This window comes from Electrophorus electricus, chromosome 14, assembly GCF_013358815.1.
Source record: "Electrophorus electricus isolate fEleEle1 chromosome 14, fEleEle1.pri, whole genome shotgun sequence".
In the NCBI taxonomy this organism is placed as follows: domain Eukaryota; kingdom Metazoa; phylum Chordata; class Actinopteri; order Gymnotiformes; family Gymnotidae; genus Electrophorus; species Electrophorus electricus.
This window is the reverse complement of record NC_049548.1, coordinates 7,631,929-7,704,017: the sequence shown is the minus strand read 5'-3', so window position 1 is coordinate 7,704,017 and position 72,089 is coordinate 7,631,929. Positions and strand designations below refer to the sequence as shown.

At 42.5% G+C, this 72,089-nt stretch overlaps 1 protein-coding gene and 1 long non-coding RNA gene across 4 annotated transcripts in view; both read right to left on the bottom strand.

The window, feature by feature from the left end:
- Nucleotides 1–10,794, bottom strand: part of LOC113576441 — a 12,064-nt gene extending 1,270 nt beyond the window's left edge. The window contains exon 1 of the long non-coding RNA XR_003410511.2: nucleotides 10,756–10,794. This is a non-coding gene — a long non-coding RNA (uncharacterized LOC113576441). The remainder of the gene's footprint in view (nucleotides 1–10,755) is intronic.
- A 5,357-nt stretch (nucleotides 10,795–16,151) lies between these two features.
- Nucleotides 16,152–56,807, bottom strand: svila (supervillin a). Of its 3 annotated transcripts, none has more exons than XM_035533212.1 (44): nucleotides 56,657–56,807; nucleotides 53,539–53,599; nucleotides 51,470–51,561; nucleotides 50,068–50,134; nucleotides 49,770–49,915; nucleotides 48,759–49,458; nucleotides 47,258–47,341; nucleotides 43,687–44,598; nucleotides 43,169–43,324; nucleotides 42,610–42,644; nucleotides 41,239–41,303; nucleotides 40,923–41,059; nucleotides 40,500–40,595; nucleotides 39,101–39,347; nucleotides 38,457–38,525; nucleotides 36,281–36,656; nucleotides 34,985–35,231; nucleotides 33,105–33,237; nucleotides 31,826–31,870; nucleotides 31,067–31,135; nucleotides 29,982–30,032; nucleotides 29,459–29,627; nucleotides 28,993–29,079; nucleotides 28,374–28,460; nucleotides 28,079–28,256; nucleotides 27,530–27,702; nucleotides 26,922–27,077; nucleotides 25,899–26,035; nucleotides 25,011–25,158; nucleotides 24,659–24,804; nucleotides 24,323–24,498; nucleotides 23,228–23,375; nucleotides 22,604–22,797; nucleotides 22,391–22,473; nucleotides 21,948–22,096; nucleotides 21,686–21,791; nucleotides 20,741–20,948; nucleotides 20,445–20,578; nucleotides 20,196–20,351; nucleotides 19,869–20,012; nucleotides 19,406–19,527; nucleotides 19,081–19,236; nucleotides 18,551–18,571; nucleotides 16,152–17,057 (listed from the first exon to the last, which is right to left on the bottom strand). In XM_035533212.1, exons 1-44 carry the CDS (start codon nucleotides 56,709–56,711, stop codon nucleotides 16,971–16,973), a joined length of 7,008 nt encoding a protein of 2,335 aa, XP_035389105.1. In that variant the 5' UTR covers nucleotides 56,712–56,807; the 3' UTR covers nucleotides 16,152–16,970. The 3 variants fall into 3 exon arrangements, with proteins under 3 accessions (XP_035389105.1, XP_035389107.1, XP_035389106.1); XM_035533214.1 differs by having other exon boundaries at nucleotides 48,759–49,440; XM_035533213.1 differs by lacking the exon at nucleotides 38,457–38,525 and adding an exon at nucleotides 56,107–56,198 and having other exon boundaries at nucleotides 56,657–56,738.
- Between the last annotated feature and the right edge of the window lie 15,282 nt (nucleotides 56,808–72,089).

The following is a 72,089-nucleotide window of genomic DNA, read 5'->3' as shown; positions in this document are numbered from 1 at the left end:
CAGCACATGAACAGCACATGAATAAGAGGAGAAAGAGATATGTGCTAGATTCAGGAGAGGTTCAACAATCAAACGCTGAAGAACTAACTTTATCTTGCCTTTTCTCTTCCATTTCTCCCATGCTTTTATAATTTCCATTGTCTGGTCCATATGAATATCAAAGTTGTACCTTTAGTGCATGCTAATATTATAGTCTGATTTTTTTATCCATAAAGTATGCACCCAATTGATAATCTAAACAAATAACAAATTAAAAAGGTCAATAAATCTGATTAGAAAGGATAAAAATTTAAATCAGATTTTTAAATCATGTTCCCATACTCCTATTGATAAGTTTATGCCCTAGTTTATCATATCTGGCAGTCTCCTATACCTAGTCTAATATTTAGAAACCTGGATTGTGTGTATAGCATTTAGGGTTGGAACCAACATTAGTGCAGTAGAAACAGAGCTGGGCACGCATGCTTAAAAAGCTAGCATTAAAGATCAGGTGTTGAAAATTCTATAATGTGAACAGTAATATCATGTAGGATTTATAAGATACAATTCTATGACTTATACATCCTACAATGTAGGATGTATAAGTCTTAGCCACACCTTTAGGCAAATTCCAACAAAACAAAAAACCAAAACCCCTTTTATTGAAAAAACTAAATAATTTTGTTAATGTAAAGGTTAATTCAACACTTTGAATTAACCTGACATTTTGCTGTGCAATCATTCTTTGAGAACACAAATTGAAAAGCTAGTGTTAATCTCAGAGGAGTGCTGGCGGTTGGTTTGAATCTTCTGAGCAGCTCTTATTGCCATCAACTTTCTGTCCTAAGAATGGTATGATCTATAAGGGTTAAGGATGGGATTTAAAGATATACAAGTGGGGTACTGCATGCAGAAGAGAGTTCTTCAGCTAGGCAGGAGCTATATGTATGGTGGGAGGTCTCTGGGGCTTCGCAGCTTTGCTGTTAACCTTGTTTGTATTTTTATGACTACCTGAGATTGGCAAGGGACATCAGCAGCAGTCATCGACTTACCCAACATTCTTTTCAAACTCACCTGTGACTGATGTGCGCTTTTCACTTTCTATTGCCACTAAATGTAAATAAACACATTGGAAATTCCTTAGGAGCTTCTTGCAACCCTTTTGGGCAGGTGCTTCCATCCTTCATGCTTGCTTATATCCATGCGACACTAAACATTCATTTTAGCAAATGTCTTATTATGTGGCACTAAATGGAAAGAATGTTAAAGTCTCAATAGGTGGAGTCTCAGAAGTTTCTGGACCCTGAATTGTACAGTAAAAAGATTAGAATGAGAGATATTTAAAAAAAAAAAAAAATAGATCAGGCAACATTACAACAATATCATTATAGCAATATCTAAACAGATACCTACATAATTCATGCCACTATGCAAATACATCTACCTTTTTTACTCATGCACACACACACACGCACGCACACAGAAAAGAAGATTTAAAACGGGTATGTAATTTGTTGGTGCAGAAGGTGCAAGAAGATTGCAAAAAAGGGTTGGTTGTGTGAGAGGGAGTGTGAGAGAGCCAGGGAGGGAGGGATGGTAGTGAGGAATTATAGGGTTCAGGGTTACATGCTCAGATTTCTGAGCTATTGTGTATATACACACACACACACACACACACACACACACACACACACACACACACACACACACACACAGCAACTGTAGCATAATTAAGGAGCGTTATCTGAGATTACAGGAGTGGCTTACACACGATGCCAGCGAAAGTGCTACACACTTTAAATATTTCATCAAACACTGATGAATTAGAATAATGTGGCAGAGAGAAAGAGCGGGTCACAGAGTGAGAGAAAACTTGTGTGTGTGCTTGCCTGAAAAATATGACATGCAGTATGTTCAATATAAAATAAAGAAATTCTTAGTATTAACAACACTTATAATAATGCCTCCAAGTAGAATATAACAATATTTTATAATATATTTAATACCAGTCTGTGCTATTATAGTAATTTCTCTGTAGCATTTGATCATTTCAGGATATCATAACCAATCTCGACATGGCTTGTACGTTATGCATCCTATAAACTGCCAAACATACCTTTTACAGAATTATGACCGAAAAAAGGTCCTGCTTTATGGCTGTGACATCTGACCTTAGAACCACAGGTGTTAACAGCTGGTATACAATATTCACTGTATATATTATGTTCAGCTTGTTTGGTTTGTTGAATTTAAAAAAAAAAAAATTTTTATGGAAAATGTTTTGAAATGTTTGGGTATCAGAAGATAATAAGGATGGATCTGCTCAATAATATATCAGGAGAGTGAATTTAGGTGACCTTGCTCAATTAGAAGGATTGCTGTGTTTGTGCTTTGTTTATCTTTAGAGAAAGCAGGACATTCCTGGAAAGAACTTTAACAGCTTGCACAAGCCTGGAGATCTGAGAGCTGCTGTAGATGACCTTGCTCCACTAGAAACCAGGGACCTAGCTAAGCATTTGTATTTGCGTTCACTTCGTCTATAGTCAAAATACATTTCTTACAGAAATGTACATTTTTCTATACGAAAGGCCCTTTTCTGGGCATGTTATTGGTAATAGGAGACTTGTGGTAATTGATATTTTATTGATTTTTAGGAAAAACTAATGTGTCAGTTCAAGCATTCCGCCACGGCTATAGTATTGTTCACAACAGCCAAACCCACCAATATTTGTTCATGGTAAGCAAAGATTCTTGTTTTCCTGTATTTTTTCCTGCATTCCTATAGAGTATTCCCGGTTAAGAAAATTAAAGAATTAAAGATGGATTTTGGCAAATTCAAATTCAATTCAAGGAAATTATTTTAATTTCAGCCAAAATTATGTAAATTTCACTACTTTTTATTTACATCCAGGAAATAAAAGTCAGGAGGAAATTAGAAATAAGACGCTCAGGATGCAGACTGGCCATTTGACAGTCTAGATTTAACCCACACCCTCAGCATTTTGTAGACGTTATTAATTTAAAACACGGAAAGGTGTGTTTTTTTATTCCCTCCTTTTCATCTCCCTGCCTGGTCTGATCCTGGGATAAAGCCCAGTGAAGGGAGAACCTTCAATCCTGTCCCAGTTCTTAATTCCTCATACCACCACCATAAACTCCTTCATCACACCATCCAATCACTCATCTGGGTTCCATATTTCCCCTCCCAAAATGACCGAGTTCACATTCTGCATAAAGCGCTTATAAAGCCTTTTATGGGCACGACCCAAGACAAAGAATGAAATGTGCCACAACAGTAGGCACTAGCTCCACAGGAGTATAGGTTTGTGCATTTTATTTTGATTTTAAACTGTTAAGGTTGTTTGCTAACTGTTAAGTGTCAGTCACCCCACCACATTGTTTGCAAGTGTCACTCACTTTATGGTGTGCCCACTTTGGTTTGGAAAGCGCAAGCTCCGTTTATTTCCACTATAAATAGGCCGCAGCCGATTCAGCCTCTGCTTTGATCTCGCACCTAAGTTTAGATGAAGGCTTAGTTCTGATCTAAATATTTCAAGTTGTCAGAGCAACAGCAGAAAAACAGGTCATAGATTTAAAAAAAAATGCGAATGTCCTATAAAAGTAGGAAAGGAAAAAAAAAAAAAAACACGCAGCTCACAAACACAAACACACACTCGCACACAGCCACCCCCACCCACACACACACCTTGACCCTTTCAGCCCTACATCTGCCTCACTAGCTCACCTTACATCCCTGGTGGAGATCTCCTTCAGCCTGAGCGAGAGAAGGGGGCGGAGCATGCAGAGTGGCCTGCTCTAATGCACACCCTCACCTTCCCTACAGCTTCTCATCTGTCATGCACTTCTTCCTTTGTCTCATCAGCCATTACTTGGTGGAGGCAGCAAACGTATTTTGCTTGCATTTTCCTCCATCCTGACTCAGTCAGCTCCATTAAATCATCATCATTCATGTTTTTGCCAGAATACATGGATTCTTCACTAACTGCAAGAGATAAGGGGTGGGATAGCAGAATAAAGATTGTGTGCAAATGCCATGTAAAGTAAATTAACACTGGTAAATGGCAGGTATTCAGCAGGTGGACATGATTTATGAGGAAGATCATTTTACCTCCTCTTCCATTCTCCTATATCCCAGTGGACGTGGCCGTCCATTAAAGATGACATCACACCGGCACTAGAACAGCCATGTGCAGCTGTGGCCCATATGAGAAGCTCAGCTATCCTGTAACGTCCCATATGACTCTGAAGTTCCATGTGAACTCTCACAAATAGTCCAGACCAAGGGCAGGCAAGAAAAGAAAACAACATAGCTCATGTAACACATCGATATGTATTGTGATACGCTGTAATACATATTCATATTACATGGACTCTCACATACACAGATGCAGACAATGACACACACACACACAAAACTACACTGGGCTATAGTGGCAACTGCCAAATCAATTTTACACTCCCAAATAACGATGGCGCAGAGTAAACTCCCCGAGACCATTTTCTGAAATTGAATTAAACCATATCCAATACCCAAAACAGTCCCAATGATCTCCTCCCCACCCTGACAGGTGTTCTGCCCTTGGCCAGCAGACTCTGAGGGACAGCAGCAACTGTTGCGCCCACCTGTCGTTTCTTTTCATTCTTTCCTTCCCCCCCCATTTCTCCTTCAGATTCTGATGAAAACAGACTGTCGCCAAGCAGTCTTGCCCATTTCAAGCGTGATGTCACGTTTGTCCTTCGGAACAGGGCCATCAAACTGCGGCGTTTGGTCAACGCCAAGTTTCACGTTCCATCTGTGATGCATCACAGTCTTGATTTCATGGCATCTGATGAGTCGACTGGAGACAGGACTTCATAAACGTGTTTGAACTCTCAACGTCAGAGTTGTAATTGTTTGAAAGGTTTCTGCAACCACACAAACTCAAGACGCCCCCTACACCTTTGATGTTTAACAAGATTTTTCCCCACCTAACGTGCGACAGGACTGAGCTAAAACAAAGACTCGCCTATACACCAGGGTACAAATTTCAGGAATGGAGATAAAAGCAGAGGTCATGAAAACATGCAAGTACCAAAAAGGTGAGAAGAAAAATGAAATTGTTCCAGTCATTAACTTCTGTTCTCAGCGACATCCAACTGCCTCTTCATCATATATGCTACTCAGAACTTCTTTTGCCTTTAGTATTTCTGCTGTGCCGAGATACTCCCAGTTCTGCTTAAGCTGTTTAACAGAGCTGGCCTGCTTAATTATGATAGAGTCACAGGAATGGCAGAGGCCTGGCAGCTGCTGCACCTGAACACTGGGGCGCAATCTCTCCCAGTGGCATGACTCAGCTAGGAATGAGAGAAATACAAGATTCTGGAAGAAAAGCATGATTGCGTTTGTAGCATATTACAAGAGCCCATGTGCATGCATGCCTGTGTGAGCATGTGAAAGAGACCGAAAGGGACAATGTAAATTACAGAAAAAACTATTGCTCAACACACTCAGGTACACAAGAGGTTATTAATGTCAAATGCAGCTGCTAGTTTTTGGGCAACTGCTGACTTCACACCTCCAAGGCCACACATATGCTGTGGAACAGGGGGAAACCAGTGATGTGGCGGCCGGATTCGGTGAAGGAGAGCGGGCTTGGCTGGGGAAGATGCCCCCATCTGTTTCAGAGTTCCACAGGAGGGAAATTGAAAGCACATTTCTGCGATTTGGCACATTGTATTAAATGGAAATAATACCCAAGTCTATTTTTCTTTCTGAGGGAGGCGCCCACAATAGCTGCTTTCAAGGTTTGCAATTAAGCGTGTTTTTATCGTTCAGGTTTAAATCTGTTCTAGTGATCATCTGTCTCACTAAAAGGCACTGTGAGAAACTTGACAATGACAGAGATAATTGGTTATCCATTGTGAGATTTATCTATGTACAAAATCAAAACCCTCTCTCACACCCACATAGGCCAGCACTTAATATGATGTTTTTTTCCCTCAGATTATCTATATTGGACTGCAACTCATGCTTAACTATAGAAACCTATGAAATTAACAACCTGGATACCGGTAATATTTCCCTTTCCAGATTCATAAGCGGTATGCAATGCACTACTTTTTTCATAATTTAACGATAAGAATAATCTAATTGAAATTACTTGTAAATTATGTGAAATCACACACTCGCCATGACAGTATGTCAACTCGTTCCTGGATTGTTACAGCCTTACGGTGTGACACTGGGCACTGTAGCTGTGGCTGCATAAAAGCGAGAGGAACATCTGTTCATCTCTTCATACGTGCACACACCTAGGTCTGAGCAGTCTGCTTTGCAGATTAATCAAATGCACTTGACTGCAAATTGCAGAGAATAAGAAAAACACACACGGACACAATCATTGTTTCATTTGCATGTGCACCGTTTTTTAGTAATTACCCAAGCATAAACAAATCTCGAAAAATCACATTCATTTTATAGGACCACTTTTCCCCCCCTTTCTCCATCTGCACGCTAACAAATCAGAAAACCCCTAATCTTCAGTCCGTCAACCCATCGTTCAGCACTCCCCACCCTGGCACTGCGGAAGACTCAAAGCAGGGCTCTGGTTGAGTGAACCCCAACTCACCACTAGCCAACACATGCTACCAATCAAGGAAGACCTGATGCGAATTACACGCCCTCTCATCTCTCTTTGCAGAGGGTCAAAAGCTTCGACCTGGCCTGGTGTTGTGTAATGAATCCTAATGGACAGTTACAGTAGAGTGGTGTGGTGCAAAGCAAGGCAGTAGCCCCCTAAACAGTCAGGCAGCTCCCTGCTTCTCTGATACAGCTCTAGAGTTTTCCCCACTTACCTCAAGATTTCCGAAGGCATGTTCCCTTTGACATACTCTACTGAACACTCCCATAAGCAGGGTCTATTAACATACCAATGACACCCAATTTCCAGTGAGTTGTGATCAGTCTTTTGAAACCCAGTCACTGCGTCTCCCCCTGTGCGGTAGGCAGGCTCCATTCATGTGTAGGACTCTGCGAGACTAATGAGGCACTTCTGGCAACAGCCTGGTGTAAGACTGGGGCAGTGGTCTTTACTATTGCTCTTTCCCTTTCTACTTTACATCTTTCACTTCACATGAATACTCAAAACACTTGACTTTGGCCTTTTGCTTTTGCTTGAGCATCTGAGTCACAGTGCCCCAGAGTCACAGCAGCAGTGAGTCTGTGCATGTTTCAAACACAAACACATTTCTGACCTGTGTACACTTATAGGTTTTATTCCATTGGTGCATTCTCTCTGTTGTCTCGCTTTTACATAAATCTATTCCTGACCTCCTCTGGATGCTCATAAGACACCCCTGTAGTGAGGGATCTGTTTGTCCACCCCTCTGTGAGAGACGCAGGGATGCAGAGAGAGAGAGAGAGAGATCTACTGCAGGCAAGAGTGCCTCCTACTGGGCATGTCAAGAAAACAGCATGGGCTCACCCTTCTTATTTCTTTGCCCTGGACACTGGTACAAGAGGTGAGAGAAGTGGTCACTCTGACGTCATAGTCGCAGTATTCCACAACTCTAAATGACTTAGCCGGCTGCATTATTCCATGCCTTCAATGCACTGTATCAGTTTTGTTTTTTTAGAACCCTCTATTTAATTAATCTATTGTGGAAGTTCACCTAACATTCTGATTGCCATCATCCAGTGGCGTCTCACGTCACTTTGCTGTCCTCCTCTGTGGGAGAGAATGCTGAAGGACACTTTCTGTCCTGCATAGACTGTAACTGGACCAAAGGGCGGCCAAACTTTCCACCCCCACTTTTGTCTTTGACAAGGTGCCAAGAATAACATGGCAGTTGTCCATCACCATATATTTTGCATTCAACTGTACATATCAAGACTTCCCTTTGCAAGACAGGGAACTACCATGCATACTTTTATTGAAGCTGCGTTCTCAAAATCACCCCTCTTTGTTTTTCCTTCCACACTGCGGTGTACCGATGCTGCAGCAGGGTGGAATCAAATGCCTTGCCAGCAGGTGTGTCCTGCCATGAGTATAACCTCTCCCCTCCACTGCTCTCATACCTGAAGCACTCTCTAGCAAAGGGAGATAATATTTGTGTGGTTTCTCTTTTTTGTTTCAACATGTACTCTCCTCTGTGCCAGAGAAAACTGAACCTGTAGTTTTTCTACAGCAGTATTCCACTAAGCCCCTTGTGAATTCTTACATCCAGAGGAGCAGCTTGTGATTGACAGCTGGCCCTGTTAGGCAGTGGGGTTTGTGTGGAATATGTTGCTGCATAGACTGAACCTGTGTAACTAAAGGAATGTAACTAAAAGTTTGGCTTCTTACCCTTTTAATTGTAATATAAATGAAGCTATATTAGAAAGCAGTACACACAAGAATTCAGTCCTGAGCACTAATGGATGTTGCACATAACACATTAGAATGCATGTTTGATACGTTAGTACTCACACAGACAGCGCTTTCTCTGAGGAGTGTAAACACTGAACATGTACATACACACGAAACCAGAGCAACAATAGTTCTCCCCCACAAGAGCTTTGGCAGAGGACGATGAACCCCAACGTTGAAACCTATGCAAAGTAGCTGAAGGAATGATCTGGGTGTTCAGACCACGGTACAGTCTAGGGTCTACACAAGCTTCCAACTATGTACATCTAAATATGTACATTTGCAGTATTATAATACGGAGTCATGCAGACATGATATGGAGACATGAAGTTATAGTGACTAAGGGAAGACCAGATCCAGGGTATACTAAAATTGGAAAACATGACTAATTTAATTTTGGTTAAATTATTATTATTATTATTTTTTTTTTTTTGTAGAAGAATTGAGATTCCATACAAGGGAGCTGGTGAATCCTGGAGGCCATTTCAACAGCCATGTGATTATTATGTCAGAGATCTCGCACATATGCACCACTACAGTTGGCTATCTGGCAGACAAATTAAAACATGCAGTCAGGCCAAGCTGGGAGGACAGAAAAAGAAAAGAATCCTCACAAATCTAACCAGTTTCCACAGTATTCATAATATTTCATAACAGAGCACTCTTCTGAAAATGTAGAGTGCACCACCCAAGTACATATCATGGTGAATATAAGAAAGCATTTATATACACATGGTGATGTCCAAAATCCATTTTTATACCTTCTTACATCCTGGTTTTCATTTCCTGCCCCCAGGAGAAGTGTGTGTGTGTTTGTGCCCGCGTGTGTGTGTGTGTGTGTGCGCGCGCAAGCGTGTGTGTACCTGGAAGTCTATGCAGAATGTCACATGGTTCTGGTTTAGATAGAAAATCAAACACAGTTGTGGGCAGGCACTGATTTAACCAAAATAGGCACTTTAATCATTTTTATGGATTTTGGGAGTTTATAGCTTTTGTATGTATTTATGCACCAGAGGCTTGGGACAAGGGGAAAAAAAAAAAAAAAATCACTGATGAGAGGAGAGAATGTGATGTTAAACATAAAAATTCACATTAAAAAAATGAAAAATCTTGACCTGCATTGCCGTTAGCTATAAGCTTTGACTGCTCTCTCAGCCTGTACTAATATGCTGGTGACACTGCAGTAAGCACGTGGCTGTGCACAGGCTCTTCTGACAGCACCTCTCACTAACAGTAATCTGACTTAGTTTAGGCCAAGACAAGACCTCATTAGCCTCATTTATTAAACTCTAATTAGGCTAGCCGACAGGGGCCAGATGTTAAGTTCTGCACTCACCCACCAGCATAAATAAAAATAAAAAGCAAGCTTTTGTCACATTAGTGTAAATTTGAAGTCTTGTGAAGGAAGACATTTCTCGCTCACACGGTTTTTTGTTTGTTTGGTTTTTTTTGGTTTTTTTTGTTTTTTAACAAGCAAGGCTCTGCTCTGAAAATTTTGTAAATCACCAGCAGGTCCGATTTTGGAGCCGGAATGTGAGCAGTCTTGGAACTGTAAACCTGAGTTGGGAGAGTTGCTTTGGCTTCCTTGGCTTTGGCTGCTCCGTGGAGAGCTTACTGAGAATTGACCACATCTGAATCTCAGCTTCCACCTGGTTACAGAGCATTGTATTTCTGCTCGTCTCCCTATTCGCTCATCTAAACAGCTACACCTGACCACTTTCCCCAACACAGACACACAGCCGGATATATTAGTCACTCTAACAGTAAATGATTACTTGCTGGCACAGATGTTTTCCTCACAACTTCAAATAAAAAAACAACAATTGTGGAACAATGACATCAACAGCCATCAATAACCAAGTCTGGCTAAACTAGTACACATGTACTAGTCTGTATTAAGCATGATGCAGTTGTTGGTTTAAGAGTTTAAGGGTCAATGAAAGAGAGAGAAAGAGACAGACAGACAGACAGATAGATAGATAGTGTAGAAGTGTGAAAACAAATAGGTGAAAATAGGTAAGTTCTAAACAAAGTGTTGTGTATACTGCTAGTTAATTAGTTAATCAGGTCTACTAATGATTCCAGATGGCTAGAACATGAGTGGGCAGGCTGAGTGCAGGAGTCCAGAGGAAACATGCACGCACGCACGCACACAGCTGTTGGAGCCCTCTTTACATACTGCATAATACTACTGCAGGATTATAGTGTTACTGGTCAAATATTGAGTAAACACTTCATAGTGATGGTGCACACTGACAATTGCACAGTGGTCCTGGATCTTTTTGATTTTACTGTATAAATTTTACAAAATAGACCATTTTAAACAAACCATTCTACAATATTTTTTCTTGCTCTGCCTATTATTTACCTTGTGAAGATTCTTCACACATCTTCAATGCTGCAGCTGGTTTTCCCCTGGAAACACACAGTGAAGGCTATAGAGGACAGGGGGAATGGTAGCTGCCAAAACTCAAACCATTCAAATCCAGCAGGGCATTAGTGGACTCACCCAGCAATTAGAGAAAGCTGGGCTAATACAGGCAGCTGAAAACCACAGCGAGTGAACATGAGAGGAAAAAAAGAACAGGGAGACCTAATACAGCAGGAGTAAAATCTCTTTCCTATAAATCATTTCAGTTCATAGTCCTTTTCCACAGGTCCCTCTGTATTTGGGCAGGAAAAGATGAGCACAAGCTTTTCCAGAAGAGAGAACGAGAGCAAGAAAATGTGGCAATGGCATGGAAAAACTGTTAGAGAGAGAAAATACATCAAGCAAGCAATCAACAAAGTAAACAAGAAAGGAAGCAAGCAGGAGAAGGAAAGAATGAAAGAGCAAAAAGAGAAGGAGGAATCATTTTCTAGCTCCACCAGAAGAACATCCAGAGCGGCGCAGGGGTACATGCTCACCCATCCAGAAACAGCTGAGGAGCCACACACACCAATGCCAGTGCAGAGCAGCTATCTGAATGCTATTGTTCTGTCACAATTCACACCTATGGCTTAATCCACACATGCATTCAACCCTGCGCAGGCGAAGAGCACTGTGGTGGCTCCTCGCCAAGCCTGCTAGCTGGGATGCCAGAGATTGCAGGGTTTCCACATAGGCAGACTGGGCTGAAATTAACACAGTAATCAAAAACATTATGTTCTTGTGGGGAGCGTGCCGGAGATTGGCAGATGGCTAAGAGCATTAGAGAGATACCTGCCAAACGCTCGCCTGCTCACCCTTCCTGCTGGAGAGCAGAAAGGTGCCCTCCCTGTGTATACATGCCATATGGTGAGGGTAAATATTGTCTGATATTCTAATTACTACCTGTATAATATAATAATTAATCCCAAACAGACACAGCCCCAGCAGGATAATAGAACAGCAGCTTGGAAGACAGGACCTGCACCTCAGTGCTTTCCCGTTGGTGTCAGCTAGACTCCCTTTATCAGATACATGATCTCCTATACTTACTGGTCTGAAGATGGCTCTGCATAGGTAGTTTTGAATATATCATTAGTTTTTCCTCATCATTATGACGATTATTGGAAGGGCTGAATATATTAGGAACAGTTTAGGACATTTGTAGGAAATATAACTGAACATTTTTATTTGTGTGAACACTGGTAACCAGAATCATTAACTAGTATTAAAATTTATTAGTAATTTCTCCTTTATGACTCAGAGGCTGTATTGCCCTGAAAATGGTGTTGGACGAGACAAACCCCAAAAAATTAAAATATATATATATATATATATATATATATATAAAAACCCACCCCACATAAATATCTTGTAATTAACCTGTGAGGGCAGTCATCTAAAAAATAAAAAAATCTATCAAGGTAGGCCTTTTAAACTCCTCCAACATTAACCTAAAGGACAATCTGCACCATGTTTTTGCCAAATACCTGTGCACCTTCAGCACAGACTGCTAAGAAGTAGAGGTGGGAAGAGAGGAGCGTTGTGTTGACGTTCTCACCAAGCTTCTACTGATGTGCATCTCTGGCTCCGTGTCCCACTCTGTGATGTCCAGCTGCTTCAGGGCTGTGTCTAGAGGATGCCAGAGCAGTGAGAAAGGTGCTGGCTGTCCTCTGCCGTCTTCATCCTTCTCAGTAAGGACAGTGGAGAAGCTGCAGGGAGGAGCCCTTAGCATCTGTACGGCCACGACCGCAAGTGGTCCAGCAGTCGGCGTGCAAAACTGGGCCTGGATAAGGCACTCCTCTCCCCTACCATCCCTCTCAAACAAATTACGTATGCACTCACACAGCCACACAGCAAACCAACAGGGAAGAGGGATATTATGTGGAGGAGGAGAAGGAGGAAGCTGTCATTGTGAAGGGAGGCTCCACACTCTCATTTAGCATACCTCTTCAAATCTGCTGCTTCTGACAACACGTGAGGGAGAAAGTCAAGATGTGAAAACAAATGGACACACCCCTCCCACATGATGCACTGGAGGGCCTTTGAATATTATTGCAGTCTCCCTGCACATGATGAAGCCCAATTTCCTTCTCTGAGGGAACAGCACAGTGCTGGATGTGTTAGGATACTGGGAGAGTGCAAAAGAAAGGAGGGAGATGGTATGAAGAACGCCTTAAGAAATGAACTTTTTTTTTTTAAAAAAAAAGGTCCCCACACCAATCTTATTAGGCTACCAATTACATTAGCATTATATTATTATAAATACATGGTTTATATAAATGTTTGTCTCAGAGAAGAAATGTCCTGAGAAAAATTCCTGAAAGAAAGAAAAAGAGAGAGAGAGAGAGAGAGAGAGGCTCTGAGAACATACTTTGATTTAGAAATATTACAAAGCAGATTTTCAAGCTGGCAAACATGATAAGCATGTGTTGCTGTGAAAACAGTAGACTGGAAGGTACTCAAAATTAACTCAAATGTTTAATCTTAGCCATTAAACTGAATAATCTGGATAGCCATTTAAAGATTAATTTTTTCCCCACCTTTACATTACACTTGAACCTGGTTTACATAATCCTTTTAATGTCTAACTTGGTGGTGTAACCCTCCATCACTCTAAAGATCACAGTCTATTCATATCTGTGTAAGTATTCTCACACATTGGTTTCAGTTTCAAACAAAACAGCAGTCACTGACTGCCATTAAAATGTTTCCCCATGTCAAAATGACACATGCCACCTACATAAACATTTGACCTTTAAAAAGCATCAAAACAAGCTCACAAAACTGTGGGGGGGTGGAAGGGACAAAACGTGTGTGGGGGACCATCTTGCTTTTTGCCGACAGCACTCTATAACAATTATTCAGATGAGTTGTTAATTTCTGTTTCAGAATTAGTTAAAATTATGTTTATAATATCCCAATTTTTGTACCAAGAAAAGTGGTAAAATGGTAAATAAATATGTGCATGCATTTAAAATGGGGGAAAAGTATTGATTTTTGACTCAGGTTCAACTCAAGAACACAACTCAAGAACACAACTCAAGAAGAGCTTTCTTGAGAGCAACAGAGCTTATGATTAATCTTATTGTCAGTAGTATATCGCCCCCTGCTGGTCATGAGTTTGGATTGCACACAAATAATAAAAGTACACAAATATCTCTGTACATATTGTGAAAGACACTAAAAATTAAATATGAGGTAAATTACAAATCTTAGGGACAAAATAACACGCCTTTTTTTTCTAACAAATACTTCCCCCCCCACCCCCCCCAGTTTCTTCTAATTCTATATATTGACCTATCAGGCCATGTATTAGCTCAAAAAGATCAACAATATTGCGCAATCTTTGTATGAGCCTCAGGCCTAAACCTCAGTCACCAGCCTCCAGCAGAGCAGGTCAGACTCTGGAACAGATAAACCCATAGCACTGTAGGCTCATTCACTCCCTGTAGGTTAAGACCTAAGGCAAGCCTCAGTAAAAGGTATTATAAAATCATTAACAACAATATACATCTCTTATTTTTGTTTATGAAGCATGTTCATGTTCCTGCTCTTTGACTCTGCTGGTCCACTGAAGTCACATACAGTGCTTGGCTTGAATTTAGTTACAAACGTTATAGTGCTTCATAATTGCATGAAAATTATCATCATTTTCAATGATATATATTTTCAATTATAGGTATTTTGGCCATAAAAACTTAAATGTTAATGCATACTGGCTGAAAAGAATTCACAATTCTTAGCATGCTTAATCAGTACAAACAGGAACAATTCAATCTTCAGTTCATTTATGATTAGATAATTATTGGCAGTTAAGTTCTGCACTTAATTTGAAAACATAGTTCTTCAAACAGCTAATAAAGTCTTTAAGACAAAGTAAATATATATTCAATATGTTACTGTGTGTTCACTGTCCCAATATGTAAGCCAAGGATCAAGCAGAGTTTATTTAAATCAGTCTCTAAAAGGTATTACAGGATATCACTAATTAGCCATTCCCTTTGTGACCTTCACCTCACCAATGACTATGGCTCCACAGCCAGGATCACGCAAGCACACAGCAGAATTCCTGTGTGATGTGTCGATCAGTGGTAAAGTGGACCACTGGCAATGTGAGTCCACCACTGTGATCCTTCTCCCAGAAATGCCACAGTTAAATGCATATTTGACAAGGATGGTGTTTGCAGTTTAACTCTTGTCAGAACCACAGGGCACACTCAGAACTAGACTCAGCTCTGAAAGGTGTGTGGAATTCTCAGTCATTCAAGTAACCATGAAAATCTAATTTCCTACTACTACATCCCAGTGCCAACACAGAAATATATGGACATGGTGCTGTGTTTACATTTTCCTTTTCACACCATGTAGAGCAATGAAATGCAAATTATGCTATAAAGTTATTAGGAAGTTGCTTGAAGTCTCAAATTCCACAAAAGATCAGAGGATAAATGGAAAAATATCAGTGTAAACAGATCAGAACAGAAACTCACCTGCCAGGTGGGACAGTTCTCTGCCTGAGGCCATCTTTTACACTTCACTTTATACTGCAGTGCAAAGAAATTCCTTAATTTCCATTTACTGCAATAATGGAAAAAAACCCCAACAAAAAACATACTATTCAATGCTCTCTTTTGCTCCATGTATGAGACGATGACATGCAAGTGTTGGATTATTTTCACATTGTTGCATCTCATCGCACACTCACCAAGCATCAGTTTCTTTAGAATAGGAGTGTGTGCTCATTTTCCCCCCCCTCCTCATCTACACGACATTCTTTTCCATTTTAATCTAAACAAACGAAAAGTTTCTGTGCTGAAATCTAAAGGTCATTTGAGCTTTGGGGGTCAAGTATAAAAGCTTTTTTTCTTACCTGTATTCTTCTAGATACAGTATGACCGACACAAAGCCAAATGTATGAACATTAAACCACGTTCTTTTGAACAATTTTTTTCCTAGTGCCTCAAACTAACAATACCAAAACACTTCCAAGTGTATTATAAAAGAGTGGTTTACCAGTCTAATGATCCTTACAAAGTTACACATGTGAGCGAAAACTTGGACTAGTCTATAAGAGTGGAAGGAAAAGTTCCTCTTGATAAAATGTTTTCGCAGAAGTGCTTATTCTGCAAAAGTATAATACGAACTGTACAAGTTCACAGTGCAAGAGCATTCATACACACTCGGGTGGAATACACATGTGAGAAGATTACATCCCATCATCTGAAATTAAGAGGACATCTTAACTTGACTAAACATGCTGGGTCCTGCTTTGACCTGGCCTCTGATAGTGTCTGTTTCAAACACCAAGTGACCACACATTTAAGGAGGTTACAGAATATAACACAATAGGTATGGCAGATATACACTGTTCACTGTTTATTTCCCTCTAGTGTTATTTATATATTCACAAAAGTCTTAAAACTTCAGACTATAATATTTCATTATATAAACTGTACATGAACGCAAAGGCACTATACACTGTAGAATCTGAGCTCTTCTTCACCAATCTTCTTTAAATTCATGCTAATAAAACCAAACCCACATTTACCATACAGACAAAGACAAAACACACACACCCCCACACACACCCACCCCCACCCCAACATGCGCACACACACACAATTTGTTATGGCACGAAGACGTGCAGACTGGGACCATTATCATTAGTACAACACTTCAGATTTCTAACTGTACACTTATTCCTGCTTAGTCCCTGTAATGTCTTTCTACAAGGACAAATTATTACAGGCAATTATGTCCAAAGCAAGCCTGCAAGGAAGTATGGTTCTTCTGTTTGCAGAGGGGGCCAGCTGGCTGCAGGGCTGTTGAGCGGAATGGATGTCTGAACTGAAAAAAAAAAAAACTGAAAGATACAAAAGCTCCATCAAGGAAACACTGGTTTCCACAATTCACTCAAAAGTATGAGACATATGATGAAAACAGATCAAGGAGAAAAAGATGATATATGTTACAAGAGGCTGGTAAACCTCTGCCATTCCTTAACATCCACATCTTGATCTTCTTCTTACTGCTCCCTCACAGGAGTAAATTCACCCCTGTGCTTCAGAGGGTCCAGGTAGAAAGGGAGTATAATCTGTCGCCATGTGTGTGCGCGCCTTCTCACGCCCCCTGTACCACCACGAACATCACTGCATGTGTGACTCCGAATGCTTCTAGAACAATCCTTTGGCTTTCTTCATGTTCACCTGCTTCCATCCCGGCAGCACCTCATACTCACTCCTGGTCATCTCCAAGGCTTTCTGTAAAAGAGACACAAAGTGCTGTAAAACTGCAACACATCAACACCAACACACCCCTTTTATGAGATCCTGATTATGAGATCCTGACTGCCAATAGTGCAAAACTAGGCAAACTGCTTTTGAAATTACTGTGTGAGAAAATGTGCTTAGGTGGATCGTTAAAATTTTGGTTAGTCGACAATAAAAGTTTTAAAAACCTACTGTATTGATTTATTATGCAACTATAATGAAAGAAACTCCTTGCACCCAATCATTGATCAGGGAGTTGTGAAGATGCTGATCTTGGTGCTAGTACAAAGTGTTTCTTTCTAATTATGCCAAAATGAGGAAAACAGAATCTGTGGGAAAATAACAGCATTTGTGGAGTTCTGCTTCTCCAATATAGTTTCTATAATGATGTTGGAAATTGGTATAGCTCATGACCTTTTTGGCATATAAAAAGCAAGACTAATGTATGAACAATGCATTTTTCTCTCTCGTGTGCAGAAAGGGTTACACTTCAAACTGGCATAGTACCAAGGCTTGTGGTATTGTGGTCAGTTAGATAAAGTTTATTAGTTTGGACATTACAGTCACAGTTTACAGGCTTTTATTAGGACATGGTATAACTGGTACATTGGTATGTTAGGAAAATACATCCTTTGTTGACTGATCCATTTACTATTGCACTTGTAAATAGTTCATTACTGTTGTCATTTTGGTTTGAAATATTAGTCCATCTGGTTTAATCATCATGTTGAATGTTTTAGGTTTTGCAAGGGTGGTTTGTTATACATTTAGATTATGTAGATTACGTACCATTTGAATGGTTTGGCTAGAAATGATCAACCCAGTCTTTTTCCACAAGAATAGAGCTCCCACATTATTTAGTTTTAATCATTTCAGTACCCAGTCAAATTTTAATCACATCATTCAGTCATTTTAGTAAAAGCAAAAAAAATCCACTCTATTTCATCCCACTTTTGCACAGAATTTTTATGCCATAAAACTAAATTAAGACAAATCATATGAGACCAGGGCAGATGAGACATCTACAACTGTACCTGTTGAGCTTCCTCACAAGTACTTTTATTTTTATTAAACTTTTAAATTAAGCTATAAACAATTTGTGGTGATGTACTACATCAAAATTAAAATTAAAAATTAATTAAAAAGACTCAATCCAAATTAAAAGCATAATATTCAAAATCTAAAAGGTTATAATAATCAACTGTGACCTTAGTAGAAAAGGTTGATTCAAGGGCAATAAATTCAAAGTATTAAAGGCACTCAAAAAAAAAAAAAAAAAGCAATTAATAAATTAATATGAAAAACACATGCATGGAAAAAAGTGAGTTAATAATTTGTGCTAGGTGACTTACACACCCAGTTTACAGAGAAAGCACAATCTGGTGAGGGATGCAATACAAGCAAAAAGGAATTCTGGGTGATCAATTCCAAACGTAAGGATTTTGTGGATGTGGGGAGAACACCGGGGTTCTTTAAGAACTCACCTTCCCATAGGCCCCCACACCCTGAAGTGAAAGGAAAATTTAACCTCTGTCAGATGCAAGACTATTCCACCACAGGAGAAAGAAGATAGACAGAATGAGACACAAATAAGAGATGTTACGGAGACTTCAGACAAGAGGGGTAGGAAGAAGGAGCAAGACGACGAGACAATTTACAAAATAAGGGCGAGGGGAGAAAGAAAAAATTAGAGCAAAAGAAAGTGAAAAGTGAGAGAAAGATGGAGCGAGTGAGAGAAAGGGAGCATGAGAGAGAAATAGCAAGATTGAGAGAAAAAGCAAAAGAGATGAGAGACAGACAGCAAGAGAGAGAAAGTGAAGCAAAGGGACATGCTGTGTACACAGGTTTTAGAACGCAGGCATCGGTTTCAAAATGTACCACACAGAAGTAACAGTGTTTTACCCCTGATGAAGTCTACAGCACAATTCAGAACCAGAAACAGGCAGTTATTGCAAACAACATCCTTTCTTTTTAACTTAAGCAACAAGTGTTTAATCAGAAGTTAATAACTCACCTCAAAGTCTTCATCTGACAGATACGTCTCAAGGCGCAGAGGGTCGACACCTTCTGGGAGGGGCCTGTCCATAAGTTCAGACAGGGGATATGTGGTCTTACAAAGTCTGGTCAAGACGTCCTCCACGAGAATGATCTGATTACATACTTCTGCCTCCTACAATACAGGATAGGGTATAGAGAAATGGTCTCTGGTCATTCATCCATCAATCCATCCACACCCATCCAAACTTTGTGCTTGTCTTGGTTCATATAAATTTTGGCACTTTGGAATTGTGTGTATGGTTGTGCAGTTGTATGTCACTGTGTGTATGTGTAAGTACAACCTTCTCTGTGATCTCAGCGATATCCTCTCTGTGTTCCCAGCAGGGAAACATGTTTGTGAAGGTGAGGGGCTCCAGTCCGGCATGAATCAGGTAAGCTTTTGGAGGCTTCTTCTCATTCTTCTCTGTATGAGAAGACACACACACACACGTCGTTTATAAAAAAAATTTATTGTAGTGAGACAGGAGACAGTACAGATAAGTATTCAGATGAGTTTTGACCAAATCTGTAAAAATGTCTACTGCAGAGGCAAAGTATTAAAGAACTCTACACTTCTGTTTTAGAGTCATCCCTTTTTACTCATAAATCTGATCAACAAGAGAGCACAGGAAAGAATGAATGAATGAACGAACAAACAAGAGAGCCATATTGGTGTCAAGGTTTTACATTTATTAATTACATTATTAGAAAGTTTTTTTTGGGGTTTTTTTTTTTGCATTAACAAGCTTTATTGATTGGTGTTACCTCGGCAGTACTGGAGCACAGTTTCCATGGCGCACTTCCTGTCCGAGTCCCATCGGATGCGGGCGGAGCCTGTGTTATCACTGGCCTGAGGCCACCATCCCTGCCACAGGTACACCTCATGGTGATTATCCACCAAAAAAAGAGCTGTGAGAAAACAAGAAAACAGCCAAAAGGGAAATGACATCACTGCCCTGACAGGCATCATTTAGCTCATCTTTATGCAGTACTCCTTGACTAGAACAGTGTCTGGCAGGCCATTTCATTGTGAAATCTTAGTAAATGTGTGGAAACGCTTGGCAGTGGTGACGTCTGTCTTCTGTACTGCACCTGGCTGAGAGGCATTGTACAGATCCTCTTGATGGAAGGGCATGGAGTTGACCAGGCTTGCCTCTCTGTATGGACACCCAAACTCCACAGCAGCAAACTCCCCAGAAGTGCTGCTCAGCTGGTACAGTCGTGGTGTGAAGTTAAACTTCCCTACATCTGAAACACAAATTAACATGTAATTTAATTTGCACATGTAATATCACACTAGCACATACTGTAATACATAGAGAGTGGTTTATCTCGCCTCACCATGAATCATGCAGTCATATGCTTTCCGGTCCCGCCTTGAAAAGGCTTCCCAGAAGCCTACTGGTTCTGTTCCTTCCTCACATTCCTGAATGGTCACTTTGCAACTACTGTGAAGCCCCGCCTCCAGAGGACACCTGACAACAGAGCAAAACAACCAAGATGTGTGTATGCAAGCACTTGTGTACAAGCAAAAGACAGAACGGAGAACTATGCACGTTTGACATGGTTAGTGCGTTTGTGGACATCTGTGTGCATGAGTGCATGTGTGTGTCAGTGCGTGCCCTGTATTCGCTCACTGCTCTTTAATCTTGTTTGCGGTGGTGCGGCCCACATCTTTCGTGTGTCTCTGGGCCTTGCAGCCGTGCCACAGGTAAATGCTGGCTTTGGGGATGTTCAACAGAATCATGGAGGTCCGAGAGCGCAGGCTGCTGCAGTGACACACCACCTCCAGCAGGTGGCCCTCAACAGTCTTCTCGCCTCTTACACAGTACAACCGCCAGGCACCTGGACGCAAAAGGTCAGAATATCACTAATAAGGTCAGTCAGACGATTTGCATGCAGTGAGGAGAGCAGCACAAAGAGTGTGAATCTCATACCTAAGCACATACGGAAGGAGGCAAAGCTACAAACGGAGCACCTTTTTCAGAAGCCTCGCAAAAACTTGTTATATACACACACACACACATACACACACAATCATACCAGAGGAATTATTGCCACGCTTTAGTTGGAGCAAAGACACTGATCAATACAATCGGTAATGAACATCCACCTAAAAGCTCACCACTGATCAGTTGTGAGTTTGTAAGTGGGGCCTAAACCGGGTATATATTCTTGCATACACAGCACGAGCCCTAATATTTATTTATTTTTGGACTGCCACTGAAGCTTAGTGACATTGTCATATGAACACAAGGGCTGCTTTAATCCCACTGTTAGCTGGGCACTATCTGGACAAGCCAGCTGTTTCCTGTTTTCAGCCATATACTTGATCCATGACTGACATGTCGGAAACAGGAATTTCAATGTCAGAGACAAACCCCTCCTCATGTTAGTCACACTAACATTCTACACTCCTAACCTCTCATCACGCGGATAATTGCATGGAAAATATTTCTGTTTTGCAACTCGATATTGAAACGTGTCAGTACATTAATAAAGAAGTGTGCTAAAATGGACTAAATGACTAAAGGAGCGAACTAAAGCATTAGTCGTGAAGAGGCCAGACTCAGGGGACATACTCTGTGTATTCTCCTCTTCTTCTTCTCTCTTTCCTGCATGAATAATCATCCCTCCATTAAAACACTGAAGGAAACAGGGAAGCTCCTTTCCTTGCTGCACCTGGACCTGAAACACACACACCCTTACAGTCTTTAATACATCTTTCTATGTCGAAGGGCCTATAAGCAGTATATGATGCTGTATGCAGTATGTTATATTGATAATTCTATTATATTGCTTAAGCTAAGATTTCTAATGTCTGGAATACACCAGTGGAGGTACCTGTGCTCCTCGCTCCTCATCCAGCTCCACAGTGATCAAAGCTGAAGTTCCCTTCTCACTAACCGTAGAGTTACGACCCTGCCAAAAAAAATAGGCACACTTCTCCTTCCCCGGACCAATGATCCGCTCTGAATGCAGCCTCTTTCCAACTGAGGAAACACACACACACACACACACACACACACACACACACACACACGAAAGATATTCACTTTGTCATGATGGCTCATGCTGAGACATAGCTTATGAGTTTTTACATGGTGCTGGTATGAGAGTGGAGGGAAGGTAATCATTGACAGAGGGCTTACTTTAAGGACACATTAAGGAAGCAGACAAATGCACACTAGTTCCAAACCATTATGGAGAAATGACGTTGTTTGTGTTACTTTGTTGAGGTCCATGTGCAACCCCCCACCTGACAGAATCAGTGCCTGAGAGCTCACCTGCTGTGCTGATCATGTACTTCCATTTAACAACATATGTGTCTCCCTCATGGAACTGCCCAATGCTCTGCTTAGGCAGGCGACTGTAGAAGGAAACACACATCACACATTAAATTCCACCATATATCCACACCTTCTTTCAGGTTCGGCTTAAACATTTCACCATATAAAATAGCAAAATGCGTTCAGGTGACAAAATAATGAACTCTATACCTGTAGTCAAATTCCAGAATGTGCCACACATCAACAGACAGAGTGCTGATCTCAAAGTTTCGCCCTTCAGCTCCCTCCACCAAGCCGTAACCCCGACCCACGTCTACTCCTTCTAGAATGGTCCGAACAGGCGCGTGTGACAGCGGCAACATTAGAGAGGTGTTGTATGGCTGGCAATCTCCACTGTGTACCTCCTACAAGGTAAAAGTAAGTAGTAAACATTCTCCTTCCTAAAACTGTGTAAATGTTCATTTAAAATCTTTCAGGTGGTATCTTCTGCTATAGTTATATTTACAATAATAGTGAAGGTATTATCTTGGATATTCAAGAACTGCACATAATACTGCACTTATTCATCCAAGACATCCAAATCAGCAGCAGTCCTGTAGTTAGAAAACTGCACAATGAGATACAAGGTGGAGGCCAGCTGAAAAACTGGGCATGCCAACAGACTATGAATTACAGTTTGCAACTGTACACCTATCAAACATGTCTGTGACAATACAACGGCTAATGAGGCTAAGAGCAAGGAAGTTAGTGATATCAGTTACTCAGTCACAAAAATTCAAAAATAAAGCAAGAAACTAAAGAGCAGAATTGATATGCCTTTCAGTTTGGCAGTACCTTTTGATCTATGGCTTGTGTGTCGCCGTTCTTCTTTGAAGCCTTACTGGAGTCAATCCAGTCTAGAAACTTCTCCTTAAACAGCGTAGTCTCATTATGCTGGGTCAGCCTACCAAACACAGCCCAATCTGGACGACCCTGCCCTTTCCTAACACCCACACAGAGAAATAAATACTATGAAGTAGGTGTGGAAATGTATACAGATAGAGACAGGTGCATTAGAGAGGAGAGAGGGAAAAAAAGGAGAGAGAGAGTTGAGTTTAAAAAGCCCTTTATGTAGGAATCAAAGCCAGATTGTGAGAATTGCAAGAGTATTAATTAAATTGCATCAATTTGTTATTAGCATCCCTGTGTAATTTACTTGCACCTGGTTCTACATGCCATTTTTCTTCAAAGCCACAAATATTACAAGTGCATAAGTAGACAACAAATTCATGCTTTATCCATGATTTCACTAAAGCATGAAAATCTCATCACATCTACATACTGACCTTGACATGCTCACCTAGAAAACCTCTGAATCAGAAACTTTGCTTGTCTCAGTAGCAAGTTAGCAAGAGTAGCAGAGCAACCAAAAATAGAGTATGGTTAAAGCTAAATCCTGACCCTCCAAGAACCTGCGCCAGGAGCTACAAGGGGGAGTCAGTCTGGAACAACCAGATAAAGCATGAAACACAGCATCAGGACTATTACAGAGTCCAGAAACAGCCAGGTTAAACTCTGAACAAGAGAGAAACAGAGAGAGAGGGGAGATGTTTTTGCCAAATGGAAGCGCTTGGCCTTATGTTTTAGGCACTGCCATGGGTAACCAAGCTTGTGTTTATGAAAAACAAAAATTCCTGGCTGGTGTCCTGACAGGAGGAATGAGCTCAGTATTTGGAAGCATACTCTCCTAACAACAACAACAACAGACTACCCTTCCACCAAGAGCCTTCACCAGGTCACATCTTTAAAAGGCTCCAGGTGCCAAAACAACTTGCTACATAACACTGACAACACTATACAGCGAACATAACCACTAACAGGTGGCTGGGTGCATGCCGGTGCTACAAGCCTGCCTCCCTGCCTCTGCTGACACGTGCAGTCTTAGCTCACCTGGGGATAAGGGAGTTGCACTCTCCTGGGTCGAGGGGGTTGATATCGCAGGTTGTGTAGTCAAACGTCTCGTTCCACAGGTGCTTGGCCAGCTGAAAAGCTACCTTCCTCTGTGCCAGTGTCACCTCTTTACCATGCCATACATACACCTCACTGCCAAAATCAAACACCAGAACCTGCACGCACACACACACACACACACACACACACACACACACAATTCTTTAATTCACATTCATTGTGCAGCTTTAATTAGCTATACAACACTGTCACCGACGTGGTCATAGTGCTTTTAGCATTACTGGTAGCTAATGGCTGTGATGGGCGGGGCCTGACCTCTGTGGGGTGGAGCATGGTGCAGCGTGGCATTCTACCCCAGTAATCATCATCAGGCACCAGCTTGTCCTCCTGCAACCTGTAGATGCAGTTCGTCTCAACTATGGCGCTCTCGTAGAACTCATCCTCCTCTGGAGTCCCTGCAGCTGTGGCATACAAGCCGACGACTACTGTTATTACATACTAAACACAGATCTCAGATCAGCCCTCGCCATCCACATCCTCAAGAACAGCACTACAGCTGAAGCACGGCTCACACACAATCACACATGATCTACAGCATGTCGGGCACACATTCAATCTCCAGCATGCAGGCATGACTGTGGCAGAAGATGAGGATAGAGCATATTGCCTTGGTAGCTGCTCTGTCCTCCCAGAATCTTCCAGAAGTCCTTGGCTGCATGGCTGTGTGTGTTGATCCCCTCTTCGACAACCTGCACATACAAGGCTCTGCAGCCCAGGTCGTGCTTTGTCTGGATGAAGGTGGCCAGCTCAGAGGCCTGTAGAGAGGAGGAGAGGTTTACCTTCACCTTATGGCGCAAAGAGAGAGCGAGAGAGAGTGAGCTTCTATTTGCCCAGATCACTTTGTTATACATATCTCAATGTTTATTACATAATCTCTTGTTCCTCACTCTGGATTAATATGAAAAAATAATGAGTAAAGACTTCATAGTCATTGTTAAAAGGGGTACTTGCTCAGACGTGGGTCAGATTCAACCCCATACACATTTCAGTGTTCTCTGTTTTTGAAAAACATGCCTACTTGACAGATCTTTGCTTTGTGAGATTTCCTGTCTTTTAAAACCAACGTCCTGCCTCTGGTGTGATGTGTCAGAAGTCTAACCACAGTACTGTTTTGACATGGAGGTACTTGTCAAACACGAATATGAACAGAGCTATTTAAATGGAGCAACAAGTAATATTTTGTGTGTTGTTTCTCAGTTTATCTGTGTACTACTGTGGGACAATAAGTAGTATTAGATTTGAATTCCATTTAAATTAATATATAGAGACAAAATTAAATACATTAATGTCCTTAAAATCCCTGCTCTACTGGAGTCTCACATTCCACCCTTCGATTAAAGCCATAAATGACAATGCCGTCATATTCTCATGTAAGAGTATCTGTGCAGGCATACATAGGGGATTTTGGTGTTTCATTCACCAATTAGGCCCCATTCATGTAAATATGTACAGAATTAATGACATGCTTGTCTCCATTATCTCCATAAGCACTCACTTTGGCCTTCTCAATGACGTTTGCAAACTCTCCAATCCAGATGAAGCAGAAGTGGGGTGTGACCAGGAGGAAACAATCGCCACTGTTCAGAGAAGAAGCTCTGGGCTCAACTAGCCTGGTCTGGACGTGCCGTCGACCTAATAAAACGTTTAAAAAAAAAAGAAAAAAAAAAAGGGGGAAACTGCATGGGATGTTCCTCAATTATTTCTCTATAGGAACAGGAGAATAGTAGAATTAGACAGTGTACTACTGAAGACTGGGGGGAGGGGTGTTACCGCAATGAACAAAACCAGCGCATAATACATACACTCATGCCTTATCCAGCACAGAATACCTACACTCATGCCTTATCCAGCACAGAATACATACACTCATGCCTTATCCAGCACAGAATACATACACTCATGCCTTATCCAGCACAGAATACATACACTCATGCCTTATCCAGCACAGAATACATACACTCATGCCATATGAGAGCTAGTGCTCTGCAGCCGCGGTAAATTTAAAGAGACGGCCCAGAACATGAACAATGTGTCCCCACCATATTACACTGAAGAAAGGCAGTCTGCAAACACAGTGATGCATTGATGTTCTTAAACACAAGGACAATTCCTAATATGTGCAAGCATATCACAGGACCCTGAGATGCAACATACTCTACTTACAGCTGCCAACTGAGCTGATAACTCATCAGTTAGGTGATGGCACAAGCAAGGTTCAATTGGATAATGCACACTAACATAGCTCGTCTTCTTTTTTTTAATCTCAGTCTAGAATGATGTGTCTAGAGTGGGGAAATTATTGATGTTGGTGAACACAGTGGTAACAGCTAGAACTAATTGATTTTATTCTTCATAAGCACAGAAACAAAATAGAAAACAGGGTGGATTTACTTAAACTGTTATAATCTGTGTTCGCCATAATACACATGTTGCATGTCTGCATAAATGTGCATGCATATGTTAATGAATGGAATATGCTGGATGTCTCATGCTATCCAGGGCTGGCTGAGTTACTGACCTTTGACCTGGATGAGCATGGTAGTCTTGTAGGGCATGTGGCTATTGTGGGAGCTCTGCTCAGTCATATTCACACTGCGTAGATTCACACTGCTGAAGTTCTCCTTACTGGCCAAACCAGCCAGAGCCACAGCTGAGAACCCACTGCTCTTACTCACTGAGAGAGAGAGAGAGAGAGAGAGAGAGAGAAATAAAAGAGTGGGGGGGGGGGCTATACTTGTCTCAAAATGTGAAATGAAGCAAATATATACACAAATACAGAAAAGCAGTCACATGGTAATACAGACTACTGAGACAGTTCCTAGTACTGTCTACTATACTAGTCTACTGGCATACTGGTATGTGTGACTGTACTCTGCAAAGGGTTTTGCATGTGTAGATTTCTTTGAGGAACACAAAGCCACTTGTGTGTATATTATATATATAAATTTAAAAACACACACACACAAACAATACACAATACACTCAATCCTTAACATGTGTGCAAAACATAGCTACCAATGGCTTGTGACTTGTATTTAGAAGTCTCATCTCAGAAAGCCACCATGAGCAGTCACACTCCCAGTAACCCATCACCCCAACTTTTTTTCTGCTCTCTCCATTGCTCACTCTTCTCCTGTTTCATCCTCTTGCTCTCCAGCAGGCCAATGTTGAGTCTCTGCTCTGTGTATTCTTGTCTCAGGTCATCACGGGCTGCAAGCTGCTTCAGAGGGTTCCTCGACGCCTGCACGTTTCGCGCTGGACGCACCGCCAGCTTATGCTGCACCATCTCTGAGGTCAGCCTGGAAAATACCCAGGTAAAAGGTCAGGACACACAACGTAGTTCAAAAACACAACAACAGGTCCAAGACCTTCTGTGTAGTTCTGTGACCACCCACTAACTGTGTTTTGGGCACTGACAAATGTTTGCAAGTTGCAGTTAAAATACATCTGCAGTGTTTGGGTTGAACGTCAGGTTTGGTGGCCATACCAACAATTAATTTGACCGTTATCTCCCAGTGTGCTATTCTGGTCACCACCAATGCCTGGCTTACATCTACTGTTACAGTAACATCCAAGATAATACCTTATGTAAACATCCTAAAATGATTATGCTCAGTGTAAAGATGGTAAATGTCTATCTTCCCATACACATCAATTAATAATTTAAACTCTTACTTGGGCATCTGAGCTCCAAAGATGGCATCAAAGTCATCGTCGATCTCCACTTTGCTGGCAACGTTGACAAGCTCCTCTGTGTGTTTGTAGAACTTATCAAAGCACTCATCATCCAGGGTCATGACCTCTTTAACTGACTTCTCAGTGACTGTAAGTGTAGTCTCCTGAAATCCGTCCACTGAGTGACAGACATGACAAGAGTAAACAAATGAGTAGGTTAAAAGCTGCAGATTTTAGCCTTTAGTTTTAGTACATCAGTGTTCTCGCACGGGGCAGCTGGACTGGCATTGCTCACCTTTACTGTTGAGCCGACCCAGGAAGGACTCCAGCTTGTCCAACTTCTTGTCTGACTCCAGTTTCATGTCTTGCCTAACCTCAATCTCTGAATAAGCATTAAATATAAGGTAAATAATGGTATTTCTTGATAGAATGTGATAAGACAAAACACATATCAATTATAGTTAGAAGCAGATCAACACAGCATTCACAATTCTTTGGTTTATAAAACAGGTTATTGTGCTGTGGCAGTCAGATGCGGCTTCAAAAAAAGCCCTGGCAACAAATGACAAGACACAGGATGATGGTGGTGGGTTTTTGCTGGGTTTGGCTTGAACTTATCAAATATTCAACATCATATCGCAAAGGCAGCAGTTGCAGTATACACAGATAAACATTAAAGTATAAACAAACATTATGATGTACCAAAATAATGTGCAGTACCAACAAGAACTCCTTTTTGAATCTGCTCAGATCCTTTTCAAAAAAAGTATACCAAAACTCCTTTAATTCACCAAATTATTTTCTGTATTCCAGATGAATATTTGTATTTTATAAAATGTAAAAATACGCAGTGTGTATGTGCTTCCGTGTGTACACACACACACACACACACACTTGTGCGTGTGGTCCCTTACCTTCCTGAGGTTTGGAAATAGCATTCTTGTTTTTGAAGGGTGCAGAAGACAATCCGGGATTTACAAGCACATCAGGGGCTGCAAGTCCTGACACAGTGTTGGAAATAACTCAAACATTCACAGAGACGACATAACCACCACTACTAAAACTGTGTCTGGAGTGATTCAACCACTCAGAGAACATATGACCACAACTTCTACAACACACTGTCTCGAATAACTCAGCCATTCACAGAGACTTCATAACTGTGACTTCTACAACACAATGAAATACCATATAGTGCATGCCATATTACATTTTGCTAATATTAGCTAATCCTCAACACATTCAGAACTGAAAAAATTCTGAACTATGCCACTGTACTGTTTTAAGGAGATGATATTTCAGAGATATTATTTAAATAAACAAACAAACAAACAAACAAATAAATAAACAAATAAATATATGCATGGTATGCTGTCTGACCTTTCTTGACCATACGTCCAGCCACGGTGAACTGGGTGGAGTCATTGGCCGCTCCCTGACCTTTGACCTTCCAGGCACTCTCTTGAGCTGTAATGAGCTGCTTGCGCTCCTGGATGGACATCTGCATGCGCTCAATCCTCTGGGCCTCCTCTTCCTCACCTGCCATCCTCTGGACAAGAGGGGCACAGACAGACAGAAACTTACCACTTCATCTCATATTCAAAGAGTCTGATTCAGATTCATCGCTGATGACTTTCACAAATGGTTTTTTTTCCATTTTAGATCATTAAAAAAATAAAATCTTTTAGCACAATTTCTTCATTACAAAACCCAACCCAAAAAATCAGGGTTCCTCAGCATTCTTCCTCCCAAAACCTTTAAACATGTGGTGCGCTGTGAACACGTAGCTCTGTACACCAGAAGCAGAGATGCCTTTCAGAAGTTTGATGAAGTCCATAAAAAGCAAACCCTCATTTCAGTGCTAATGTTGTGTGTGTGTCAGCTGTTGCATGATATAGAGCACCTTCCTTCTCCAGGGGTGACGTTCATCGGCCTGCACGAGCAGGGGTTTGGCCTTCATGGCAGGAAGAGGATAGAGGCGCAGGAAAAGACAGGTGAGAAAACAGGTGAGTGGAAAGAGAAGACAACAGATGAGAAAGCAAAGATAAGACACAGCAAAGGCCAGGCAGTACATGACATTTAACCTACCACCCCCCACCCTACTGAACTTCAAGGGCAAAGAAGCTCAGGTGACAGTATCTCAGGTCTATATACATTTTTTTTTTTTTGCAGAAAGTAACTGTAAATCAGAAACCTTTGTGCCAATATATCCATGTTGCACATGTACATACACCTTGCTGTTAGGTATGTGCATTTTTGTGTACAGACTGAATGAAGAGAGTGACATTCTATTCTAACTCTTCTGGTAGAGTCTTAAGTGTCCTTGGACAATAGTTAAATAGTTAAAACTAAAACTTGAAAATTGCATCTCAGTGATCTTCAGGAAATATTACATAACCAAAGGCAATAATTGTATGTAATGTAGAACAATGTTTTGTAGAACAACATGAAAGCAATTTCTTTGAACTGAAATATACATGCAGACAAAAGAAGCTGAAGTCTTTTTGAGGAGGAGCAGAGGAGGAGGATTCTCTTTTTGAGAATGTGTGTCAGAGAGAGAACGCCTCTCACCATGAGTGAATCAAGACTACAGCTTTGTTAAGAGCTAAAGCAGGCACTACAGCAAGTATACCAGTCACCAGCACATCCAGGATTTAACAAGCTACCAAAATAGCAAATTTAAGTTTAAAAAATAAAAATAAAAAAGATGTAAAACATAAGATGTAGGGGGAACTAGGAGACAGGAAATCGCTGCGCAGTGGGATGTGCTTCGGCCCATGAACAGGGACAGGCAGATGAGCTCAGAGTAATGGGAGCAGAGCAAAATTAAGGAATAGTAATCCACTGGGGAGAAGAGCATGGCACGGATATGGCACAAATATTGAGCAGTTCTTCGGTGCAAAATGAGATTGTACACATGAAAGACTGCTTTAAGGAGCGCGTCCACGACCCAGGAGAGAACGCCGTTACCTGCATTCTCTTGCTCACCTGTGGTGGGGGATCAATGGGATCCAGAGACTCAGAGGCACAGGAAAGAGTGGAAGAAAAGACAGGTTCCTACAGAAGAAACGGAGGGGAAAAGAGACAAGATGGAGAGGTACAAAAGAAAGGATGATGGAGGGAGAGAAAGCAGCAGACAGAGATGACCTCTATGTAGAGCAGTGATACTGACCTCAACAAAAAGAAAAGTTGAAACTGAAGTGAGTAACAAACATCACAATGCACACAAGATTAGCTTCAAAACACACCGCCAATGTTACCTATATGTAATTTTATCCAAAACAGGAGGACAGATCAATCTGAGTTTGAAACAAGTCACAATTGATAATATTTAGTACCACAATCCAAGACCAAGTACAACACGATGGCTGCAATGACAGTATAATGAGGCCATATAAATGTGGTCAAAATAATCTCCCATGATGGCAAGGCAGAACTGCATAAAGCCATCACTATAGATATCACAGGAGTCACCTCCTTTTTTGTTAATGTCAACTGGTTTAAAGTTCAAATGCATTGCCATCAAGGTAGTGATATGAACTCGCAAATCCACCACCACAAGCAAGCGGGTAGATCACCATAACAGCTGGGAAGAAACAGCAGTACAGCACACCGTCACCGTAATTGTGAAGTCAAACACGCACTCACGCCACCACCATAACAGCAGGGAAGAATCATCAGTACAGCACACAGCCACACCCCCAACAGTGGCTTGAAGCCTCACAGAAGAGGAGCGGTTAGTCTTACCCAGAGCTGATCAGAAACTGCAAAGTCATCTATAATCCCATTGCCCTAAAAAAGGGGGTAAAATGAACAAGGACAAGAATGGCCCTAAAAACCTTAAACAATACAACTGGCTCTAGAATTTTTTTTTTTTTTTTTTTTATCTCACAGAAAATTAGTGCTTTTCTCCACATTACCCATAAAAGCACATAGTTTGATTCCTCTGTTGTCTTCTAGGTTCATTATCTTTTATTTATTCCACTGCATGCAGAAAGACTTTAGGGCATCTCTAAATAAAGACTAAACAAACCACATTACAACTGAAAAACATTCGTGCTCAAGAGTAATGGAATAATAAGATTACCAGAAATTATGGTGCTTGAGTCTCAACTGAAGGGTAAAACCACTGCTACAAAAGTACCTTAGCTCACAATTGAAACAGTACAACCAAAAACATGAAACCAAAACCATGACACTACAGAAAAGAAGCTAGCATTCAAAACCAGAATATCCATATCCCAAATATGGAAGATATCAAAATTCTTCCATATATATGCATCTCAAACAATTACAGGCATATTTCAACACAGATAAACTACTCTTTCTACTTAGTCAGGTAAATGCATTAGAACAGGGGTATTTCTATTTACATTTTTGCATATTTATATACCATTTTTGACTTAGAATGTTACAGACCTGCTTAGTCAAGTTCAATCAGACAAGTGATACTATTAAGACAGTATACTCCTGCTTAAGGTAAATATAAAGGATGAAAATAATTTAGAATTTGCAGTACATAGGACACACAACTAAATACAAAAATAAAACAAATTATTCATGTTAATTATACAGGAAAATGCATTACAAATTGGATGGATGAATATTATTACACGGCCCCATTCAAAACACAACCACACTTGGCCAATAAATTCCACATCAACCCTAAAAACAGGCAGCAGGGAATCTAGGGGCAATTTTACCCACCACTGCCAGAGGCGCATGAACGCGTGCAGACAGAGAAGAGGGAGGCCACACACTCCCATTGTGTTCAAGCATCCTTTGGAATGACTCTCTGACAGTAAACAACCATAATTTTCAGTTTTTGACTGGGCAATAGATGGTTATGTGATACACAGTTGAATAACAAAGTAATACCTCTTTTTCTGCATGTGCAAATAAACTTGAGAAAAATTGATTTATATTATGCATTCAGATCTAAGCAGAAAATATAAAGAACAAGAGTTTGGAATGTTGACACTGTTTCATCCAATAAGTGTTTAAAATTTCAATTTTGAGGAGTTACCTTCTTCTTAAATGTCTGCTCCACCTCCCAAAGCTGAGCATGCCTCTCTGAAATGGCCACTTTCACAACATCCTGCTTCTTATTGATCCTGTTTCTCCAGTCTTCCTCACCACTCTTCCTCAGCAGAGCCAGTCTGGCAGACACACACACACACACACACACACACACACACACACACACACACACCACACACACACACACACACACACACACACACACACACACACACACACACACACACACACACACACACACACACACTCAGAGCAAGCCAAATCCAAATCTCTTCTAGAAACAGAAGCAGTAGCAGATAGCAGAGGGTGCAGGGACAGAGGGCCCAATAGGAGAGGTGGAGCAGGACAGAGGCACAGAGGGCCCAATAGGGGAGGTGGAGGAGGACGGAGGCACAGAGGGCCCAATAGGGGAGGTGGAGCAGGACAGAGGCACAGAGGGCCCAATAGGAGAGGTGGAGGAGGACGGAGGCACAGAGGGCCCAATAGGAGAGGTGGAGGAGGACGGAGGCACAGAGGGCCCAATAGGAGAGGTGGAGCAGGACAGAGGCACAGAGGGCCCAATAGGAGAGGTGGAGGAGGACGGAGGCACAGAGGGCCCAATAGGAGAGGTGGAGGAGGACGGAGGCACAGAGGGCCCAATAGGAGAGGTGGAGCAGGACAGAGGCAAAGAGGGCCCAATAGGGGAGGTGGAGCAGGACGGAGGCACAGAGGGCCCAATAGGGGAGGTGGAGCAGGACGGAGGCACAGAGGGCCCAATAGGAGAGGTGGAGCAGGACGGAGGCACAGAGGGCCCAATAGGAGAGGTGGAGCAGGACGGAGGCACAGAGGGCCCAATAGGAGAGGTGGAGCAGGACGGAGGCACAGAGGGCCCAATAGGAGAGGTGGAGAGAGAGCGTACACAAAGTGATTATATGTGGTTACTGCATCATCAAATCAATTTACAGTCCTACTTGTTTACGCCAGAAAGTCGCTGGTGGCATCAGATATCCAATCATCCATCATGTGTACAACACTTTGGTAACAACACTGCGGTCAGTCTGACATTTCCGTCTCTATCAGCACATGTCCACAATTATGGTGGCAAGGTGCACTTATAAACAGACAGAAACTTCAAGATCATGATCTCGGGCTACACTGACTCCATGATATTAGGATGACGCAAATATGAAAAAGGAAAGTATAGATTTGATAACCAAGGTGTTGCTTTATATCACTCAAAAGAACACTTGGTTTTGGTCATTTATGTAAACATCATGATGTACAGATGGAATCTCATGCATGTCACAAAGAAATGAAACCATGTTGTATATTTTTTTTATGTTCTGTATATCTCCTGCGCTCTCTTTCTGTCTGGCTCTTAAAAACACATCACACATATGTACTTGCAAAAATAATCTTTTTGCTAGCAACATCACTCTTTTAAACATTTGCCTCCACTTTGACAGACTGCCAGGACTACAGTGTCCTGGAAGCTTTAACATTCATAAACAGTTCAGTCCAGTCTGGACTTTAATGATCAAGCACATGTCTATGATCCACCACAGCCTTATATAGAAATGCTTCATGGGTCCTGGCCTCTGTCACATCTCGTCAGACCACATTCCAGCACTCCAAAAACTTCCAACGGAGAAAAATCACACACATGCAATTAGGCTGTAACAGTGTAACTAGAAATGTATTGAATGTCTAGTGAAAAACAATACTATTCATGAACTAGTGTTCCAAAACTGTGTTTGAGAGGTGTGTGTTCATCTAATCTCCCGTCACCCTTAAAAAGCCAAAAGGAGACGTGGATGCACGATGAAGGCATACACTTTGGTTCACCTCAGTTCAAGCACTAACACACATGCGGTAAAGGCAGCTCACCTGTCTTTAATAGATATTTGCTTGGATGACATAATGTCGGAGAGCTCGTCCTCCTGTCCCGCGTACAAGTCCTGCAATCTCTCTCGATTCCCTTCACCGTCCTCAGCAGCAGGCCGTCCGGACTCGGGCGACTGCAGAGTGTGTGTCTGAGCGTGTGTATGCTGCGTGAGAGAGGCGCTCCAGCTCATGGGCTGTGATGCAGCCACCGCTACTATGCCTTTTGCTGCAACTGTCTGCTCAGGAAGACCTGTTACACACACACACACACACACACACACACACACACACACACACACACAGGAAGCTGTTAGGACAACCCAGTGGCTGAGCTTACACACACCCCAACCTACACAGCATTCGGATGGGGGTGAGTGTTATTTTTCCTGGTGCCATGCTATTGGTGAGATTCTCACAGTTTTATCTGATTTACATAAATAATGCATGATGGGAAAACAAACACACACACACACACGAATGTACATGCGCACACACGTGCTCTCTGTAGATTCAAATATAAACGGACCACATCCACAGCAGGAAATGGCATCTCAGAGTACGGTGCGAAACACGCACTCTACCGTTCTCTGTAACATTACTGAAGTCTTCTAGTCAGACATGCACATCATACCAAAACAAAGCTGCATGCTTCAGAAAGAGCAGGGCTGGCCTGCCATCAGTTCTGCAGGACATATTCCATGCATACTCAGTAGTGCGAGCACGCAGAGCATAGAAGGACAGAGCAACCAAAAATATATGCACACACACAGGTTGATTTATTAGGTACACCGTGCTAGTACTGGGTTGGATGCTCTTTTGCCTTAATTCTTCACAGCATAGATTCAACAAAGTGCTAGAAACATTCATCAGAGATGTACGTCCATATCGACAAGAAAGTATCACACGGTTAATGCAAATTTGTCGGCTGCGCGTCCATGGTGCGAATGTCCCATTCTACCACATCCCAAACGTGCTTGTTGGATTGAGATCTGGTGACTGTGGAGGCCATTTGCGTACAGAAAACTCATCGTTGCGTTCAAGAAACCAATTTGAGATTATTTGAGCTTTGTGACATGAAGGAAGTAGCCAGTTTGTGAAATACTCAGACCAGCCCATCCAGCACAACAATGCCAAGTTGAAAGTCACTAAATCGCCCTTCTTCCCCATTCTGATGATTGGCTTGATGCCTTGCTACCATGTGATTGGCTGATTACATATTTACATTAACGAACAGTCAAACAAGTGTTCATAATAAAGTTGCCGGTGAGTGCATGTATATGTTGTCCACTTTTATCCTACCTGGCACTGCTGTTGTTGACCCCTGTTGACTGTCCGTGTCCTGAAGATCCCAGGAGGTCACTGCTTCCTGGCTGTGTCCCTTTGGTCCATCCCACTCTCTGGCTGGCTGCTTCACACTTTCCGGAGAGGGGTGCTTCCTCTTGCCAATACCCAAGTTAGGCTCCTCGCTCTGGACTGCAGATGGTTCAGAGGGCCCTTTCAAGTTCTGGACGGGCGTAACAGTTTGTGATTGATGCCAGGAAGGGAGGGTTCTTTGGTCATAGGTTATGCTGGACATGTTGGGAGTGGTCAGGTGGAGGTCACCAGCATGTGCCGTGGAAACTGTGGAAGATCTAATGGCTGAAGAGGAGGTGCTTAAGGACGACACACCTTCAACCTGCAGTCGGGAGAAGACCGAAAGAATATATGAGAAGGGCAGGGGGAGAAGGGTGCAGGGAAACAGATGAGGACACTACACAAAGGACACATGAAAGGCAGGAAGTATGATAAAGGAGACAAGGCAAGAGCAGTGTGGGAAGACCAGCAGAAGAAGTAAAAACGGATCAGCAAGTGAAATGGAATATCAGTGTGCCCAGTAACAGGAAGTCTCAACACAGGGACAAACACAAACACTAATACACACTTGTATAAACATGCACACACACACATGCACGCAGACACACATACAGTTAATCTTGCTGACTCATCAAAGTCACCATCCTCAAACTCACAACCACAAGTAACAAAAGATCATACACACAGAGAAACACACAAAATTGACATACACTGAGGAAAAAAAACAAACAAACCAAACACACACACACACACACACACACACTGTTCATAAGGCTTTCTAATCAGGGAAAGAAGTCACTGCATTCAAAGTCTATGCACTCTCAAATCACAAGCAGCACATGATGCACCAAAGATAGCACACTCAGATATTCTCAAACTTCATGACACACACACACACACATGCATACACACCTGGGAAACAAAAGAATAAACCTCTTAAATGACACTATAGAGGAAGCGAGATCTTATGACCTTTACACAAGAGAAAAAGCCTTCTCTGCACCAGCTCTAGACCCATAACACATTCAGTACCCTCCTGCAGCAAAGGCAGCACGGATGGGACACATCCTAGAGGAAGCAGTGGCACAAACACAGTTCCGAACAGATGGCCCATACTACACACCAGGCTCATCAATGGCTTGTCCAGGGAAACGGCGAATTAGAACACTGCCTCTTAACGAAAACGGGGTTTGTAAAGGACACTTGCCATCAGTACGAGGCCACACTGACATACAGTGGATTCAGATTCACTTTACTTGTCTCACACTTTACTGTGTTGTGGTTTTGATTTCGAATGGAAATAGCTGCAATTTTTACCTGTAATGAAGAAATGTTTTCAGAAATTTGAAATTGAAGTTTTAAAATTTCTTATTCACAAAAGTGTTCAGAACCTTTACTGTAGAACTCAAACATGTGGTCAGAAGCATCCTGTTTACAGGTAGACCCCAACTCCACTCTACCTCGTGCAATTTCAATTGAGTGGACATAGCACTCTGCCATCTATAAGGGCCCACAGTTTGTCAAATGTATCAATTCATCACACTTAGATCAGGGCAAGGATATAAAACAATATCAAAGTTTTGAGTGTTCCCAGGGCAGTGGCTTCAAACAATTCTGAAATGGAAGAAGCACAAAATTGAACATTCCTAGAATTGGCCATCTACCCAAAGTGGGAATCTGCGCAAGAAGGGCCTTGTTCAGAGATGGGAGAACCTGTTTGACAGATAACTATCTCTGCAGCACTGTATAAATCAGGTCTTTATGGTAGACTGGCAAGACAGAAGCCACTGTTGAGTAAAAGGCATATGACAGCCCCTTGGAGTTGGTAGAGACAACAATTATATCTATTCAAAATCAAATGTAAATGAATGCAAAAATGCCAATTATATACATTCAAAATCAAATCCAAAACACAATAAAGTGTGCAACAAGTAAAGGAGCGTGAATACTTCCTGAATCTACCATACGTGTTAAGACTCATAGCTAGCAGCATGCTAACATACAACTGATCCCCCAGAAGAGTCTGGAGTAAGGACACTGCAGCACTCGCGACTGTGCTATGGCTCAGAGCGCTAGGAGCGCAAGCTCAGGACCAGCAGCGAGCAGAGCTTCAGCCTCTCACATAGTCCAGTTCACTCAGTCCATCTGAGCGCCGCACTTCCTCCTCAGAAAGGTCGGAGTCCGAGCAATCCTGTACCAAAGAGAAGCGTCAAGGACTAGTGCACACACTAGTGCGCACGTGTATGCGTGCGTACCCGTGTGAACAGAAAATATGCGAAGCGTAATTAAAAGGTTCAAAATTTTCACTTAGGTTCTCCTCAGGGGGCAAGTTTGAAATCCAGCTGTGTGAACAAAATAATTCTCTCCAGGGCTATGGGTTTTCGTGAGAAAACATCATTTTAAAGTACAAGAAGGCCTCAGAAACCTGGCCTTGCAGAGATGTCATGAGTTTCAGTGGGAGGTCGGCAGCTGTGAGGAAGATCACATCACATCGGCCTACCCCAGTACAGCCTGGGAACACGGAGTAAAGCTATAGGGCTTTAAGCAGGCAACACCTTCCACTGTCTTAATTGGTCGGTACACATTCAGCATCGGGTCTGACCAGGGTCGGAGTTCATCTCCCAGTCACTGACACTCTCGGCAACTCCAGCACTCTTCAGTCAGTGCCACCGCATAATAAGTCTCATGAAGTTCATCTAAGAGCTAAGAGCCGGTGTTGCCAGAAAAGATTAAAAAAATAAATAAATAAATAAAAACTTGCTCCACCTCTCCAGAGATGATGGGCTGGGTCTGGTAGCGGGCGTTCCCACGCCTCGCCCGGCCGTCTCTGCGCGCAGCGGGGTTGAGGACAGGCTTCTGGGTCAGTCTGTTGAAGATGGCCATCTTCTCCGCCAGGCTGAGCGTGGATTGGTCCGGCTCCTCCTGGCTTTCCGCATCAGGGATGGGCCGGCGTGCTCCCTCTACCTCGGCTGGCTCCTGACTCAGCCTACACTCCTGCTCCCGTACCACAGAGCTGCAGGAGGAGTCGCCACCCCCAAAGAAGGGGGAGAAGGAAGAGGGAGATGTGGGGAAGCATATTATTAGTACAACCTGACAGTTCAAAAATATGCATCCTCAGCCTTTTTACCATTGTTAAGTTAAGCTTTAGTTTTAGTTTTCAAAAGGGAGAGGGGCAAAACTATAGCATTAGTTTTGAGTTTCCATGACTGATGCATGCATTGCCTGTGGGAGGAACAACAAACCAAACCAGGAGGCTACAAGGGGCAGTGCAATGCAACAGAACCTTAAACAAAGCCTCTGCTGGCTACTTCCACAGGATTTTAACCCCATTTCCTGTTTAGATCATAATGTGGTCCTGTTTATCCATGTGGTTGAATAAATGCCTGGTTAACTGCCTTTTATGGGCAGAGTGTCTGCCCCATGGAGGTTATAGTAGCATATTCAGTGCAGCAAACATGCCTAATAACCCAGCAGAAGCATGCAGGGCTAAGGAGGGCCTGGGGCCTGCTCTGGAAGCAGAGTGGTACCACAGTGGGGCATATCCTCTCACTGCACATCGCCCAGTCCTGACGGGTCATTCATCGCATCACTCGTCACAAGTTTTCACGTTTTTTAAAAAGATATCACAAGATATTGACATTTTAAAGCTGAGATTTGATTAATCAGTTGTTTAAATCAACTGTTTTGCTTCTAAAAGTTACCAGGAAATTTTGTGAGCTAGAATGGACTGAGCCGGTCAAAGAGTGAAATATTGTTTGTTTCTATGGTCCAGATGTTTTTCAAATGTGACTCCGTTATTTATCCTAAAACCTCCCACAAGAGGGAGCACTGCACCTAACCATAGCGCACCCTTAATAAATGAAGTTGAAGTATACCATCATGATCAACTTCACTATTGAACAGCCCAATTACTATTTAACAAGAAACATTTTTTAAGTGTTACATAAAAATTCTAAACTTTTACATATTTTGCAGCATCTGGACCACAAAGTTACCTAGGTCACTTCACAGAGAATAAACCACACATAAGTAAGTGTGTTAATACACACTGTGAAAATAAAAGCACATGCCCTGTGTGAGGACTGCTAGGCAGGTTAGTATCCATAGGAGTGACCATGCCTGTCTGGCACACACATGCACATTTGCTCATGTGACTCCTGAGTACCTGGGTGTGGTGCCTGTGCTGCTGACTACAGTGGGACTAGAAGTGCGCGCTACTGAAGAACGAACAGACACAGTCTGTGACAACGGACCAGGGACACTTCACAGCACAAGAACGAAGGAGGCAGGCAGAGAGAAGGATGTTGGGGCAAGAGAGAGGGGGAAAGGAGTTGTAGAAGTCAGAAATTCCTGAGATTCCAACTACATGAGTGGAAGGCTAATTTGTTTCGTGGAACATTGTATTATATAGTCACACATGGATAAAAGCAGTTGCTCACAAGTGACTCCCTGTAAAAGAATTCATTGTGGTAGTTAAATGTATTTTAAATATCTATGTTATGCAATCTTTGACACCCAAAAGCAGAGACAGATGGACAGTGAACCACACCCAAAAGCAGACAATGCGTGTGCGCGTGCGCCGCCTTACGTAGCAGCGCTGACTACTTCCTCTGAGGTGACGGGCTGGGTGCGGTAGCGGTCCTGACCTCGTCTCAGTCTGCGTGTAGATGCACCGCTATAACCCGGTGGCTTCAGAGCAACAGTATCCACGCGCTTCTCCAGTTCCTGGGACATGGTGAGACATGTGAAATGAAAAAGAAATGACCTGCCATGCTCATAAAGGACTCTATGAAATGAAACTCTAATGTGAAAACTTGTGGCATTCTTCAATTCTTTGTCTAGTCATATTGTGTGCAGTTGGAAATCATATTTTTGAGGACACCACAGCACCATCATGCACATACCCTGAAGAGAGAACGTTTGGCAGCAACACTCATTTTTGCTCTCTCATCCAACTTCTCCTCATCCACTGGGAAAGGAGTGTAAAGGGACACCGAGAATACAGGACATTTAGAAAAAAGAAAGAGCAATTCGTTAGAAATATTCATGAGAAATATTTTCAAAGGAAATGGCTTGCAAAGGACAACACAAAGTCCAGCTCACATGATGAAAAGATTTGTCTCTCTCTCTCCCCCTCACACAAACACATGGAGTATTCCTGTTGTCCAGTTCCTAACCAATTTCAGGCATATTATTTCTTTTGTCAACAAGTGGGAGCTTGGAGTTAATCCCCTGGCCCAGGGCCACAGCCTGTTGCTGGGAAGCAGTGCGTTTGCTGAAGAGTCTTAGTCATGACTTTAATGCTGAAGAAATGGTTCACATAGGTGCCATGACACTGCACTTCTGACATCATCTCTGAAGAATGGCTTCTGACACAGACTCTAGGGCTACAGCTAAGAGTAATGGAGATCAAAGGCCTTGTGTACACAAAGTTTGTTGTGTTGCTGAAATGGTGTCAATGTTAATATTTTCTAAAAAATAATATATAGTCTTTTTAGAAAACGGATCACATTTTAACATGGTGTCTTGGACCTTTCGTAAACTTCATCTAGAATCAAATTTCAACATTTTATATTGAATTCACAAGCACATGCATCATAAATGTTATGATGGGGTATTCTTGTACCACATTAATTGACCTTTCAGCCATTAGTAACCTTTTCAAAACACACTTATACTTCAGAGGGCTTCAGCGCACCACTCCTGAGATATCATAATACAAAGAGCCCCCTCCACACATTTCTGCTCACCATGGCACCAGCTCTTGTGCATAGACCTACTGCTGTTTGAAGCATTCAAACACTGCCAGAATGCACAAAGTCAACCACAGTAGGTTAGCTTTTAGAGTGCTCCTTTTCAGTCTCTAGAAAGGATCTGGAATATCAGTTGTCCTCTTTAAAACTTTACTGTGCTTCATTTTAAATGACAAAGTCTCTCAAGCTTTACAGCACAGAACAGCTGTAAGCCTATAAAACTGCAGAATGTGCTTACGATACTGGGAATTCTAATCATGAACACAAAGATTTGAAACCAAAGCAAAATGGTTTGTCTTCAGAAGTTCTGTAATTATGTTGAGACTGACAACCTAAGTCTTAAAAAGCATTAAAATACTTGTTTCCAAGAACATTTACTAATAAATCTGTTGCACAACAAAAATAAAATCTCAAGTAGCACAGCAAAAGAAAATGCACTATACTACTGAAATAGCTATTAAAAACTCCAAAAGGTTTAACTAATGTTTTCATTACTTCTTTTAAAGAGGATATTTCACTTACCTTCTGTCATTTGTGCTTCTGAGATTAGGCAACACCTGTGGTAAGAACAAAACCACAATCAGGGGTCCAATATATTCAAAAGATTAAAGCAAATCAGCTAGAAGCAGTTAGATAATGATTCAACAAATCAAACATTAGAAAGGGGCAGCCACAATGTGAGATCTCAAGAGAGAAGTCAGCAAGCTTTGCACTCTGGGAAGGAAAGAGAAGGAATGGTAGATTAAGAGAAGGCAGCAGCAGTCTTGATTATGGAAACAGGCACATTAAGATGCCTTACTGCAGCAATTAATATGACCTTTGGTTTCAAGGGAGGGGGGTGATGAGATGGACCTCTTTTGTAAATAGGTGAATAGGGTGACCAAGAAATGTTGAGGGTGTGTACAATATATTTTCAGGATTAAAAAAGGCTAACCTGTCAAAGGCCACATCGTGCAAATCAATATCAGTTAGAGGTTTTCAGATGCGGATGGACAACTGCGTGCAAGCAGTGCAGGTCCCATCTTGGGCTTAGCCCCACACTCGCATGCGCGTGCGTGGACGGCCTCCTCGCCTTCCCTACCGACTGGTCTCCAGCTGCTCACTCAGTGTGAGGGGCTGTGTTCTAAACCTCTCTGAGGTCTTTCTACTCTCAGAGGGCAATATGTACTTCCGGGGCCGACGGGACGCTCTCCCGCTTCTCCAGGGCACTTCAGCGATGGCAGGAAAGCACTCTGCCCTACCACAACAGAATGAAGGAAGCAGGCAGGAGCATCAGAATAGGACCAAGGGATTAAGAGGCTGAAAAGTGCCCAGATTAGTGTCAATGTAAACACACACTGAACAACAGTGAGGGTAGGTCACAGACAAGCATCCTTCTGGCAACAGGAAAAAAGTAGGCCAAACCACTTTTCCGTGGCTGAAAACTGTGGCTAATGTAGCCAGATATCAGCAATGGTTAGAATGAACAATTTACACTCTCCTCTGTGGTTAGAGGTTAGTTTGAAGCAATTTGAAGGTTAATTTCCAAAGTTAGTCCCACACAGAGCCCAACCCAACAAGAGACACAGGACCACACTTTATTTTAAAAGCTCCACATACTGATGGTGTCCAGGCTTCTGGGCGCTTGCGGCACTCTCCAGATAGGAGTGGCGGAGCTGGGCTACAGAAACCTTCACATCAACAGGGGAGTGATCTCTGTTGGCCACGCTGGCCTGAGAGACAGGCTCTTTGCAGTGGATGGCTTCCTGGGTGGGTACTGCAGGAGCAGGAGAGGCATGGGTATTCTCTGGCTCTGATACGTAATAAGAGAGGTGACTGGCTGGACCTGGAGCCCATCGTCCATTGGATGGTGGGGCATGGGCTTGCATGGAGGCCTGGAATGGTGGATGGCTGGTTCCCTGCTGGTGATGCGAGCCCTCCAGCCGGTCCTGGACTTGTCTGGCTCTAGCCTGCATTGCTTCAGCTGCCTGAAGTCGGGACACATGCTCTGTATTCTCTTCCCTCCGTGACCAACTGCCACATCTCCCGCTAGGCTCTTCAGATACTCCGTCTCTGCTGGGTGCATCTCCACCCCGGTTGACCGAGGGCAGATTCATGTCCTCAGACCTGCCACGCTGGTAGTGAGCGTTTCTCTCCCTCATTTGGACTGTGGAGGGCAAAACTGCTTTCCTGCTGTGCAGAAGCCTCTCTGCCCGCAGGTCTTGCCTCCCCTCCCTTAGAATCTCCACTTCTTCCACTCCCACGTCTGCTTCCTGCCAAACCTTAGGGCTGGGCTCATTGCCCATGGAGAGGTAGCCAAGACAGCCAGGGTCTTGGAACTCAGCCTGCCCAGCATGGAAGTGCTGCAGCTGGGATGGCTGGTAGGCGAGGTGGGGGCTTGGCCGTCCCTGGTAGGCCAAGCGGGTTGGGTAGCAGGGCTTACGGTGGTACGCAGGCACCTCTGATGTGGAGCCCTGCTTAAGGTTCCTGTGTGATGGTTCATCGCTTGCCAGCCTTTCCCTAACTCGGATTCTTCAGAAGGAGAGAGACAGGAGTTAACACCAAGTTAGAGAACAAAAGGGGAAATACAGATCACTTACGCTGCACTAGGAGTGAACTGAGGTGAGAAACAGTGATGATATAACAATACAGCCCCAAGTCTTCTAGCCATTCCCCTTTTCCTTAAAGATGCCAATCACACTCCCTTTCATTAAAGCAGGTCGCCACTATATTAACATGTGGTTAAACTGTTAACCTGATCATATTTGGAGAAAAAAACAACACATTCACACACTATCACATTTCATCTTCTCTGCAGCAGCAGTAATGTGAAACATGTGCTAGTAATTGAAATATGCCCAAAGGTACTGCAAAAAATAATGCCCGTGGTTGAAAGGAATGTGAATCTGGACTCACTGGAACACCAATGCTGTTTGATGCCTGACGATTTTCACTCATATTTCACACCAAATTGACATTAGTATACATACTTCAGTACCCCATGATGGTATGCCACTTTGAGTAGTTCACTGATTACTGCGCATCTTTTGTAAGGTTAAATGTACAAGCTAAACATTCCCAGCACGGAGGAGACAGATGGTAAGCCTCATACTATTCAGTTTCCAAGTACTGTTTCCTAAACCAGGAAACAGTTCTGGATTATACAAAAGGGTGTCCATTTCTGAAGGGGTTAAGACGTTAAAACAATGAAAAAAGCACCAACATTTTGTCACCTTCTTCTCTCTGAACAGCTGTTACTGCACACTGCACTGTATCCCATAATCCATCTGTTAACCTATGTCAGGACTGGAACTCTTGCATCTGAGAACTGTTAGAGAGACGTCATTAACCTGTCTTCCCCTGCCTCCTGTACAGAGCCATATTTTCTGTTTCTTCCACACTCTTTTAGTTAATACAGGCTCCATGCCCTGACCCAGGCCCAGGGCCTCCAGCCATCTGCAAGTGCTGATGGTTCACCTGCATATGTGGTATAATTTACATGGTTCTTTTGAACTTTTTCCCTATTAGGAGTCAAATATGATTGCTTTCTTCTGCGTCTCTTTGCGAGCTGAGACATATTAATGATCTTTATAAGTCCTTTATGGTACATCTCAATAATTCAACACGAACGTCTTGTACAATGCAGCCAAAAAGATGGAAAGTGGGAATTTACAGCCTGTGAACTTAAGATGTCCGGCCACAAAAAGCACCCTGCACTGCTTCCTTTAGGGAACAAGAAGCTGTGCAAGTCTTTAGTCAGTCAAATAAAACCCCAGTACAAGGGGCAACCAAATTCAGTTCTGCTGCGTTTACAATTATTGATACCAAATTCTAATTCTAATTAAAAAACGTTATGTTATGTTAACATTTACATTTTATATGTGTACTTCTCAGGAAGCTAAATAACCACACACACAAAACAATGTAGTTAGTCATTTTCCTTTTGAAAAACTTTGAAAATACATTTTATTTTGGCCAAAATGTATTGTCTTTGTTTTTGACCCATGAAATAAAGGTTCCCAGATACAGGCCTGTGTAAATTTGCATACAACGGTTTTTATATCAGGCAGTTCTGCACTTATTCTAGACAGGTTACTTACTGGATTGAAATACCATCTTAATACATGTAATGTTTACCTAAATAAATCAATAGACTGCCTACTCTCTGATGACATTTTACTTTGACTTTGTGGCTTACTAAAGACAAAGAAAAGAAGGTACAGGTTTCGGGCATATGCCATATAGCCTAGATTATCTATTACTGGCAGGTGGTGAGTATGTTAGACCTCAAAGAGGCTCTACAAGACTTTTACGTAAGGTTAAAAGGCAGACAAACACATTGTAGTCTAATCAGTAAGCTCCATTCTCAATCAAGCAAATAACCTAAAACCCATTACAGATGGAATGAGATGAACTTTAAAAGCGCAAATCATTTTTACCATTTCTTAATGCATGACTTCTCTTCCCACTGATCATCTGGAATACTCAATAAAGGCATTGTGAATCCTCCAAAGTATATTCTCCCATTTCACATTTCGTGCCTAATAAGTAAGTTTCCCTTCAAACTGATAAAAATTGTATGTTAAACTTAATTTAACTGACAGGAAATGCACTTAAACAGCATGGCTACACTTCAAACTCATCCTTAAAACATAGATCCACACTAAAAGAGAAACGCTATGAAACAGACAATAGGCAACGCTTGTTTGACTGACTGTTCAACATATTAGTAACTGCTAAACTAGAAATGATTTCTAGGGAAACTGAGGACCTTGGAAACTCCAAAAATGGGTCCACACACAAAAATCAAGACCACCCCCAACACTTGTAAACAGTGTAGGATGAGAAGATGGCTATGGTTAGAGCAATGAAAGGCCCAATTCAAAATCTCAGAATTGATATCAACATGGGATTTACAAAAGTGCTGCTTTAAGATTGAGTTTTACAGCATGACAATCTCAACTTTGGTCCTGGAAGATGTACTAAACAGACCTTCTCCAACCCTAGATGAGCTTCAGAATTAAATGACCACTTGCAGTACTATGGCCCTACATGACTATAGTCAAGTATGCTTTGTCAAAGGCTAGAGAAAAGGCTAAAAGACTGTTTTTGAACTGGGCCATGAGGTTAGATGTAGCAGGTATTAGAAGTGAGATGTCAGACACAACCAATCACCCCAAAAGCAAGGTACCTGGAGGGCCAGTTGATTGGGGAAATCGTGTCTCCTTCCGAATCGGTCTGGAGTGACCATTGGCTTGCTGTCTGGCTATGGGAGCTAAACGCAGTGACAGATGTGAATGAGTGAGTCTCTCGACATGGCCACGTATGAACCTTGATCAGTAGGCCAGTATAGTGTTTCACACCTTCATTCATCCTCATCCTTTTAAACTGGCCCATAATTACTTATTTTGCAATTTATACCACACAAAAACGGGCTTTCGTTCAAAGCATCTGCATACGAAAAGAAAGAATGAAGATGATTTGGCTGTGTGATGCTAAAAGCAATAGCAAATCTCCCAGTCCTCCAGCAACAGTGGTCACACCACCCTGACATGAGACAGGAAGCTCTGCCAAGGTATGACATTTGAGCATGCGCTGATGTGAACTGGAATTTTAAGGGTAAATCCTCAACATTGTATGCAAACCAGTTGGGAAAAGAAACTGAATTCCAGCAAGAGTCATGGTCACAGAAGCACAATGTGGACACAGGCCGTACGCTTTGAAGGCCTGGATTGGAGTAAATCATGTATGCCTATGTCATATGACCATTCCATGCAAAGCTGACAGCGGTCATCATTCAAACTGAACTATGTATATGGGAAATCATTTGTAATAATATACACAATTGTACAGAGATACACACCCTAAAAAAGTACAGATACAAAACCTAAAACAACTAAACAATTTAAAATGAGCCTGCACAAGCTCCGGATGCCAGTAAAAATGCAAGCACACAGTTCCATCATAATCTGACTATTCAACAAGTTCTCAAAGCTTTCAAAAAGCTTCCATTAACTTTACTTATTCAGATTAAAACTCAGAAAATGTAAAAAAAAAAAAAAATGATAATGCAGAAACTAAGGGAGAATAAAGAAAATAAGAGAATAAGGAGAAGTATAAATCTGTGGAAAACAAACATGAATAAACATCATGAATAAAATCACAATCTATTAAGAGACTGAAAGTTTTATTTATGCTACCATCTGTCTACGACTGGACAAAAATCACATGAGAATCTGCCATAAAAGCCAACCCTAACTCTACTACTTAATACAATTGATTTCACATTGTGATTCCTCATTATACGAATGGTAGAATTCTACAATAAAAACAAACAAACAAACAAACAGGAATACATGACTAAGTGTTCTCCCCATTACAGGAGAACGAAGAAAGAGACAAAAACTCAATATTGCGCCATTTCAAAAGAGGATCTGTGTGCTTTGAAGTTTTGCATGAAGAAAGTGTCTCCTAAAGACATTACATATACAGAGCACTGCAGGCCAAAAACGCCTAAAATAAACAGGAAAGAAGGGAAGCGTGAGTGAGGAAGAATGCCTCAAGAGTCTGAAAAAAAAAAATGGGATGGACTGAAGAGAGGAGGAAATAAAAAGGTGAACGTGGCAAGATTGCCAAAAAAACAGATGAGTGGATGAAGAGTGAAAGGAGTGCTGAGTGCAGCCAACACTTACCCTTGTCTGTGGAGGACATTGTGGGCTTGCTGCTCAATGAACAAATCCCCAGGGGAAGCTGCCTGCTTGGCGGCTCGGCCTGCCTTGGGTGAGCCAGGGACACCACCTGTCCCCGCCTGCTCCCTAGCTAGAGCTCTGGCACACTCTGAAGTGTCCATGTAAGCAGTGGAAGGGTCAGGGGCTGGGGCCCCAGCGCCATGCACCCCACCCATGTCCTGCGCCCTTCTCTGGTTCTCCAGGTTCATCCTCCTCTCATGCTCGGAGAGCGAGTTGGCCCGCTCCCTGCTGTAGTCCCGCTCTGCGTCCCCCTTACCGGCCTGGGGGTGGAACACATGGGCGTCTCGCTCTGCTTGCTCGCCCATGTCCACCTGCTGCTGGCACTGGGGCTCGGAGCCCTTGGGCTCCCTCCACATTCGAGAGCGGTGGCTGGAGCGGTCCACGTCTGCGGCTTCGTCCAGCGAGACGCGGTAGCGCTCGGCCAGCTGGCGCCGGCGGTCCGCTTTGTAGCGGGCAATACGCTCCAATTTGGACTCCAAGCCAGCTGTGCCGGCGGAGTTGGGGTCGTAGGCAGGTTCGGAGTGGGCCGTCTGCGTCTCCGGCTGCATCCGGGACTTGGGCACACACCCTGAGCCATACAGGTCAGACCCAGCAGACTCATCTCTGCTGAAGTGCTGGAGAGGAGCTAAAGGGAAAATGCAAGCTACTGCCTGGTTATACCCTCTTTGCTCCATTACAAATGCTTATATGACTGTGTGACATAACTTTGAGACTTTAAAACACTGCAGATCTCTGGTTTCAATCACTGCTATGGAGAACTACACCAAGTTTTACTAGCATGTTTAATTTTTCATCAAAACAATCTGATTAAACCAGAATGACTGGTTACTTCTCAACAAGTTTATTTTTGCTGTAATTACAATTAATAACAAGCATTCATGTTTTTGCTCAGATACGACAGAATACACAGTCTGGTTAGTACAGAGAATCTTCACACCATCACACAACTCTTACCTGCGCATGGGTCACAAGAATCCGCTGCACGGGTATATCTGGGCGTGTCCTCCTCCAGCAGCCGATGGGTGACCAGACCAGTGCTTGGAAGGGATAACTGGATATCTCCAGCAATCCCTTCTAGGCGCCGTGCAATTCGTTCCTTCCTAGGAGAGGGAGCACATATGGCCATTAACTCCTCACAGAAAACAAGTCAGCCAAAGAAACACAACCAAATATGCAAATATATTAAGTCAGTTGACTTAATGACCGTGTACACGTGCGTTATGGGTCGCAGCTGCTAATTAAAATGTCTCACCTGTTCATGTCCCAGCAGTCTCTCTTATTTGCGCTGATGCTTTCAAATCGTTTCCTTAACTCCGAGACTGCAGAGAAACAGCAAGGGGAAGCGAAGGTCATGTTCAAGTGACTATCATGCACAGTAGAACTCTCAACACAACACTGTGAATAATAAATAAATAAATAAATAAATAAATAAATAAATAAATAAATAAATAAATAAATAAATAATCAGGCATTCAGAAAAGATGGAATTTTATTCTGTAAAGGAAAAAAAAACACTATTCTCAGTGCTGTTCCATTTAAAAAAAAATTCTATTAAATACTTGTTTATTTAACAGTTATAAATCAACGTTATAAAAGCAAGCAGAGCACCATCATGAATCCATTAAAGTCCGGCAGCTCTCAAGCAGCACTAAGATTTTCCTGGCTTTCAAGCAGATCTACAGCTGCTGGAGTGAAGCTACAGGAATGAACCAAATTTCTCCAAATACAAGCATCTCTGGATGTGCGCATGACGACCTTTCAGAATCAATCACAGTTGGTCTCTCTTCCAAGGCCACCATTGCTTGGGACAAAAAAAATGTTTTTCAAATAGCATTACAGTGGTGCAGTGGCCAAGAACCACCACTGAAGACTTCTGGGTCTCTAAATATTTAGCTCCAAATAAGCAGTTCTATGTAATGAAAATTACTCCAACTAACCTTTCTGGAACTGTACACAGTGCATAAATTGTAATGTTATTCTATTCAGGGATATCAGATACATTCGTCTGTGATTCCAAACTACAGATAAGGCATTGCCAAACCAGAAATCAAGCCTATTTACAAGTCCACTTAATGTCCAATGTACTCCACTGCTAAACACAGGCCAGTTTTTGTAGAGACCTTTTAGTAAAGACATTTCAACATCTAACTGTACACCTCAAGTCTTCTATGAGCTCTTAGCAGATGGAGGCTGCTCCTGTGACAAATCATCCAAATCCTGTTCTCCCCATTTCTTAAAACCAAGTACACATGCACTTAAACCACATACAACAGGCATTAGCCTTTCTGTATGTTGCAGGATCACTTTCAGAGCTGCTGGGCAAGAACAGCCAGTTGTCTAAAAACAGGTGGCCCCCAGCAGGCCAAAAATAGTCCATCATCATGGAGCCTCAACACCCAGCCTGACCTCAGGGGCAGGTCCTTAACCCCAAGCGTCAAAGGATTTTGTATGTAAAGAAAAACAGGATAAAAATGAAGTTAGGCTTGGGTACCATGAACAGAATAGGGGTCTTAAGTGGTCTACCTGCTTAAATCTCAGGAGTCATTTTACAGCAAGCAAAACCTTGTTGCAGCTGAACAGGTCAAAATCAGAGATCATTGTATCTGTTCAAAGTGTGGAGTGCAAGTGATTTTGCAAGAACTGGATCCTCTCACCTTTGTGCACACTGGCCAGTGGTTTATCATCAACAGCCTGGTTGGACTGGGCTACTCTGCCTTTATCCTCAAACGAGAGCTTTTTCTGGAAGCTAGTAAGACAGAAAACTGGCTTTTGAAATGTGGGAGAGGGGGAAACAGTTGAAGATAACAGAAGCCATAAAGAAAATGATTTCAAATAGTGATATTGTGATGAAAACGTAAGTGTAAGTGTGAGAGCGTTTTAGTTTTACAGCAAGGAGAAAAACAAAACAAAACAAAACAAAAAAACAAAACAACAACAATTGTCCCAAACATATCTTGGCAATAAAGATGGAATTCCGTACTGAAAAATGGGAAATTTTACAGAGCTTATTTTTCTCTACTGAAATTAGTTCACTGCAAGTACCAAGTTGACATAAAAAAAATATTTTCTTGACAGCAAATGGGGTTATTGGCATGCTGCATTGTACAAGTTTCCAAAATTAAAAAATGAGAAAATTAAGTAAAAGCATGAAATACAGTAAAACAACATTCCCATTTGTGAGCCCACAAACAAATTATAAGAAAACATTTTATGAGTGCACAAAGAGTGCAAAAGGAAAGAAAAGGAAAGAGAAGGATTTTTAAAAAACATTAAAAGAGCTAATGTAAAACTGCTTTGTGTGTGTGTGTATAGCTATTTTTGTATAGCAACTTATTTAATTAAGAGATACAAGACAGTGTTTTGGAAACTGAGGAATATGGCCGAAGCAATTAATAAATGAACACAGTTTAGCACAGCATTGCCAGTATTCTGTGTGTTCTACTTACATAACATATGAATAATCAAATTATTCCCATAAATTATCTGTCTAAACAAGCTCTTCCATTGCCAGAATAGGTTATGGTAGTCATGCGTCATGCGTTTGGTAGACACGGAGCTGATAAGCCTTCATATTGAATGCAATACATACTTCAATTGAATGCAATATCTTTCCATCACCTTACAACTCTGAAGTTAATCAATAGACTGCCAAGCACTTTACAACTTTACACTTTTACTGAATCTAGAAAGTCTCAATGAGACCATATTACAAACCCTCCCTTCACGCATGCTATTTTTCATGATCCCAAAACAGAAACCATCCCAATTCACAATAGGGAGGATAAAGGTCATAAGTAGTCATCACTCATAGGTAATGACAAGCCATCTTGGATAAGCTGAAATTCACTGTCCTCTCTTAGACCAACAAGCCTTTCATTACACAATTATGTAGTAATTTGGACACAACACAAGATACAATTGGGATGGGGAAAAAAGGTTTGTGAAACCTTTGGAATGATCAGGATTTCTGCATGAAGGGCTTCAAAACTGTGATCTGATCATCTAGCTTCACAGTAATAATAAACAATAAATACTGCAGAATATACGAACCACCAGAATAATTTCCCAATCAACAGAGTTTAAGGCACCTCAAAAAACAAGCTGCTCCAATACACAAGAATAGAAAAGGATTACTACTGGTCCATAGTAAAGCAGACATCTGATAAATGGAAGAAATTCAGCTCTATTGCTGGGCTCCCTAGGGATGGACGGGCATGATGCAGATTCTCTAAATGAGAGACAAAAGAGCCCTTGGGTGGCAGCTAAGGATCCACAGGCCTCCTCTGCATCTGCTGAACAAAGTGATGGTACACCGAAACCTCATGCCAACTGTGGTGCGTGGTGGAGTTAACATAACGGTGTGGGGAAGGGTCGAAACCTTTGACCTTGGATGGCCGAGAGTTAGAGAGAGGCCAACAAATTCCAAGTTGTATCAGGAAATTCTGCAGTAGAGCGTCGAGACACATGTTACGCAGCACGACGGTGATCCAAAACACCGTAAGGAAAAAAAAAAAAAGTCAATAAAAGGGGCTCATGCTGAAGAAAATGTATTTTAAAACTTTATTTTAGAATGGCCAAGTCCTGAGCTTCATGACATGTTGCACTGCATTATGAAACAGGCTGTTCACACAAGACATCCCAAAAATATACAGGAACTTTGTAGAGAGGAAAATGGAAGAATGGGCAAGCTCTACTTCATATGAGGATGAAGAACAGCACTTACCCAAGAGCCCTTTGTGATGGCTTAGGTCTGCCAGCGGTGGTGGTGGTCTGCTTTGTGATGCCTGTTGACATACACGAGCGTCACAGTGAGGAATACAATTCACCCATGATAACTGACTCCACATAATAGTTTTGATTCCTGCATTTAGTTCTTTTCCCTCTCAGTAAATTGTTACTGTTTACACCAAAGGAGAATCAAACAGGATTTTCTTAGCCACAGAAAATATAGTTGTGTATATAAAAAGACATATGACTGTTTCTCAATCAAAACATTTACTGCCAAATGTTATTCATCTTGGAGGGCAGTCATGCCTAATCCTGCAGATGGAGCTGGATGGAAACTCGCACAAATTGTCCATCTACAAGAGTACACTCCAACTCAACATCTTACTTTTGACTTTGTGCCATTAAATAACCAGCAATTCCCCACAAATGCTATTAGTCTCCCTGGAATCCGATCACTTCAGTCTGATTCTAAACTGAGACGTGGCGATAGACACTTAACTTACTGCATTAAGCATATGTAACACCAGATATAGAGGCTCTTACTGCTTTAACTGAGCACTGCGCTTTTGTTAGAAAAGGCATATTAATTCTCTTGAAAGCATCCTCATTTAACATATGAGCTAACCAAACACCTCAGTGCACACGCACACACACACTTGCTTAACAAACCAAATCTCATATTGGAGAAGCTGCAGTGGAGCAGTATTACGGCTCCCTCATTTTTTAACAAACATAATTTGAGATGGGAGAGTGAATGAGGGCTCCGGAGCGTCCCTCGGGACCCCGTTTCAGCATCGAGAGTGTTTGCACAGCTGGGCAGAGTATCTGCTATAACCACTCCACATTGCCCAGAAATGTCCTTTCACCTCAGAAAGCACAACAATAGCTGATGAGGCACCAGTGATTAGAGAGATGGGAAGGCTTAAAGGCAGAAGAGAACAAAGAAAACAAAGATGGACTGTGTGAGGTGAAGACTGGAGTCGAGTGAAGAGAAAGTTCTCGCCTGCATGCTGATTCATGGCTGCTGTGTAAAGACATGCTGGCGTATCAATAACACGCACACGCACACGCACACACCCTGCAAACACTGACCTCAGCTAGAACTCGTACTACCAAGGAAACGCTCAGAAGTTCTGCAAAAGCGAGCAATAAATATCCTCATCATGTCCGCAGTCACCCGCAGGACTTCAGGTGCAGCCAATTTCAACACTTCAGAAGAATAATTAATTCATTCACTTTCAGTATGTTCCTGATCTTGGACATATAAAAAAGAGCCTAAAATTACAGTTAACATGTATATTGTGGTAACACTAAAGCATACTAATGACCTGTTAACTTGCAGTACATTTTATTCTGACCCGTGATGCTGAGACAATCACACACAGTCCACTGTAACATTTGTCACTCCTAATGACATACCTCCTACACTCATCTACATAGTGTACACACACACACACACACACACACACAATTTTCTAACCATAGTCCTAATAACAGTACAGCACTATATATTAAAATGCCAACAAGGTTGTGCATATGACCTCTGCTTTCATGGCACACGTTGACTTTTCCCCTCACTATCCTCTCTTGCCATTGGACGCCTGGTTTAAAGACCGACAGTCATGGACAATGTTCCAAAGGGGAGATAAGAGTGCATGACTCGAGCATTTTGTCATTGCTATGTGATAAATCATGCTAGAAGCATGTGCCGACCTTAAGGGTGAGAAATGGAATGTGATCTGGCCTGGTTAGCGGTAAGTAAAAGCCAGTTTCAGTTTTCATATATGAAACTGCATTAAACCATTTAATGTGGCAGTTTGTTGAGACTGTTTGGCCATCTGCCATTTGAGTGTTAGCATGAGGCATTGTACAGGGCTATTAAAACTCTAGGTCAGATACAGTTCACTGCACAACATAAACTGCAGCTTGCCAAGGACATAGCAGTATCTGAAATCTATTGCAACACTCCCATTTACAAATCAATGCAAAGAAACCCTTTAATATTATGAATTCAGTGAAGGACAACTCCATTAAAAGTTTAATAAAAAAAAGGAAAATGTATGTTACAAAGTAACAAGTTAAAAGTATGACATGGCAGAAGAGTGGCACAACTAGACTTCTGGAGGGTGTATTTGGCAAAAAGCAGAGCAACCAAAGCAACAGGCCAGCATGGCAGCTGGGTGTTAGTGGGAAGCTTGTCTCAGAGCTACATTGTCTAATGTAGGATTAGCCCTCAAGATAAAGTGGATTACTCCAGAGGAACACCCAGCCAGTGTGTCACTTCACTGCCCAAGGTTTTGCCCACATCATGAATGATGTTATGAAAACATCAGCCTCCAACCATCTAAGAATAATTAACCATCTTAAAGACTTAGGGGTCTGGCAGCTGTTCATACCTTCAGTAAAATGACTCTGAATGCGATTCTATAACTCCAGAAAAGGCAAACAAGTGAAAAGTAGGTGGATAAAGGCAACAACATATTAAACCCATTTAACAACCCAATTACTTTAAAAGAGTAAACTTGCAAAACATTTTATTGTTTATGGAAGAAAAAGAACAGACCCTTTGATGTCTGCATGATTCTCTTTGGTAACTTCCAACTGTCTGTCTGGGTCTCAACCTCTTTTCTCATTCACCCACACCTGTTAGAACTTCTGCAACATTTAAGCAAAACATGCACAGGTCAAACCAAGACCATTAAACTGCGATTTGGCACAGAAGCAGTGACAGCACTGCACACACTGCTAAAGTCGACACAGTCACTGCTTCAAGTACACCAGTGAGCGAGTAACATGCTGTAAAGATAACTACTGAAAATCCTACAAAAGCAACAGTATAAAACAGCCAAAAGCATTTACGCTGCCTTTCTCCATCTCTCTGGCTCTTTCAGTCCATTATTTTCTCTTTGCTTTCTGTCCATCACAAAGCCCCTTGTACCTAATCAGAATGTCCTTGGATGTTACAGCTGCACTGCAAAGACTTTTCAAACAAAGCTACATTAATGAAACTGCAATGGGACAGTCCTGTCACGCAGCTGCACGGTAGGGCCCATTCACGTGCAAGTAGGACAGTCCCATCGCAGAGCTGTGCATTCAGGCTCTCATCCACTCACCTTGACAGAACTTGACATGGCTGAGATAGTTGGAGATCCATGGGTTCTGGTACATTTTGGCAAAGATAAGAAGGGGTGGGCAGAGAACATGCAGGTAGGCACAGAGGCACAGAGATAGAGAGAGACACAAAGAGAGAGAGAGAGAGAGAGAGGGGGGGGGGGGGAAGAAATGGAGAGGTAAAAGAACCAGGTGGTGGTGGAAAGGAGGAGGAGAAAAAGAGAGGGAGCAAAGGAGGAGTGAAGAGGGAGGAGACTTTGGGCAGGCAGCATGCGGATTCAAGGTGATGCAGACTCGACTGCAGGAGTCCTGGGACAGTCAGCCAAAGAAGGGAGGGAGGGAAGAAGTGAGGGTGAGAGAGAGAGAGAGAGAGAGAGAACGAGCACGCACGCAGTGTGAGAGGGTGGTGGAAAGCCGCTGAGATGAGAGCAGACAGAGAGAGAAAGAGCTGGTGTGTGTGGGGGAGAGATGTGGAGCCGTTTGTGCGTGCCTCCCCTTCACTTCACACCGGCTGCGCAGCTGTATGGGGCTGGAGCTGCTCCTGCTGAGCTGCAGCTGCAATGCTAACGGGTAAATAAGCGCCGCGCTAAAGCACGACACACAGTGCTAATCAGATTACTGACAAGAGGCTGCAAGAAGGGAGGAAAAGAGGGGAGGGGCTGGGTGTGTGTGTATGTATATGCGTACGCGTGTGCACGAGAGAGAGAGAGAGAGAGAGAGAGAGAGAGAAATATAATTATATTGTGGCAAGAGCTTCTTCACTGGAAAATAACAGGGGAAAGGGAATACTGATTTATTATTTCCTTACATTCCATTTTTCGCATACAAGCACAAATATATGATCTGCTTCTTTCAAAAACTTACATTCACAAAGCAGCACCCCAAAATGAAGCTGAATTAATTACTGTGACAAAGAACTTCAGATTGCCTTGGATTGCTCGAGATTCTGAAGCTTCATTACAAATCTCTGCACACATGTGCATGCACACACGCATGCATAACTAGTGCAGGCACGCACGCACGCACACACACACACACACACACACACACACACACACACACACGGCAGATGATTTACTACACAACCAACGACTACATATCCTCTACAATACCCACACCACATTAGAGTTTAACACCCAACTATAAGCCCTGCAGTGTTCATAGAGCTGGTGCTGGATACAGCATATATCAGACACTGTGCACGCCAGCGCGCCGCCTGATGGAAGATCACCATAACAAGCCAAACTCACTGGAGTTCCACATCCCAGAAAGGACTCCTGGGTGGAGAAGGCCTACTGCAGAGCCTAAACAGACCCAAGCCCAGCTGCAGAAACTGAAATCATGAACAAAGGAGACAGTGGAAAACAACAGTACGTTCTGAATTTGGTAGGGCAGGTCAGAACTGTGTGTGGGGGTGGCATAAAGAGAAAGATTATAAAAAGCAGTGAGGACCAAAAGGATGATAAAGACACAGCCTAAAGGAGTCAGAGGCCAGAATGAGAGGTAGTGTTGTAAAACAGGATGCCATGCAACACAGAGACAGAGAGAGAGAGCGCGAGAGAGAGAGACAGAGCGCGAGAGAGAGAGAGAGCGAGCACTCCACTACCACAGCTAGGAGGTCAAGAACCAAAGCCCATATAGAATGGCATTTGGCTTAGACTATTTCTGTCTCATTATCTTGCCTGCAATGTTTCCACTGCAACACTAATTCCAGACACATACACAAACGCGCGTCAGCCAATCCACATGCACCATGCATTTTCAGCTGCATCCACTGCTTCAGAAGGATGTAAGGAAGGACATTAGGTCAGAACACTACATGCAGAGACCATACAGATCACAATCAGACTACCTCAAAGGAATTCCACAGCATGAGCTAATGCCCCAAATAATCATCACTTCAGATACCATAAGGTCCTAACTAAACCCTAGGGCTGACTAGATGAGGTCTGGCAGCAAATGGCTTCGATGATTTCCTCCTGAGAGCCTCAGGTTTCTTCCTCATTAGACATCATAAACTCTGCTAAACACTTGTCTCTCAAATGACACATTACAATCACATGACATCACGCTCAACTGCAAAGTGCTCGGTTGACGTTTGATGATGCAGTGAGACATATGTAAAAAGACACACACCTACATGCATGTGCCGCCATACGCATTGTCTGATGGTCCAGCACAGAGCCAACTGAAATGTGAACCCAGGGATACGCTACTTAACAGAACAAAAAGACAGAAAAAGAACTCAACCTTCCATCATATTCCAAAGCCTCATTCGCCAGAGAAGGTTCCATAACTGATTTCAGTGAAAGACCATGACAAGCATATAATAACCCTGGGAACACAGGATGTAGGAAACTGGTTTGACGTGGAGATGCCAACTCCAGACTCCTCCTGCGTTTTCCATCTTCTGCAGCTATGGCTTTGCTTCAGCAAAAATACAGTCATGAAACAGAGCCAGTTAGGAAAACTCATTGAGCATTAGCTGCTTTCCTTGTGGCCTCTTCACGATTCCCATTTGCCTGTGGGATTCCAAGGTGCTTGTAGCTGCCCTCAACATCACATTACCTTCTGGTAGTACGATTTCCTCTGTTCTATCTGCCTTCCCCCTCCTCGTAACGACTTGGAACACACTTATCCAGTCCGAAGGACAGGCCAATGTCGTTGCTGTATATTTTGGTGAGATGGATTAGTGAGTCAATGTCTCGTTCCTTTCTAGCACACAGCTTGATGTCATACATACAGAGGAGGCGGCTGATGGTTGCTCCATTACGTAGCTGGTGTCCGTACCCACTATTTGTGATGATTAGGGGGTTCAGGCCTATACAGCACAGCAGCGGGGACAGGGCATCTCCTTGGCAAATCCCACACTTGATAGCGACTTGTGCTGTTTGTTTTAAGTTGGCCTCTAGGCCAACCGTAGTGCAGCATTCATGTCTTCAAGCACCCCTTCAGGCAATTCACTTGGTCTTGGCAGTCAGCTGTGGCTTGGTGTTTTGTCCAGCTTAGCCATGATCTTCAATCTCGCGTCAACAGCTCTGTTGTTGAGCTCTGTTGTTGTTGTTGGACTCACTGGGTCTTGGTTTCCAATTTTGGGGTGTGGGTGAAGCATCCATAGTTCCCAGATCCTCTGCATACGCCCTCACATGCTGGGGTTGCTTTTGTAGTAGCAGCATTCCAACAGTCCTCTATTCTCATGTCTATGTTCCAGTGCATTTGCTGCAGTAGTCCACTGTTCATCGCATGGCCCTGGTCCCCCAGCATCTGACACGGACCTTGTTGACCCGACCATTGTTATTTCGAACTTGCATTGTTGGTGTACACACGCACACAAAACACACAGCAGCAGCAGTAAAACAAGCAAGTCTTTCGCAGGGTCAAAATTTGCCTGTTTATACTGTTTCATACAGCCTTAAAAGGGTAGAGGAGATATCAAAAGTGGGGGGTGGATCTGTATGAGCCAATTTGTGGCTGCGTCATGCTGCAAGCTACATAACACAGAGTTTGCTGCACTCCCCTGGATGGCTGTCAGTCTTCCATTCAGCTGATGTCTGAAAGTTGGAGAGCTCTAGCAGAGGGTTGGCCCGCAAGCAGACAGACAGAATTCCACACAAGCACGATGTGACCTGACTGGGGACGGACCGGGGGGTTTCAGAGATCGTCTTACCGGAGATTGCTGAAAGCGGGACTCAGATCTTAGCCTCCTACCATCTGATGCACTAAGCATTTAAGTAAATCGGCAGGATACCAGGTTACATTGGAAGCCTGTTTAGAGTTGGAATGGACAGTGTCGTAAGGCTGCTGATGAAACAGTAAAATTATAAAATTTGACTAACACGACAATAACACTAAGAAAAGGCTGAAAAGCTTGGGAGCAGAATGGAATCATACACAACCCAAGCACTTTTGAGCAGTATGAGAGGCACTGCGCTAGCTTAGAGCACAGCGAAGGTTTCACCTTCGAGACACAAAAGCACATGGGACACAGAGCAGCACAAAATAAACCCTAATGCTCATGCTGGACCTCGATTCAGGCCCACTCGTTGGCTTCTTGAGCCAAGTTGGTGGTATGCCTCAGAGCAAGGTCAGGGGGATATCCCATCCACACCCACACCTCTGTCCAATAAGGAGAGGTGTTTGCTGAGTGGCTACGTCTTTGTGACCAGTCCTTTGGCCTGACTGAAGACTGCACCTTTACAGACACATGTGATATGTGAGTGTGTTCGTCCATGTGTACACACATTACTCTTAGAGCATCCTTGATTGCCCAGTATCTGCAGCAAGTGAGCAAGGATCAAATTATTAAGATTCGGATTTAAAAACAAAAATGAAATGGGTAATTTGCCAAAAGAACACAGAAGAGAAATTCCATGACCACTGTGCCCAGCAGACGGACATGCACACGTGCACAGATACACTAACTATGCAAAAGAACACTAGCCCATATGGCCCTTGTAGTACATTCCTTCACAAACACTCTGTTAAATTGAGGCTTAGATACACACACTTCCCATGCCAAAGTAATAAAAGGCAGTGAAGCGCCAATGACAGTTTGTGCCATGAAACAAGACAAGACATGTGCAAGCACATCCAAGCAGGACAGAACTGGTGAGACAGCGGCATCTAAACTGGGCACAGAGGGACACCTGTGCAGGGAGACAGCAACTAAGCTCATCTGGACAGTTTATGATAAGGGTGCAACAAAAACAAAAGTCTGAAGTGTCTGGTCACCTCAAGAGTGTAAAGCCTGCCTTGTTTCCCTCAAATAAGTGTTTTATGGAGTCAGTGTCTTCCATATTATACCCATGTGTACAAATACGCTGGGATGCATACACAAACACTTGGTTCTCAAGCCAAGAAAAGCCACAGATAATAATGTAATATTTGACAACATATAAGCATGTCCACATCAACTGAACCACGACGAAAGCTGTTGCAAGTGCCAGTGCAGAGTGACAAGATGATCAGTGTAGTATTGCAGTCAGCCTAACCCTCAATTAACACATTAAGATGAATTACTAAGTGTAACTGTTAGTAAGATGGATAGTACCCAAAGTATGTCACCCACTAAACATTTGAGGTGTGTGCCTTACCCCTACTCCTGATAAATAATTCTCAGATGCAAATACCAGATCTCATCAGAGCTCAGCATCATCTGGAAAGACTGCGCTTGGCTGGTTGTGTGGCAGAAGAGCATTGCAGTCCTCACTGCCTCAGGCTACACCTAGCCATGACTGTCCACTTGTAACCCGGGGAGTTCATTATTCAGATCACAAGCATATATGGCTGCGTATGTAGGCAAGCATGCGCACTTCATTACAACCTGACCTCATGCTGCACTGACAAAGCCCGTTTGTGACTGGTATGAGGGGGTTGTGGGTATGTGTTCTATTTTAGTTCATATATTCTGATGAGGAGAGAGCAGGTGGGTCTCACTGGACAGCTGGAGGGCTTCAGGCCTAGTTACTCTGCTTACTCTATTTAAAACAATATTCTCATTTTGTTGTTGCTGTCGTCATCTTCACTTATTCACAGTTAAACTCACACACACACACTTATCTACAGAGAGTGGTCATTTATATCCCCAGTACTGTTCATGCTAATGTGGGGGTTAAACACCTACATGCAAAATACATTAGCCCTAAAATGAGTGCAATTAGCCATTGGTCGTCATGTAAAAGACAGTGAACTGCATGTGCCCATTAGGCTATTTCAGTAAGTGATACAATTACCACAAAAGGGTCTATAAAGGAGTCTACATTATCACTGGCTCCACCACCTCTCCACACACACACACACACACACACACACACACACACTTTACAGTAAAGAGAATCCAGATATATATGGATTCTCTATTGCTTTGACTCACATTTTTCTCTCTCTCTCTCACACACACACACACACACACACACACACACACACACACACACACACACACACACACGCTATGTTATGGCGTCTTTCAGCAGATGTCTTACAGCAAACAACCTTCAGGTCCACCTAATCTCAGCAAACTCTGGAAAGTATGAACCAAACACAAAAAGCACCAGAGAACTTACTGCGTGCTATGGCAGCTGAGCTTTCATCAAGGGACCCTGACCAAGCCCTTCCACCCAATCTCACAGCATGGAAATGGTTCAATTGGGAGATTGTTGCTCTCGGTCATGCGTGACTGGTCGGCTCTGAGGAAGGTCAGTATGAGTCAGGCACAGAACCAGAGAATCACACAGGGGCCAGCCATGTAGACACGACATGAACATAACCCCCTCCCAACACCCCCCTTGTATGGGTACGCCATTAAATCAAGCCCTCCGCCCACCCCCATCCAAAAGAAAAATGTGAGGCGTCCCGCTCTGTGCGCTCCAGAAAGGGATCAGGAGCCCATAAATATAGCACGGTGCTTTCCCATCCGTGTCCCTTCCAAGCCAGCAACTCCAACCACACAGTGTGTGATGGATTTTGATTGGATATAATTGCCATTTTTGCCCATTAATATACACAAAAACCACCATTAACAAAAACACAAAGCATCATACAACTTAGGGAGGGACATCCAGGCCACACTTAAATCACCCATGATGAAGTGAAAACATGTGTAGAGTTCTGACAATTAAGCTTAAAATTAAAAAAATTGAAACTTATTTACAAAAGGTATTCAGACCCTTTACTGTAGCACCCCAAACTGTGGTCATATATATTCAGTTTGTTTTAATTATTTGCTAGACCAAGTCTTACACCTGCTGGAATTTGACGTGATTGGACACAGTTTGGAAAGACACACTTCTGGGTCTATAAAGGGCCCACAATTTACACTGTATTGTCAGGACAAAAGCCAAGCCATGAAGTCCAAGGAACTGTCCAAGGAAGTCCAAGGTCTGTGGACTGCCTCAATCAAATTATAAGGCATAGATCAGGCCAAGGATATAAAACTATATGCAACACTGAGTGTTCCCAGAAACACAGTGGCTTCAATTTTGAAGTGGAGAAAGCCTGACAACTTGAACATTCCTAGAGATTGCCATCCGGCCAAATTTGCCTCCGGCCTGAAGGGCCTTGGTCAGAGAGGTAAGGAAGAAGCCAAGAGACACTTAAAAAAAAAAAAACACTCTAAAAAGAGCTCCAGAAGTCTTGGTCAGTAATGGGAGCACCTATAGGATGGACAACCATCTCTGCAGCACTCTATAAATCAGGTCTTTATGGCAGAATGGCAAAACAGAAGCCATTGTTGGGTAAACGGCATATGGCAGCCCACTTGGAGATTGCTAAATGGCATGTAAAGGACAGCCAAATTGCGGGAAACAATTCTCTGGTCCAGTGAAATAAAAACCTGATTAAATACAAATGTTAAATGGTGAAACATGGTGATAGCATCAAGCTATAGATGCGCTTCTCAGCAGCAGGGACATGGAGGATGGTCATGGATTGGAGACTGGTCATGAATGAGAAACGGATGAATCCAGCCAAATACATGACATGCTTGAAGAAAATGTGCTGCAGAGCACATGCAAACTCAGAATGGGGTGACAATGACCCAAAAAATATAACCAAAACAACAATGAAGTGGCTTCAGGGCAAGACTCAACATCTCTGAGTGGCACAGACAAAGCCAAGACTTAAACCCCATCAAACATCGGTTGAGAGCTCTGAAGATGGCAGTTCATTCATTTATTTAATTTATTTTTTTTTTTACATTTAGCTGACTCTTTTATGCAAAGCAACTTACAATTATAACTGAGCACAACTTGAGCAATTGAGGGTTAAGGCAGTGGTGGCGCTTGAACCAGCAACCTTCCAATTACAAGTCAAGTACCTTAAGCACTGAGCTACCTCTGCCTAACATGGTGGGCATACATGCTCAAAATCCAATCTGTGGTTGAGAAGATCTGCTTTGAAGAATAGAATAAACTACCCAAATCCAGGTGCTCAAACATTGGAGAGACACATCAAAGAAGACTTACAGCTGTCATTTCTAGTATAGGCAGCTTCTACACTGAGTATAGGGTACTTTTGTAAATATACATTTTTAAATGCCCTGAAACCATGTTTTCACTACATCATTATGGGGAACTAAGGGTAAAAATGGAAATACCTATTCAAAAACAAATCCAAAAGTCAATCATGTGCAAAAAGATGTCTGAATACTTTCTGTATCCACTGTATCTGAGGTCAACCCCAACAATACAGCAAGTCATTACAATACAGTAAGAAAATCAGATTTCAACTGCTTGAGAAAATCAATTATTGTGGAAATGGACCATGTTTTAAATTCAGTATGAATGACCACTAAACCGAAATGACCACAGTGTGCAGAAGAAGAAAAAAAAACAGCACAGCTGTGTGTTTATGGAACTTCATGAACCCTATTTTGATCAAGTTCATTACACACACACACAGCTATACCAAAATTAAAAAAAGAAACCATAGCACCACCTAGTGTGCTTACCTGGTCATACACGCTCAGACAAAAACATATTTCCTTTCTCATAAGTGCCTGTGTTTGTTCATCAAGCCAAGCATACATGTCCAGTAGGGAGTCTGGGCAGGGATCCAACACATTTGAAATTTCTAAAACAGAAGTGTGCCTGTGTGTATGCATGCATCGGTCAGTCTCAGAACTACTCAGACCATTGCTAGATAAGTGAACAGATTACCATTTGTAATTCAGCTGCACCAAAGCCAAGAAAGAAAGTGGAATAAATGTATCTACTTTTAAGAAATCCAATTAAGTGAGAGGTCTGAGAGGAAATAGAGGCCAGCAAGCCCCCCAAAACACACACACAGTTCCAGCTCGGCTTCGTCCTCCTCATTCATTCTGCCTCTCAGTCACTTCTTCTCGCTTATTCACCATCGCCTCATTCTTCTGTAACGACACTGCAGAAAATCTGGTCTCTAGCAGAGCAGCGTTGCATAAACCTACTGGGGGTCTAATTAAGTCAACAGCAGGTTGACTTTTTTTTTTTTTTTTTAAATGTAGGGCTGGCATGAGAGGGGTACTCAACCACTGACCAGAAACAAATACATACAGTAAGAGCAGGTTGACATTCACACATGCATGCACATATGCTTACTTTAAGACCTGATTTGTGAGTATAGACATGCTTTTCTGTAACGCATGCAACCACGGTTTATATTGCATTCGGTAATATCCATGACTTTTGGATCTGTATTAACTTTGTGGTGATTGGTGTGAGAACGGACAGCCAACAGTCACATCCATTGTGACTGCCATTCAAACTAAATTACCAACACAACACTGTTGAAAGTGACACAAAGAACAAAGAAAGTGAAGGTTTAGTAGGAGCAAAGAGTGCTACTGTGCTCCTTTGAACTTAATTACACAGAAGAGGCTACAGATCCAGCACAGGGTAGCACTCAAAAGTACTGACAAATGAGAAAACAGCCACATTAAACAGCTGACTTGGGAAACAAGCTAACAAGTTAATCACTTTAAGATAAAGGAAACAGGAGGAGATCAGCAAGTCTCTTTCACCTCTGAACTCTCATATTTGCTAACCATGCAGCAAGGGTTACTTCAGACATGCAAATGAAAATCATTAAATGCTTAAATTTTTGCTGACTAAGGCCTATTCATCACTTTTGTGCAAAAGAAGGAAAATTAACAAAAGGCTACAGTATTACATACCCATCCTGTGTGGGGTTTTGGAGTAATAACAGGATCTTATTCTTCATGAGCAAACTAGAACTGACAAATTTGATATGACCAAGGACAAAGAACTTCATGACCATCAGGATGCAAGACAGATGGTTAGTAGTAACTGACACGTATAGTAAACCATCCCAAGACATAAAAAGGTGACACTGTATTTCAAAGAGGAAGCATCAACCCTTGTAAAATCTTAGCATGCCTCTTTAATAAGCCCCTCTACAAACTCCCAGCAGCTTGAACGACCCACATGCTTAAGCAGTCACAGCCCAATAATGGCATTACAAACAAAGCAGAGGAAAACAGACAGAGCAAGCCAGATCAGAGGCTGAGCAAGCAAGCAAACACACATACACACACACGAAAAAAGAAAGACTTGGGAGATAGTAGAAAGGATGTTAAAAAAAAAAAATCAGACTTTATTATAAAAATTTTCACAATTTGGGCAATGCTTAGTGATAACAGACAGATATCAAACAAGTGCAAAATAGGAGAGAATAGAGACTGAATAAAACAGTGGTCACAGGGGAATGTGAGGGCCTGAATCCAGGACCAGTCCCCACTTTGCCCCTCACCCAGCACCTTCCTCGAGCCTTAAAACAACCGTGTACTATGCAACTGAGATATGCAAACATATCCACCAGAATCAGATCTACTGAGTGCCACATGGACACTGCTGGGAGGAAGTGAACTGAGAGATGTAGAGCCTGGGAAGCCAGCAGGCCACAAGGAGCAACGTGAACTGGCAGCCACCAGACAAGCTACTCGCCTCAAGACCATAATACACCTTCACACCACTGTGACATACCCCCAAAAGGATGGTTTTGTTTGAGTTCAGTCCACTGGCAGACCGTTACCGTCTTTGGCCAGACATGAGACAGTGAGTCTGCTTTCGAGACAAGATGACAGCCCAACTGACACTGCCCTGAATAGATCGCATTTCAATGGGAATTCAGGAGAAGCACCTTCTGCCTGTTACCAGTACACAGTTGACCAAGACATGGCCAAAGCACACTTCCTAAGCTAAAGGCACATAATAAAGTGTCTCTCATTAGTGAAGCGGGGGGGGGGGGGGGGGGGGAGTGAAACAGTCTGCTGCAAACACACTAGCACAATACGCTATTGAAACATTTAATGAGGGGTAGAAAGAAGGTCATACTGGAAAAATGTTTTTTGTAAGAACTATATGGATCTGTGCCAGTATTTCCATCTGGCAAAGCCCCTTATATGCAAACATTTAATCAGTTCAAGCTCTTTTGTCCACTGGGAAATGTGGATCTGCATGGGTAATGGTTAAGTGAGGCCTTAGACCTCTGAAATACCTTACATCAAATGGTGAAAACATATAACCCAAAGTTTGTTAAATACATAAATCAAATACTCTACAGAAACTAGCATATAACAGGCGAACTGGCTGGGAATTCAATCATATTGCTTTTAAAAGGAGTTTTGCCTTTTAAAAGGCAAAGGATCAGAGTGGATTGCCTTCTGGCAAGGCCAAGAAGAAACTCCCAAGTATTTAAAGAGCATTAAGCTCAGTGCTGACATGCACTTCTAGAGCCCTGGGCTCTCAGTCCCAGACCTGGAGACCCCATGTGTAGCAAGTCCTCAATGTTGTGTCAACAAGACTGGGACTAGGAAACATGGGGGCAAAAGACTACATTTCCCAAAGACCCAAGATTTCCGTGTTACCATCAACTACAGCAGCAGACTAAACTAGTTTAAGAATACCTGCACAGTCATAAAGGAATAGCTGACAGCTGCGCCTGCAGGCCTACATGAGTTCAACATCCAGATCTTTTAAAAGAATCTCAAATCAACACACAGGTTGTGTATAGGTTGGAATGCCACACAAACAGCAGACACAAAGGAGACAGACGTCATGACTCTTGTGCACCAGGGGTTTAAGGCATGCCACCCTCTCACACACAATCACTGTGACCTGGCATGTGTGGTACATTACGTAGATGCTTTGCTATGAAAGGGTGGCAGTTAGCAACCACGTGAAGCAGTGGAATGGGCAAGATACTGGCAGTGAGAAAAGGGAGGAGGGGTAGCCTGGAAAAGGACTGTGGTGAAAAGTCACGGATGACGGGCAATTATTATAAAATGATCACTATTATATTTATGAAGAAATGTGAGACACAACAAAATTAAAAACAAGCATTATCTATACTCTCACAGGATTAGAGATTTTCCTCTTGACAGCCAGTACTATAGACCACACCATAAGCAGCAGCCTCCTAAACCACATCTCCCACTAGAACACCAACACACACCTATGACCTCAAGTGTAGGTATGCATACACACAGTAAGTTACTGAGTGGAATACAAGTTAAATCTCACATATTTTATCAAAATGTCACACCAACCCTCAGGAAATGGAGAGAGATTTCTGAGAGACTGAAAACAGCTTTTACCACAATCTCACAGTACTGGAAAACAAACACAGATTTTTGGGGGAAAATAAATGAGAAAGAAAATTTCAAGTCTTTAATATTTTAGAACACAAATGTGGACCAAGAAAGACTGACTGAGTGAGAAAGAGATCTACCCAGACTGCTTGAATATGAGAACATTGCTTTGGGTGGGGCTTGGTCATGCCCCATATGTGGCTGTTTGCACTCTGATGGAGGGAAAACCAAACGGAGACTTAATTGAAAAATCATGTTCTTTATTTCTCTTTCTGCAACACAGGCTCAGCCTATCGCTGCTCTCCAAAAGCCACACTCAGCTGCAGCTTTGGCCTTCTCTCTGTGGGCCCTCCCGCCGTTACCATAGCGGCATCCCAAACTTTAGTGCTGTTACACTGGAAACAGTTTGCTGTTGACAGGGAGGCCTTACCACATGTCAGAATCCATTTGTGACATCACCACTCATGTTTTCCAACTCACGGATGAACCAGAGGGAGGCATTTTGGATCCACACCTATCACTTATCAACAAATCCAGCAACAAACTATATGAAAACTAAGTCTAAGCCAGCAAAAGAAAGCTATTTGCATGAACATGATGGGGAAGGCGATTTCTCCGATAGGGACGAAGCATTGTAAAGATTACCTTCTCTTCGACAAGTATTCATGGGCTTACACACCATGCTGGTTTGAAGTAACACTGATTATATTAACCTCACATACCATCAAATAAACAACAAAGAACACTTGCATTACAGACCACTCCAGCAGGCCCTAAAGCAGGCACAATCACTATTTACAGCTTCCTTTGGTATTTCATGGATAAGAGCCAGAGTGGATCCTGAACGATCCACACATCTGTGTACCTTATGCTTCCTCAGGGGGAGTGGGAGATGTATATATGTGTGTTGAAACACTCACTCTGGGAATGGCTCCTGCTTTGTAAGCAAGTTAATTCTAGGGGTATCTATACATGTGCAAGTTGTTTAAAATGTGTGGAGGGTTAGAAAACTCATGCATGCATGACAACACCTCCTTTGATATGGTCAAATACCTACCTGTGCTCTACCTCAGTTGAAGAGGAGGGCCTTTAAATGCTTGCAGTGGTCTCAACAATGCCACATCAGGCAAATGCCAAAAACAGGTCTGCAAATATAATGCTTTAGTGTTCAGTATTTATACTCAATGAGTATAAATTTCCAGAGGAGATGCATGCAAGCACACAAAGAGCAAGAGTAAGGAAAAAAAGCAGCTTTTACGATGGAACAAAATGCATTAAGCAGGCAAGATGCCACCACGCACACTGTAGAGCCATTTTCCCAAGCTGCCACTGGGAGGGCAAGTTCACAGGGGCTTCCATCTGCCTCTTATCCAAATGCCGGGTTGAATTTGCTGGGGGAGGCTGAGGGCCCAATCCCCTCTGATCTCCAAACCATCTACAACCCACTCCTGGGCCTCCATCAATGTAAGTGCCAGGACTAATGGAACAAGGGCAGCTGTAACTCAGGATGGGTGGGGTGTGTGTCCTGGAACTGTGTTCCGTTAGAATAATGGCTGATCTTGTTCAGCAGTACCATTTATTTTAAAAAATGCTCAAAATTCATACATGAAACCACCTAGTTGCATAAGGCTAACTTTCTCAGTTATCTTTAACTGTTTGTCTTGCAGTTCTCACCATTATCTAGTTCTCCATACAGCATCCTTCGCCCAAGAGGACACTGGCCTTTACTCTCAAAACAAGAACCACTACTGAGCCTCTGCTGCAGAATTGGCAGTTGCCCTTCACACTGAAGTACTCCTAAAGGGAAGCCCACAAGCACTAGCAAGGGCCCATTTAACCCATGTGACCTCTTCCAAGTCACATCCTTCCTCCCAGTGTTCCAAAAAAGAATATCAACAGCATACAGGCTCCAGTTGTACTCTGTGACGATTAGCTGGGCAGCATGGCCTCCCTCAGCCCCGCCAGCTCACCAAACTTGCCCCCGTCATCATCTCTCCAGCCAGTGGGCCACACAGCCGTTGTCTTCAGCAGCTAACGGGCTGTATTTGCTGAGTGATGGAGGGCATGTTTGAGGTCTGAGCATGCAAGAGTAGGACAGAAAGCCATTTCTCAGCTTGTCAATGATAAAAGGAAAAAAAAAACAAAAAAAAACCCACCAAGTTTCTGTTTGATAAAATAACATGCCTTTTGCCATTTATCAGTTTGTAAAGTCACGCAAAAAAATTGCTTGCATAAAAGTGATTTCTTAAGGCATCAACAACTCCCAAGCAGCATCTGCTAACAGCTCCAAGAAATCTTTGCAAATATGCTAAAGGTTCCAAAATCTAATTTTGGCACATTCATGCTTTAACCAAAAACTGCTTTGCAAATATGCTTTAACAGCTTGCTACCTCCTGCAAATTTAGAATCAACAGTAGTATTACCTCCTACCCATCTTACCCACTGCATTTCCTGTCAAAAATTAATGCCAATCTTTGCCTCATCTCCAAGTGAACTGTCACTTTACAGGGCAGTAGTTTTTAATCTGCAAATCAGAGCAGAACTGTGGCAAATCCTGGAGCCATCAGGACAAGCAGAACACGTGGTGGTGTTTACCTGGTACAGAGAACACGAATGACAGCTTTCCATAGTAGCTGTAGACTATTAACACACCCTGAACTTCAATATGTTTGCTACGTTTATGCGTGTCCAACAAGTGTCCGATATGACGACGTTTTGTTTTGTTTTTTTGTGGCTAAATCTTCAGTGGGAGCCCCGGAAAAGACAGCTATAGCGTGTCTGAAGAGAAACACCCTGGGCTGTGCGTGTGTTCACGGAGAGCGAACATGCCGCTGTCCACAGAGCATGTTGTTCCTAGACATGTTTCATAAGCCGTATTTTAGAAGCACCTTCATTAGTGATTTATTTATATTGCCATTTCATCAAAATACTGTTTTGTATGACAAATACTCGTGTTAGAATAAACCAAAAAAAAAGGAGATTTTAGTTGTTACGAAATAACAGTGACGTGGAGACATGAAAGCGGCAAAGAGCGAAACTGGAGAAAGCCAACTGCCTGGCATGAATTACCAGGGGCTATGTTCACCATTAACCTGTTGCCGTTTTCACGGGTGGTCCGTTGTAGGGAACAAAAGCCGAACCTTACATAAAAGCATTTGCACTTGTCTTACATTTAATTCAGCATACAAACCACAGTTTATACAAGGAGATGTTTAACTGTTGTAGCAACTTACTTGACAGAGTTTCTCAGGGGTCTGGTACGAAAGCTGAAAAACTGGACTCCGAAGAAACAAGTGACCTGTACGGTGGATCAAATAAACTTGTGTTGCTCGGATGAGCTCCACGGTGAAGTT

What these genes read in the sequence shown, in the direction of transcription:
- svila (XM_035533212.1), bottom strand. Translation starts at nt 56,711, where the DNA reads ATGTACCAGAACCCATGGATCTCCAACTATCTCAGCCATGTCAAGTTC. An exon ending in GAGCAGCTGGAGACCAGTCG is followed by an intron (nt 42,645 to 43,168) that starts GTAGGGAAGGCG and finishes TTCTTACCACAG; the next exon opens with GTGTTGCCTAATCTCAGAAG. An exon ending in CATGCTCATCCAGGTCAAAG is followed by an intron (nt 26,036 to 26,921) that starts GTCAGTAACTCA and finishes ACGTTTTATTAG; the next exon opens with GTCGACGGCACGTCCAGACC.